General features: G+C 40.0%; 4 protein-coding genes across 4 annotated transcripts; 2 read left to right on the top strand and 2 right to left on the bottom strand.

The window, feature by feature from the left end:
• Positions 1–7989: 7989 nt before the first annotated feature.
• Positions 7990–12998, bottom strand: LOC124146522 (protein CEBPZOS-like). Its single transcript, XM_046516839.2, has 4 exons — positions 12859–12998; positions 10865–10998; positions 9999–10043; positions 7990–8447 (listed from the first exon to the last, which is right to left on the bottom strand). Exons 1-4 carry the CDS (start codon positions 12942–12944, stop codon positions 8362–8364), a joined length of 351 nt encoding a protein of 116 aa, XP_046372795.2. The 5' UTR covers positions 12945–12998; the 3' UTR covers positions 7990–8361.
• A 627-nt stretch (positions 12999–13625) lies between these two features.
• Positions 13626–27490, top strand: LOC124144781 (zinc transporter 6-like). Its single transcript, XM_046514338.2, has 13 exons — positions 13626–13775; positions 14880–14917; positions 15717–15800; positions 16863–16947; positions 18568–18610; positions 19146–19211; positions 21209–21289; positions 21855–21890; positions 22321–22464; positions 23026–23145; positions 24490–24592; positions 26201–26317; positions 27098–27490. The coding sequence occupies exons 1-13, from the start codon at positions 13709–13711 to the stop codon at positions 27479–27481; spliced, it is 1368 nt and encodes a 455-aa protein (XP_046370294.2). The 5' UTR covers positions 13626–13708; the 3' UTR covers positions 27482–27490.
• A 6871-nt stretch (positions 27491–34361) lies between these two features.
• Positions 34362–35843, top strand: LOC125384360. Its single transcript, XM_048403384.1, has one exon. It carries the CDS (start codon positions 34362–34364, stop codon positions 35841–35843), a length of 1482 nt encoding a protein of 493 aa, XP_048259341.1.
• LOC124144773 (transmembrane protein 62-like) lies at positions 34842–65604 on the bottom strand. The gene is made up of 14 exons (XM_046514326.2): positions 65350–65604; positions 61609–61720; positions 60154–60291; positions 58350–58395; positions 57431–57578; positions 55650–55774; positions 53970–54092; positions 52147–52302; positions 51000–51159; positions 50353–50463; positions 49274–49367; positions 47223–47336; positions 40151–40269; positions 34842–39637 (listed from the first exon to the last, which is right to left on the bottom strand). The coding sequence occupies exons 1-14, from the start codon at positions 65524–65526 to the stop codon at positions 39320–39322; spliced, it is 1941 nt and encodes a 646-aa protein (XP_046370282.2). The 5' UTR covers positions 65527–65604; the 3' UTR covers positions 34842–39319.
• Between the last annotated feature and the right edge of the window lie 6485 nt (positions 65605–72089).

The raw sequence follows: 72089 nt of genomic DNA, 5'->3' as shown, positions 1-72089 counted from the left end.
ATTTTACTCTTTTTATCAGTTCACCGATGCAGAGGGACGATCGCGGTCTGTCGTCATTTAGGATTGCTCCTGAAGTTGTAACAGTGGCTCGTGAGTGACTACGATATTGTCTCTGAGTAGTTTAGGTAATCTGTAACTTCTATTTAAGAAATAAACGACTCGTGGTCGTTGTTTATCGTACAATAAAACCGCAGGGAGAATAAACCACGAGGAGCGCAGATATCAACATTATGTACAGCCTATTTAAGGTGAGGAGAACTGGGGTTTAACGTCGCGTCCAAGATAAATGCACTTATATAGCGACGTGACCTATTTAGGGATGCTGATAAAATGCTTTAAACATATTTACCCAAATCTTATTGATGATAACTCCCTTAAAAGAATCCGACCTCGGAAATGTCGGACAAGTCCATTTTATGAACAGGCCGAGGTCGGATTCTATTCAGGGAATCATCACTATTTAAATACGGGTAAATACTTTTAGAGCTTGAACATATTAGTAACATCCTTAAAAGGGATGTATATAATACTGATATTTCATATAAGAAATAATCGACTCGTGGTCGTTGTTTAGCGTACAATAAAACACTGCGCCCCTCATGGTTTATTCTTCCTGCAGGATTTTATTGTACGATAAACAACTCCCACTCGCCGTTTATTCCTTAAATAAACCACGCTTCGTTCTTCAATTTCTTTTAAGCTATCTTATATATTGACATATATCATAAAACATGAACGAGTGTACCCTAAGACGCCGCAATTCGTTGTGCAGAGTTGCGTCCCTTCGTGGGTACGAATCACGTTTGTTCTGATTACGTTTCTAGGCCTGTCTTATAACGTCCAAGACCAACGTATGTACGTGTGTTTTTGTGAGAGAAAGTGTACGCATCTCTCTCTCTCTCTCTCTCTCTCTCTTACCTTCGCTGATCATGCTATGCTGAACGGCCAGCTATACTTGTACAAATACCAGACAACATAGATCCTGATCAAATGATCGAGCTTAATTGAGATAATGGCTGAATTACTATGTGGTGTTCGGTCATCCAGAAACGGCCACGACGCTTATCCTACTTACCATCTACCAGGTGACTTTTAACATTTGCAGTTTAAGATAAAGACATAGCTTCGTGAATGTGTACATTCCTTTATGAGGCAAAGGTTCACATACAATGCTGATTCACAATTATTTTATCAAAAGATCATCGCGTTTCTTCCAGCACGATTATCTTATTCTTATTGAATACGAATCGCTTAGAAAGCAGTGACGTGTGCCACTCTGGATCTCTGCATGAGCATAAGCAGATTTTCACAAAGCTCCGTACAGCGATTTATCATCTACAGTAAACTACGGTTATAACGAACTCAAAGGGACCACTAACTTTAGTTTGTTATAACCGTAGTTCGTTATAAGCATATATACAGCATAACTATATATATAAATATAGCAAATAGTCGGGACATAAAAATCAGTTCGTTATATCCGTCAGTTCGTTATAAGCGTGTTCGTTATAAACGTACTTTACTGTATATGATTCAACAAATGCGAGTAAATAAAACTCATTATTACTGGCTGGCGTTCGTTAGGCAGAGCTAGTGTGTCACACAGATATAGTTCACCGAAAATAAGTCTCTGATTAATGCATCACATGTTTCACGAGCAGGGTGTAGGGAATTACGATCTGAATGGGCTTATAGACAGCTCGTAATATCCCGTACGTCCCACTCGTGTGTGATTGAGTTGGGTGAAACGCTGCTTATAGTAGTGTCACAATTATCACGGCGTGTCAGATAAATATGAGGGGAAAGCTCGCAGTGATGCAGGTCTCAAACGTTTTATTAATTGCGTGTCACCCACGTGCAGGTATGATGATGACAAACCTAGAAATATAATCAGGGCGAACCGTGATTCGAACCCACAAACATAGGTTACTGATGTGTCCAATGGACGCAACTCGGCACAGCGAATCGTGGCACCTCAGACGACCATCTTCCCGATGCAAGGGCTTTAACTGAAATTCCAGTTTCCACCCTTGCCGAACTAGGCTGGAATTTCCAGGCTCGATCGTAGCGACACCAGTGGCTATTACGAGTTATGACCCTTTTATGTCCCTCCTACTGGCCAATCAGATTCCACCTCTTATATCACTTACATTTGCTTCAAACAAATTGACGGCGCCCAGTCAAGACGATCTGATCGATAATCAAAATGTATATTGCAATAAAACGTGTCTTACTTCGCGAAGTGAATCAAATCACATGAGCACCTTGATTAAAACATGAAAAAGGCTTGGCAAATATCTCTTGACGCCGAGTTGGTAGTACACATGCTCTGCAACTTCTGCAAGCGACCGAAGTCTGTATACCAGTTTACGAACCAGGGCCCCGTTCCACAAAGCGATCGTAGCTCTAAGACGATCGTAACTCCGATACTTTAATATGGACTTACGACTGTCGTAGCACTACGATCACTTTGTGGAAGGAGGCCCTGCAGATGTCGATTTCGTTACGCGATTTTGATTGGGCTGTGCATAGACTCGTTAGTCCAGACAAAATGTAACTCCATAATGCCAGCCTAGTTCGGCAAGGTAGGAAACTGGACTTTTAGTCAGTTAACTCCCTTGCCTCAGGAAGATGTAGACGACTGGACCACCCACGCCCCTACACCCGACTAGTGACACATTTAACTAATAACCAAGCGTTTAATTGTGATTACATTGTTCACGTTATGCAAATACCACTGGTGGCATCATACAAACAATATTGTTGTTGAATGTGTAATGACGTCATAATAGTAATGACGTTCCAGCGGATCTTTGTTGCGTCAGATTCGCCCTCTTATTTATGCTTGACCACAAACACAACATAATATTACCTATAATGGCATAAGGATAGAATGATCGTGTGTAATACCTTACCGATGTTTGCACATGTAAAATGAAGCCATATGTGTGTTTGTTTGTTGTTCAACGCCGCACACAGCAATATTCCAGCTATATGACGGCGGTCTGTATTTTATCCAGCCTGAACCAGTCAATCCAGTGATTGATGTCATGAGCATCGATTAACGTAATTGGAATACCATGACATGCATCAACCAAGTCAATGAGCTTAACGACCCGATCCCGTTAGTCGCCTCTTACGGCAAGCGTGGGTTGCTGAGACCTTTTCTAACCCCGATATCACGGCGCCATCCATTGATCATGACGTCACATTTACATACATGTTTTCTTCATATTCTCTTCAACGGATTATCTTTCCTTGTAGTTTGTTGTTTTGTCTCTAATTATTGTTTCGGAAGTTCGTTATCCAACCAGCTGAAAACACCATACGAACATAAGAAGTTCCGGGCAAAAGAAAGTATCCACTTCAAAACTGACCATTTCTAACCAAGAAATCACAAACGTTATCAAAACGATTCTAGGCTAAAAACACTCTCCGAAACACTGCAAACTTTAGGTCAAAAACACAACTATGATACCTATATGAAATACGTCACTATCAAAAAACAATTCCTTTTGTTTAAGATTTAGTCATCATCAAACACGGGTGTATTCTTGGGAGATTAACCTACAGTTTTGAAGTCATGTCACTGTAAAATCGATACCTTCTTATATTTAATTTGGAACTGAGTGCTTTCAGCATGAAAGTCGTTTGATGTTTCCGATCAACGTCACACCTCTGATATTTCGTTATATTTGATGGCCCTTACTGTGTGTTTCCAATGAGCGACACTAAGTCCTGTTAATCGCCAAACAGTTTTCAAAACATTTTTGAAAAATACTAAGTATGTAATATTTTTTTTAAATGATACTCATCCGAACCCCGTCCCTCCATGTCATCGTCACGCGACTGTCGTTTATCAGTAGAAATCAAATTGTCAGACGCGTATTGGAAGTCAGTGTCCACTAAACTTGTGTTGGAAGTCAGTGTCTACTGAACTTGTGTTGTGCTTCCAGGACGTCGTTCAGTCCACGCCAGCTAAACCATATGTGATATTTTCTCGTAAAAAAAATAGGTGTATGTTACTACAAGATGCCATTGAACTATTTTCAGGAGATTATTTTGCATTGGTTTCCTATGTAAGATCCTCACTGGTGCCATATGTCAGATCCTCACTGGTGTCCTATGTCAGATCCTATCCGTTTTCAGAAACAGAAAGGCCAATCTAAGACATGGACATCTACTTAACAAAAGGACTCTTTCCGCGTTGATACTGAAATATTTCCTGCACAATTGCCAAAATCGGATGCGAGGACATGCATGTGAAGTTTTAACTTCAATAGGTCCAGTGGTTTCTGAGGACAAAGTGTGAAGCTCATTACCGGTGTCCCCCCGCCGTGATATGGCTGAAATATTGCTAAAAGCTCCTTAAAACCTTACTCACTCACAGAGGAGAAAATGTAATGTCATAAAATGAGCACACTTGACTTTTAGTCAGGTAACCTAAGAATCTATTAGTATATTTCTCAGCTGTATATCCGCTATCCTCAGTCCTCAGCGACACAGACAATAATATTGCCGTCAAATACTTCAATCTCATTCTGTAGATCCCTGCTCCCAAACATCTATCAGTGACATGAAAATCGTGTGACTACCGTTTGGCCTGTTGATTTTATGTAATCGTACCCTGAAAGCTACATGTAGTTCGTCGATCATGCGATCATCAACTGGTTTTTCTGGTCTCGTCACAATTATTTACAGGTTTGTTTGTAGTTTAACGTCGCACTCGGTGATATTTCGGCTATATGACGACGGCCTGTAAATAATCGAGTCTTAACCAGACAATCCAGTCATTGATACTGCGAGAACGATCCACGCTGTAGTTTTGGGGTACAATGACCCGCCATCAGCTCACCGACCCTGACCACCCAATCCACTTCAAGCCCGGCATCCACACAGGCTTACAGACAAACGTGATGTAGCTGGAAGATTGAGGACTGCCATATTCACTCACCTATTCAGTTATTAATATTAACACACAAAAACAACAGAAACACAAAGCAGCATGGTCAACATTTTAAAATATTTCTTGTAATCACACTTTAATTAAGTAGATAACTTGAGGTGGATTTACACTCTCTTGATAAGATAAAATTTCATAAGGATAAAATCCTATTAAAATAATTCCAGTGATCGTCCGTCCTCTACAAACGTATACGTAGTGAAGTGCACATTCTAGTTGCTGACCTAGGGGGGTGGGTAGGTGGGTGGGGAGGTTGGTGCTTCAGTGCGTTCGATACATGATACTGTGATGATGCCTATATATGTAGTTTGGTTTCAGCATCACACATGGGATCGGGATCGGGATCGGGATCGGGATCGGACACGGAAAACAAACACAATTTTACTATTCACCATACATATCTTTAACACAGAAAATATTTGCCGATCTCACTCCATGTACACACTAGTCAGAGGAGAGGTCGGGTAGCCTAGTGGTAAAAGCGTTCGTTCATCACGCCAAAGACCCGGGTTCGATTCCTGACATTGGTACAATGTGTGAAGCCCATTTGTTGTGTCCCCCGCCGTGATATTGCTGGAATATTGCTAAACGCGGCGTAAAACCAAACTCGCTCACTATAACATATAAACACAAGTTTCCGATTCCAGCATAAAGTAAACAAAAGTTATCATTAATTGCATATTTATAACATTAAGGCTTAAACATTCATGTGTTATTCTGTAAAAATACTTATAACTTCGTCTACCTCATGTATACTATTTATATCACGGCTTACTGTGATCAAAACTGAGCTTTAGTACCGTCGCAGTTGTCTCCCTTGGCCCATAAAGCTACACTTTTGTTATGTTTTTCGTGGCGAGATACTGTGTTTGTCCCCAAATATAAAATTGATTTTGCACTGAGTGTAATAACCCATATGTAATGTTGATATTGTTTAACCCTCCTGTTCAGGGACAACATAACAGTATAATATTCTGAAGTACTGTATAAAATAATGAAATTAATGTCTTTTTTGCCATGAAACACTTGTAATGATATATAACCGCAGTGAGAACAATCACATAACATCCAATCAGCAATCATGGTCCTATTTGAAACCAGGTATTCATACAAAGTGTTGTTTGATAGTCAAGAATGTCAATTTGTTATTTTAATCAGAAAATTAGATTCTTGTGCGTACATATACAATAAAGATGTTTAACATGAATCACATGAAATTAGAGGATTCACGATTTATCATTGTATTCATACATACAAAGTGTGTCCAATGGATTAAGATACAGTCAAGTATTTCAGTGCACTGGGATTTAGAAACTACAATAAAATTTTATTCATCAAACAATTTCAATAATAACGAACAAAAGATAAGAAAATTATTTTATTTCTTCTCTCTGAACATATTATCATACACACTGATTTCAGAGAGCAGACATATTACAAACTGTGGGTTTTGCTATCTTGATTGTTGTTTAACGCAGCACTCAGCATTATTACAGCTATATGATGGCATTATTACAGCTATATGATGGCGGACTGTAAATAATCGAGTGTGGACCAGACAATTCAGTGATTGAGATCATGAGCATCAATTCACGCAATTGAGATCATGAGCATCAATTCACGCAATTGGGATACGATGACATGCATCAACCAAGTCAGCGAGCCTAACCACCAGATCCTGTTAATAGCCTCTTACGACAAGCATAGTCGCCTCTTACGACAAGCATAGTCGCCTCTTACGACAAGCATAGTCGCCTCTTACGGCAAGCATGGGCAAACTGTGGATAAACACCCTAAGTTTATAAGCCTTTTCTCAACAACATACTTTCAACCAGGTCTGAATCTGACCCTCATTAATACATCTCCACAAAGGCAGGGGGATATTTCTCACCTACACCTCCTCCCTATTAGGTTTATCAGCCATCTCCTAATCATTAAATGTGTGATATTTTCAGAAGTTGTTACCATGGTTACTTCACATCATCAGGGAAATTCAATTGCAAAATTATACCCAAAGATAATTAAAAAAAACCCCGTTAGAATAAGCATGATAAAAGTTTTTAAAGTGTATTATTTACAATTTCTTACAAACAGCAGTGATAAAATCTTGTGGTGTTTTTTTATTTCACCTAATAACAAAACAGAGTAGGCCAAAATATAATGCAAAAGCAATTTTTCCCCATCTTATTTCAGTTTTTTTTATGGTAAGTCGGTTTTGTAAATCAACTTAAAAAAAACAGAGGCCTTAAGATGAACAGCATCCAGATTCTGAAATACCTTGTACTAGGGTGCCACAGTTAAATCATACCACGGAACTACATAACCGTGGTATACAGGTCCGTGATCATACTGGCATAGTTATAACAAGTTCCTTGCATAAAATGATACAATAAACATGCAAAAGCACAAAATTGAAAATTACCAAATTAGCAGGAACTATTTATAATAAACTGAACAGAAAATGCAATGCCTCTTGTTGATAAACTTAATAATTAATTTAATGACTGATCCCAGCTAATGGGTTAAGGTCACAACCAGAGATTTCATCATAGCTTTCAAGGGAAGCTTGTATCATTGCTATGGTTGACTAACAAATAATTCCATAAACTAACATTTTATGTAACTGTTATACTGACTTTTTGCACATTTTTCACTTGCTTTAAGATGTAACCAGAGATTTAGTCATTTCACCTTGTGTCAGCTTGTGGAAGGACAGCCCAAGGTGAGGCAGGTTGGGTATGATGCTAACAAGAGTGAGTGAGTGTGTTTGTGTTTTTTTTTGTTTCTTTGTCGTTTAACGCTGAACTCAGCAATATTCCAGCTATATGACGGCGGTCTGTAAAATAATCGAGTCTGGACCAGACAATCTCACCACTTGGAACAGTATTCCAGTTATAGCACGGCGTGTCAGCTTAATGTGGGAGGAAAGTCCGAAGTGATGCAGGTCTCAGATGTGTACCACTTTGGTTAAACCCACGAGCACGAGCACGGGTATGGTGCTGACAAACCTAGAAACATAATCAGGGTGAAACAAGATGCGAACCCACGATCATAGGTTTCTGGTGTGCCCAAGGGACACAACTCTGCACAGCGAATTGCGGTGCCTTAGATGACTGGGCCACCCATTTCCTCAACAAACAAGAAACAGTCATGGTAAAACTGGGATTCCAAGCCACAATCATAGGTTTCTAGTCTATCTAAGGGACATAACTCTGCACAGACCTCCATCTCGTATGAAAAAGACCAACAGCATAATCATACTAGTATACAAATCGTCTGAAACACCAAGTGACTGCAAGTATCTTGACTGCACATTGTCGCTGATAAATGTCTTTTCCCCTTCTGTATATTCACAAGGTCAGTACCGGGATAATGAGTTGACACATGATGACAATTCACTACTCCTCTAGCGGTATTCCCCAGCTTCGGTAATCTTCTTTTCGTGTGTTCAGACCACCGAAACGTTCTCCCATGACATAGTACCCTGCAACGGATATATCAGTCTTACGCTTTAGTAACTGAAATGATATAATTTTTACAGAAATAATCAACTACATTTGACTTGAAAAGGAGCCCCAGAGAGATGGGTAATTCAGAACTCTTGGAAAATCTCATCTTCCACTGACTATAAAAGCCCAGTTTCCACCATTGCCGAACTACGCAGGAATTTCCAGGCTAGATCATTGCGCGACCAGTGGCCATTATGAGTTATGTCCCATCTATGTTCCTTCTATTGACCAATCCATCTCTTATATGACTTGCATGTGCTTGAAACAAAATGGCAGCACCCAGTCAAGACAATCTGACTGATCAAGCTATATATTGTAATAAAACGGTTTTACCCCGCAAAGCGTATAAACTCACTTGAGCACCTTGATTAAAAAAAACATGAGCAAATTTGCAAAATATCGGATGACACCCAGTTGACGGTACAAATGGTTTGCAAATCCTGCAGATGACTGAAATCTGCCGTTAAATCCATGTTGCTTACGAACTGGATGTCTAGTTCGTTAAGCGATTTTGATTGGACTATGCATAGACTTGTTAGTCCAGCCAAAATGTAACTCCAGAATACCAGCCTAGTTCGGCAAGGGTAGAAACTGGACTTTTATAGTCGGTAAACGCCCTTGCCTTAGGAAGATGAGAAAATCTCGACTTGCTTCATTTCGGTCTATAGCATTACAATAAGGGCTCGACAGATAACAGTAAAATAAATTGTTCAGGGACCATGGAACAGACTACACATATATCAATAGAACTCAATGATAAGATTTACATTAAAAACTTAGTAAATAAAAAATAGTGAGGTGAGGTGAAATGGGGTTTACCATCAAATTCAAGATTATTGCATTTTTTCTCATGACCTGCCCTCCCACAATGTTTTTAATATTTAAAACATTGTTAAGAAACATGTTTTTTAACTCAAATTCTGTTTACATTTCTTTGCACACCCCATGCCATTTACAGTTTATCAGATTCCCTGGGGAACCTAGCCAACATACTTATACTTTGAGATACAGGGGGCATGGTAAAAAAAGGTCACAAGGAAGACCGGCATACAAGTCAAGTTTACACATAAGGATATATAAGCTACACTCCTCCCTCTTTACCCAGTCTGTTTTGAAAAGAATTTATGAGAAACAAGAAAATTCTTTTATCTGGCCTCACCTGACATTGTTTTATTACTGAAGTCTTTAAACAGACTTGGCAGGAAGAAAAACAATATTGTTCTCAAACATGTCAATTTTCTAACATTTTATCTCCACATGAAAATCTAAGTATCTTGTCAGAAGGTCATGTATCAATAGAGAAAGATGTATGTCTATAACACAATTATACAAAACAATGAGCAGAACATGTTATTTTGTGTGAAAATCTGAATAAAATGTATCTGTTGGTCATTAGTCATTCTGACTGATGATGGAATAAAAGTGATCACATTTGTGCTCAGTTATTTAGAAGCTGCTGTGATATAACTGTCATGTTACCGACGGTGAGGTAAAAAACTCACTCACTCACTCGCTCTATGACTTACCATTCAGCATGGAGGGATATTTCTGGTGGACAGTGTACCTGAAATCTAAAACAAGACCAATATTTCTTATAATCTTGCAGTAAGAACATGATGAAAATACATGAGATATTGAATGATTCCATAATCCAAACAATGGTATAAACTGTAAAGGAGTAATTACAAGTGGTAGTATATGCTTAGCTGATATAATGATATACATCATGACCAAGCTGATACTTACGTCACAATGACATACTTCTGTTATGATACGTATCACAATACTTAATTTGCACTAAGGATGGATATTGGAGGTTTAAAGTGCGACAATATTTCGATGCACAAGGACATATTGCAATAGACGATATATTGTATAATTTTAAATTTGGAATTCAGACACAATTTGAAACACTAGTGTATGAATTGAACAAAACCTGACGCTGGTTCAATGTAATATGTACGGATTCACGCTCCATGACACGCTAACATGATGTTGTCATTAACCAGACTGTTTTTAACTTGCATGACTGGACAGTTTGGGTTTGTTCTGTTTTGGCAATCAGAACAGCATCTTATTACATCAGTGAATCATGGCAAACCTAATTGCAAGTATTACCATCCAAACATGTCTTACAAGTGAGAAGAGAGGCATTCATACAGGCCTAATACATATACATGTAGGACTTCATCTCCAGTCTTAACCTCAACATGCTCAACAGAGTTTGTACACAAAGGACTTTTCAAGGACTTTTCAAGGCACAATATTCTAGATCAAAGACTCAACTAATACAACAACCTTAAACCTTCCCATACAGGTTTGAACTACCACATTGTTGATACGACATCAAGAGAAATTTAAAGACCATTTTGGCAGTTTCATGAGGCTTTACCTTGAGACGAGTTCATCTTGCGCCAGTAGTACAAGGAAACTGCAAAAAAAGCCAACTCAACACCCAGGAAGATCTTGATCCCACCAACAAGTCCACCCCATGGTTTTCTCTTAGGAATTTTTTTCATGGTTTTGCTGAAAAGATAATAATTTCTACCATCAGTAATTCACGGGTTTCTACAATCCATTCCTCCATCAGTGGTGAATACATAGGACTATTTCAGCTCCTGGAGTAAGGCTGTTTACAGCTCAGAGAAGTGAACTGAGCTCTACCGTGCTCAGGAACTTTGTGAGGACCCTACATTTGTCTGATACTGAAGCAATGTGTAGAATTGATGGATGAAGGCTACGACTCCATCCTCTGTATCTTCCAGTGTTCCCGTTTACCGGTATTTACCTGTTTTTTACCGGTAAAATTAGACTTGGAACGGTAATTCGTGTGTCTGCAAGTCCCTTTTGATGTCGAACAAAACATCGTTGATATTCATATAAGTATATTTTGCAAATGAAGTCAGCTTGTCTGTTACCATCAGGGTTTCCCCTTGTCTATTTTTAGTGCAAGGGAATAATATTTCGCTTTGCTTCAAGGTTAAATATTTATTTGAAGAGACTTTGTGTCAAAATATTAATAAAAAAGAGGAAATTGTAACTGAACTTTGTGTGAACGATGTGTAGATCTAAGTTTCTTTAGAGGTGAACTGAACATGGTGTTGAAAGAATTAAAAGCAGGTCATTTTCATATGTTTTTTTATTTGTTAAAGCTGGGACTCACAAAATCGAGGGGGGACTGGTAATTTTACAAAGCCAGCGGGAACACTGTCACAAAGGTTAGCATTTTGGTAAACCTACACTAACCCCTGGGTCCTTTCCCGTGGTTCTTGCGATCGCAAATTACACGGGTAACATCATAGTGTTTGCTGTGACATAAGTCACACTTCCAGTTACCCCACCAATAGTCATATCTAATTATCACATATGAATATTTCCTCAAAATATTTTTTGAAACTTGTCAACTCAGATTGATAATTTTTTACATGTGTCTTTACAACCTTATTGTTCATGTAAACCCCTGACATAGTATACAGGCCCATTCAGCTGGTAAAATCATGTATGCCCTGTAACTGACACACATAAGTCACAGTATGGTGATGAATTAGGTTTTAGGACATGATGTATAAGAGTTGTAAGGTGTAATCCATTTTCACTGAAAATTATTGAGATGGGCAAAATGCTTGTCTCCATTGTCAGACTACTGAGAACAAAATTGCCTCAATTATTTCAATATTATTTCTTAAATATTTCTAGATCAATTAACATCACAAATGTCAGGAATGTACTATCCTGTGGCCTATATATACCTGCCAATCACATATCATCTGGTACATATATTTCCAGTGTAAATGTATCGGGGAAAATTTTCTCAGTGAAAACTTTTTCATGGCATTCCTAACTCACGTTAAAGAAAATTTGTTTGTTGTTTAATGCCACACTTAGCAATACTGGAGCTATATGATGATGTTCTGTAGAAATCGAGACTAAACGAGACAATACAGTGATTGACATCACGAACATTGATCCTGACCACCCGTGATGGATCCCGTTAGTCTCCTAGCTCTTACGACAAGCATAGTTGCTTATAGAAAATAGTAGGCCTTCAAAGGAACAATCTCACTTCAGGAACAGATACTCTTTGACAAACACACCAATGCATGCTACTTGTCATGTTAAAGAGCTACTCTTGTGGAATAAAAGTAAATCCTTTGTTGGTTGTACCGATGCGACCCATGGGGGTCTGATGACACACTGCATCAACCAGCCCACACTCACGTGACACTGTCCCGGTCGTGAAATGGTCTCAACTTACCGATATAATACGTTGGTATACCGCAATCAGATTACTAATTTAAAACAAAAAATATTATGTCATCATTCGTGTATGGACAACATTAGCTGTTCATTATCCTGAATGTCACACATTTACAAATCTTTAATTACCCAGCATCAAGCTCCTTCCCAGCGCGTGAGACCTTCGTTACACTCTCCGCGAACGGGCTATCGCTGTGAGGAGCCTGACCCTGCATCAAGCTTCTCACAGCGATAGTCCGTTCGCGGAGCTCTCTATAATGTTACCGAGAGTGTAAAGAAGGTGTCACGCGCTGAGAAGGAGCTTTACCCAGCATGGATAAAGGGACATAACTCAACGATATTTATTCTTGCTATAAGGGGCCACTTACAAAAGAACGATTGCCTTGATTACATAAAAACGAATACACGTTCTGGGAATCATTAAACCGCTTCATCGATAAATCAGTGTGTAATGTTTTTTTAAATTAAAGATATTGACATGAGTGTGTGTGTTGTACTGATTTTACGGAACGAGTGTCAGAATATTTGTTGTTGCTGCTTAAGTGTTTAAGAGGTCGCCTTCAGCCTTTTGTTTTGCGAGTGAAAGTGTACGCATCTCTCTCTCTCTCTCTCTCTCTCTCTCTCTCTCTCTCTCTCTCTCTCTCTCTCTCTCTCAAACCAACAGCAGTCGGATTTTGTATTTAAATAAAAAAATCCCAGGTATCTTTTCGTTTACCATTCATATCTTATAGAGACGTCCTGGTGGTAACAGTAAAACGTATTGATTATCATCCACTGGAAATTTATCACAACAAATACATATTTGAAGCGTTAAGTAAATTCCTAGGAATAGTCGCTGTGTAATGTTCCTATTTCGGTCACTGATCCTAATTTTGACAACACCAGAGCGGAAGGTCGCTTCTATCAAGCTCAAACCATACACTTCCGCATGTATGCCACGAATGAATGACAAGTGAACGGGTTACATGTCATTCTGAAGATGACTAGCTACGGTTCAATGCCGGATCTGATCAGTAGTAGCGTCTCCATGCAAGGAGTACAAGGAGGCATGTTTTTAGTTGCATTCATATTTTTGTGCTTGCTGTGAACAAATCAGACGCGGTCCTGACTGACGTGTGTCACTGTGTGCAAAGTTTGTTTGTTTGTTTGTTTGTTTTTTCTGTTTTGGGGCCTCATTAGCATGCAAGTCTGTGACTTTTAGCGCAAGACCATGTAATTAATTATAATAAAACAAACTTGCAGACCCGGCCGAAACGTACAGTTGACAAAATCAGCTTTGGAGATTTCAGATGTAGCGACCCTGTCTGCCAGTAACTTGCACGGATTGTAAAGAAAAGTCCTGATCATGTAATTGTAACCAATTCAAACAACAAAGTCAAACCATTGCACATTTTATCATGATCAATAAAATAATATTTAGATATGTTACCACAAGGAGAGATGTATATGATAAAAAGATTATCACCATGGCCAGTTAATTGATGCCTATTGAATTTATTGAAATGATCTAGATAATCAAAAGGTTCCTGTTGTGGCACTTGATGGATGATGTGAGTGGCAAGATAGATGCAAAATTGATGAATGTTGTATACGTGTGACTGAGAATTTTTTTTATGAATGTTGTATAAGTGTGACTGAGAAGAACCTTGGGTACTACATGTACAAAGTGATGGAAACATAGTACATAAAGATGTAAACATACTGCCTTGGGGATATTAGCTATTTTGATGGTATTTTGATAATAGCATTATTGAACTAGACTGCATATCTGCTTTCCAAAAGCTTATGTTTGAAATAGATAAAAATCACAGTTGGTCAACATTGTTACAAAATGAAACTTTTATTTCTTCTGTTATGACAAGAGATATCTAAGATTATTTTTGTAAATGCCAATATAATACAGGCTATTACAACATTTAATTGTCAACATTTAATCATGTTCAAATGTGCATGTGTGTGTTCTTTATGAGAGACCTATACAGGTAGCTTATATGAGCTACATTAATGATAATGAATCATATTGTTCACTTGTGACTTATTAATATTGACTGATAGGACTCTTCATGCTATTAACAGCGTGTCGCATGATGTAAGTTGTCTAGTCTTGGTAAAAATTTGTATATTTAATTTACTTCTTCTTTGAACCTCAGGTGCAGCAAGGGAAGATGGAACAAAATACTACACATCTGTAAGACTATCATCCTTTTCACATTATTTTATCATGCATTTTGACTTTTTAAAACAAATATTAACAGATCTTTTACCATGCTTGTCTACTAATGGCGACTAATGGGATCGGGTGGTCAGTCTCACTGACTTGGTTGCTGCATGGCTTCGTATCCCAATTGCATGGATAGATGCTCATGATATCAATCACTGGATTGTCTGGTCCAGACTTGGTTATTGACAGACCACCTTCATAAAGCTGGAATATTGCTGAGTGTGGCGTTAAACAACAGACAAACAAACAAAACAAAACATCAAATAATAACTTACAATTTGAGGAGGTTAGTAATTGTCATGTTATGATCAGTTACTGGTTTTGTATGTTATCATGGTTAGGTCGCTTCATCATGTTCATGATGTTCATGATGAATATTGTGGATTTGCAGTGTCACTGAACACTGGAATTATCTTTTGTTTTGTATATTAGTTGCATCTATCTTGTTGATATATCATGTAAATGCAAACATCTTAAGCATGTGTTCAGGTACCAAGTTATGAAATGCACTGTTTCACTGGAAATGTCCTTTAATATGTAAAATATCTTAGGTTTAACAAAACAAAGTTTAGTCTCGATGTTCTGTTGATTTTCATAAATGTTAGTGTATTATTGTTAATATTATACAATAATCATCACTGTGTTTACCTACCCAATTGATTTGTACAACAACACTATTAACTGTATCAGCACTGACTAGATATGTGAAAACTGAAATGAACACAACTAACTCATACTCTTTCATTGTTTATGCACATTTTTCCAGGGGACAATCTACCCATTTTCTTCTTCAAAGGCTTTACGAGGAACTTTCTTCAAAGAGCTGTCAACAGTTCTTTCACTTAAAGAGGTACTACAATATTATTAATCAATGCTCATTATTACAATGGTATATGTGCTTGCATATTACAACACACAGAACCAGAGACTGTGCGGCTTGTTGTGACCAGCAGTGTAATATTACAAAGGGGGATAGGCTCTGGGAAATGGGCAGTCCCAGCTAGTTTGATTCAAGTCGTTTAAACACCATGAATTGGCTGCTGTATCAAATGTCATGATGTTCATCAGCCTCACAGATAATGATTACCCTAAATACAAGACAATGTCTCAATCACACTGGGCACTACTTACCATGCTTACCAACATCTTGATTCTTGACCTGGACTGGAAATAAGCACCAGTCCATGGAGCAGAGTCTCCCTTTAAGGACAGAATCTCATTAGGCCTTTGATTTATAACCTGTAAAACCTGATGCCAAATGTGGATTTTTATCATGCTTATCAGTACTGTATTTGCTGGGACCTTGGGGACAGCTTATTAGAAACACACAAGTGAAATGTGTCGTTCGAGATTCAGCAGTAGAGAACAAGCTTGGTTCAAACATCGATGAAACTCTATTTTTGACAATAGTTACTGGGCAACCATATGCCTCTTCTACACTGCTGTGTTTTCTGTAATATACTCATGAAAATATGACTGTTGTGTAAATGGTCAAGCTCTTTGATGGGTGCTAAGCATGCTTATAAGGATTACATGTACTAATAGATTGGTGTAGAAGTTTGTCAAGGGGACGTTTATTGGAGCAGGGTGCTGAGTGCGACAAACATTATACATCAAATACATGAACATGAACAGTGTTCTAAATGAAGCCGGAAAGTAACAGGTTCCTTGTCATGACAGCACAAATGTTAACTTAAAAGTTGCACAATAAACTGTCCCTAGGTTAATATAATCACAATAGCACAGCAACAAACATCAACATGACTGTCTTATGTTTTTGCAGAATGAATGCAAGTTTTTCATTGGCAGACATTAGATTTTGGGAGGTTTTCTGTACTGAAAATCTTCTATTCAGTCGATGTACAACAATACTTGATTAGCAATGATCATCACTTCAATGATATATTTTCAGGGCAAGAAGATATCTCTGTTTCTGGCTCTTAATGTGGCATGCACTATGATTCTACTTCTTTGGTGCCATTCAACGAACAGCATGGGTATGATATTTGAACTCATCCGTAGAATAAGGAAAGGCAGAAAATAGAGATTATTATGTGAGCATGTGTGTTGTACTGATTTTACGAAACAAGTTTCAGAATTCGTGTATTTCCCGAGAGCAAGGGTGAGGGTTATACATGAATTCTTACACAAGTGTAATAATTTATTAATTAGCCATTACATCTTGATCCTTTTGAGCTCCCCCTTAGATAAATGCGCTGATCACGACTGCTGTCTTCCAAAACCACAACTGTCCAAATACTTCAGCTATGACGTTTCAAGTGTGACGTCATTCTGACCTTACATCAAGACAATGACGTTAACAATAAAGTCCGGGTGACGTAAACAATACACTGGTGTGCGTGACGTGATATTTGTACTTGTGCACATACGGTACATACATACATATTAAGTTTTTTGTGATGTTTGTATAAAAAATGATAATGCAAACATTAAAAAACAAAGCAAAGAATCAAAAAAGATGTTCAACAGTATGGCCAGTCGGCTATTTACCCCTTATCCTCAGCATTGCTCAGTTTGGTCATTTCTCTACCTGCTCCCCCCAGTCACTGTCAGGTTTTTTAGAATGCTACCCCATGAAGATACGGAACGAATTGGTCTTCAGCAAACCACGCTTGTTGTAAGAGGCGACTTACAGGATCGGGTGGACTGACTCGCTGATTCTGTTTATGCATGTCATGGTATCCAAAGTGCAAATTAATGCTCATGATGTCAATCACTGGATTGTCTGGTCCAGACTTAATTATGTACAGACAACCGTCATATAGCTGGAATATTGCTGAGTGCAGAGTAAACAACAAACAAATCTATGAGTACTAAGGAAACCTTAATGGACAGTCTGAACTCTGATTGTATTTCTTATGAGAATAGAAATGTCAGTAAAATATAATGCTATTATAATTCAGTCAAACATAATTTTGCATCCTGGGACTCTTGAGGACAAATTTTCAAATTTCTATGTGTATAGGTCGCAATATATGCAATCTCATTCAAATCAGATCTTAGTTCTCGCTACCACTCAACAAAGATCTGAGGACATACCATTAGGGGTCACGTCAGAATGACCTTTCATTCGACCAATCAGAGCGTGCTTACCAGATCATGAAAGTGACAGTCGGCATGTGATTTCTAATCATGCAGCCTCGAAAACGTTAAAACGGTGTATTCCGAACGATAGTTACGGGTTTAACAACTGAATCTATACAATCTAGACCAAATATTCTAGAACGTTCTTTTGTTCAGGTTTCAATTTTTTAAGCGAGAATTTGTCAAAATATGTTTCAAAGCGTAGTCGCCAATTTGAAATTAGTGCCGTAAAGCACGAGAAAGCTGCCTTCTGATTGGCTAATGTTGACTTCTTGTCAGTACCGGTAATTCCATTGGTCAGTTAGAGTTTGCCAAAGGTCGGTCTGACGTGACCCGTAATGGGATGTCCTCAGATCTTTGTTTAGCGGCAGCAAGAACTAAGATCTGATTTTAATGAGATTGCAAATTATGCATCCAAATAATCTCTGTACAGACTTTAGAACTGTGAAGATGTTCGTGAAGCTCTGTTTGTGTTTGGATAGTTATTAGTATGAAAAACCATCTCTTTCCAGCGCTAACTGCCTTCACGTACCTGACCATATTTGACATATTCAGGTAAGTATCTCCATGTATAGTATTTATTTGTTGTTTAAAACCACACGCTCAGCAATGATGATGTTCTGTAAATTCTCTAGCTTGGACCAAATAAACCACCCCAAAAATCACAAACACTCTATATCAACCAATATTACTTGAACAACCAAATCAACATGTTATCATATAGCAGGAATATTGCTGAGTACGGCATTAAACACCAAACAAACTAAGAAATCATATGTGACTATGGTTTAACATTGTTTAAGGGATCAGTAAGCTTCATAAGTCCACTAATTGAAAATACAAATCCTAAATACTTCTTTTCATATGAAACATATCAACGGTACTGATCATGCGTACACCATTTGTACACGTTACATTCTCTACTAGTGAAGACATCTCATGATTTACCTGTACATTCACCTATGATAGACGATCCTAATTTCATCCAAACATGTCGTTCAATTTCGTGTCATGTTTAATGTTCTCAATGACATGCTATGACATTTTATGAGGTTCCCTGACCTGATCTATTGATGATGTTTAATTTCAGCTTACTGACATGTCTTTTGAGCCTATGGGTTCAGTTACAGCAGCCTTCATCAGCGTACTCATTCGGGTCAGTATACACATTTCAACTCTATATAAGAGTCTAACTTCTCATTGGTCAGTTGTACTTTGGGAAAAAACAATACTGTTGGTGGGCTGAATTTCTATGTGATGCCTCCTGCTTAATACATTGTCTTAGTTCTAATTCTATGCACTTATCACACAGACAGGCAGGCACAAGATAGATCTGATTGTCATGCTTAATACACCCTCTTTGACTCAGAATTCTATTCACTTATCACTCAGACAGGCAGGCACAAGATAGATCTGATTGTCATGCTTAATACACCCTCTTTGACTCAGAATTCTGTTCACTTATCACTCAGACAGGCAGGCACAAGATAGATCTGATTGTCATGCTTAATACACCTTCTTTGACTCCAAATTATATCCACTTATCACACAGACAGACAGGCACAAGATAGATCTGATTGTCATGCTAATACACCCTCTTTAACTCAAATTCTATTCACTTATCACACAGACAGCCAGGCACAAGATAGATCTGATTGTCATGCTTAATACACCCTCTTTAACTCAAATTATATGCACTTATCACACAGACAGACAGGCACAAGATAGATCTGATTGTCATGCTTAATACACCTTCTTTGACTCAGAATTCTATTCACTTATCACACAGACAGGCATGCACAAGATAGATCTGATTGTCATGCTTAATACACCTTCTTTGACTCCAAATTCTATTCACTTATCACTCAGACAGGCAGGCACAAAATAGATCTGATTGTCATGCTTAATACACCTTCTTTGACTCCAAATTATATCCACTTATCACACAGACAGGCAGGCACAAGATAGATCTGATTGTCATGCTTAATACACCCTCTTTGACTCCAAACTCTATTCACTTATCACTCAGACAGGCAGGCACAAGATAGATCTGATTGTCATGCTTAATACACCCTCTTTGACTCCAAACTCTATTCACTTATCACTCAGACAGGCAGGCACAAGATAGATCTGATTGTCATGCTTAATACACCCTCTTTGACTCCAAACTCTATTCACTTATCACACAGACAGGCAGGCACAAGATAGATCTGATTGTCATGCTTAGTACACCATCTTTGACTCAGAATTCTATTCACTTATCACACTGACAGACAGGCACAAGATAGATCTGATTGTCATGCTTAATACACCCTCTTTGACTCCAAATTCTATTCACTTATCACACAGACAGGCAGGCACAAGATAGATCTGATTGTCATGCTTAATACACCCTCTTTGACTCCAAATTCTATTCACTTATCACACAGACAGGCAGGCACAAGATAGATCTGATTGTCATGCTTAATACACCCTCTTTGACGCCAAATTCTATTCACTTATCACACAGACAGGCAGACACAAGATAGATCTGATTGTCATGCTTAATACACCCTCTTTGACTCCAAACTCTATTCACTTATCACACAGACAGGCATGCACAAGATAGATCTGATTGTCATGAAACACTGGAATAGTTCATAAATAACATGGTTCATTACATGTGTCCACATGGTCATTGTTGGAGAGTACATGACCAGCATAGGTTGCTGGGGCCTTTAAGTCGGGAATGCAAACTACTCACTTCTGTATCAATGCACTATGTTTCTACACCTGAGTTTATGATACATGATATGCCTTCATCATGTACATATGTATCAATTCATGTTTTGGTTCTGTGTTGACAGTGGTTCGATCCCCTGGCAATGTGATACCAAAGGATGGCACTTGTTGTTACCCTGCCTGGTGTTCAGCATGAACACTGATAAAGGGGATAGAATAAGGCCTGGTCAGTTTTGAGTCAGTATACTGTGTCTGACTCATAATTCAGTGGGCTATCACTATAAAACCAGTGAAAGTCTGGTACATGCACACACGACATATCTCTATATAAGTGAAACAATCTTGAATCGACCTTCCTCCATTTCACCTCAGATCATTTTCCTTTTGATAGAAGCCCACTGGTTGATGTATTTGCTTGTACTTCATGTCTAGGTATGAACGGTTTGAGGTTGTGGCTGTGTTTGCAAGCACCATGTTGGCCCAGCTGGGATCATTCTTTATTGTCAAAGAAAGGTAAGTAACCATGGTAACAAGACATTACATTTATCATGTTTCCACCCCTGCTGAACTTGGCTGGAATTTCCAGGCTAGTTGTAGCGCCACCACTGGCTATTACGAGTTATATCCCATCTATGTCCCTCCTATTGACCAATCAGATTACATCTTTCGCATGACTTCCATTTCCTTCAAACAAACTGGCGGCGCCCAGTCAAGATGATCTTATCGATAATCAAGACCTGTTTTGTAAAAAAACACGAAAAGATTTGGAAAATCTCTGTTGACGCCCAGTTGACAGCACACATGCTCTCCTGCAATCAACCAAAATCTGCATGGCAGTCGCCATGTTTTTTAGCAGCTTTGCATAGATTCATTGCTCCAGCCAAAATATAACTCCATAATTGACGCCTAGTTTGGCAAGGGTTAAAACTGGACTTTTTTAGTCAGTTAACTCCCTTGTACCAGGAAGATGGAAAGACATGGACTTGTATGAACCTATGTATTTGTGTTGCTGAACTTGTCTCATGAGATTGCTTATCTTTCCTGTCTCAAACATTGATGTTTCAACACATTCTTTCAGTGTGGAGTGTCTTCTACAGCAGCATGAGGTGCATACGTAAGTACACCATTTACCAGGAATCCTGAACACATGTGAGATGCATATCCATGTGATTGATAGCTCTTAAGACGTTTTCTCTGAAAATTGATAAAAAAAATCATGTAAGGCCATGGACATGATGGAAGTATTTTAGAAAATTTCTCTTTATGTATGTAATTCAGACTTACAATCAGAAAGAGCGAATAAGAAGATCGAGGTTTGTTAAAATCATCATTATCAGCACTCAACATTGTTATCGTAAGCGATGTTGTTTTGTTTGGGGTTTTGTCCTAGAAACTTTTGCACCAATTTTTCTACAACTCACCAAAAATAAGTGTACCAAAATAGTACCAAAATAAGTGTCATAAATTATTTGAGGTGAGCTACTGGGCTTTGTGGCTCAGTTATTGATACCTTTAGACACACCAAACATGCTCTCTTTCACCAGAGGTCGAATGTTGGTTGGCACAGTGCTGGCATGCGTGATCCACTTCCTGGTGACGTTTGGAGTGAACAACCGAGCCATGAACCACGTGGTAGCGGCATCCAGTTCCAGCTGGCTTCAGGAGCACATGACCGACATGAGCGAGAGGTAGGAGGCAGGATCGGGGTTCATTTCATGTGGCACTGTTTGTTCATAGTTTCTCTTAAAGATATTTATGTTGTCTTACATCGTTTTCATTACTAATGCTTGAGGTAAGGGCTGTCTGAAACAAGATGTTCACAATGTGATACGTGGCTGGTTGTGTTTCATGGTACCCAAATTACATGGGTTGTTTCTTTGGCTGTCATGGGGCGGTCGGGTAGCCTTGTGGTTAAAGCGTTTGCTCGTCACACTGAAGACCCGGGTTCGATTCCCAACATGGGTATAATGTGTGTAGCCCATTTCTGGTGTCCCCCGCCGTGATATTGCTGGAATATTGCTAAAAGCGGCGTAAAACCATACTCACTCACTTTGGTTGTCATTGTATTAACCACTGGTTTGCCTGGCCCAGAATCTGTATACATGCCCCTTTAATGAAGCAGGAATATGCCTGACAGTGTTGTGTGGGAAAAAACTAAAAAAATGTTTGCTTTGTTATCCAATTAAATGCCCTAGAATCGCTGACTGTTTATTTATTGTTCTGTGAACATGGCTACATGTATATTGCAGCCTGTGTCACATCGTCCCTGGCCTGAGTAAATTGTTGCTGCCGCGTCTCAACCCCTTCGTCCTGATCGCCATGGCTGGAGCAACCTTCCTGGTCATCACCTACATACTCATCGACACCAAGTAAGACTCCCCGTCATCTTGTAGCTTTTTAGTCTTTCATGTGTCTGTAGATTTCCCTAATGGTTAGCCAGGATAAGTTCAGCTGTGACCTGACAATTAACCCTGTATGACTATGTATGAGGTCAGCCCACTGGCACACTAGTGTGAAGAAAGGGGTAGTAGGTGGTCCTGGACAAGTAGTATGATGGATATGTGCATGCCTTGTCTCGGCTAACAAGGAGTTCTAGTGGCCAGTTCAATATCTCAGAATAGTATGAACTGATGTGAGGTACCCGATGACTGTGAAAAGGGTGACAGCAAATTTACATAGATAACAACAATTGAGAAGTATCGTGACAATGAAGGGAATTCATTTGCTGTAAAAATGGAATACTTTTTTTTTTTTTACCCCAGAGAGCAATAATGAATAGTGTCAAGTCATTCATCAAAGGGGGCATGGGTGGCCCAGTCGTCTAAAGCCCCGCTATTTGCTGTGCAGAGTTGCGTCCCTCAGGCACGCCAGAAACCTATGATTGTTGGTTCGAATCCCGGTTCGCCCCGAGTTTAGTCTAGTTTTGTCAGCACCATACCCGTGCTCATGGGTTTCACCGAAGTGGTCAACGTCTAAGACCTGCATCACTTTGGGCTTTCCTCCCACATTAAGCTGACACGCCGCGATATAACTGGAATACTGTTAAAAGCGGCATTAAACCCAACTCACTCACTCACTCATTCATCAAATGATTGTGAAGGTTGAGACCTTAATGTAGTGATAGTTGGCTTAATGACTAAAATTAATAGTGGTAGAAATGGTAATAAGGATTTCACAGTATTAAGCTGCTCAATGTATCTGCAGTCGGCAGGGAGGCAGATGAAATATAGAAGAGAAGCATGTAAAACCCTGTCACCCTATACAGGGCAGTGGGGTAGTCAAGTGGTTAAACCATTCCCTCGTCATGATGAACTCTTGGATTCATGGGCACAATGCATGACACCCATCAATGGTCCCTGCCATGATTTTGCTAGAATATATCAATGAATATAAACACTACTCCTTCAAAAAAGCTGTAAATGCTTTTGAGAACTTGGGTATTTTCTAAATCATAATGCAATGTATTTCAATATTAACACTGTTTACATTCATTCACCTACATCCACCAGTCATAACAAGTCTGATGCACACACATGTGGCAGTTAGCATGTGGTTTGTTAGGCCATAAGAAATTAATTTTCAATTTTCATCAAGCCTCAACACCAAACAACCCACCTAACAATGTTCCTTACGTACTTTACGTGAAAATGTTCCTAACGCACTTTACGTGATAAAATATTTGAAACTGTATTTGAATATTACCACTGTTCCAGACTGTACTACTCTGCCGACACGATGTCTGCTGTGTGTATAGCCATCATGACATGCGGGACTCTGTTCCCCATGAGTGTCTACACTGGCAAGATACTGCTACAGGTAGGTCACGTCCGTCTCAGTGGTCATGATAACAGGAAGAATCTACTCCTGTCTGCTCCAATTTCTCCAATATCGAGTTTTCATAACTAGTGAGACACCAAGGGACATAACTCTTGCTAGAATGCCATGATTGCCCTGATTATGTTATTGAATGTTACATTTACAGCTCGAACAAGAAGAATTAGACAGTTTTCTTGTCTGGTAATGAGATGACATTTTAAGAATTTTCATACCTCGTCATCATGTGTTCATATGACCAAAGTCGCTTGAATATTTTTATCTCACCGATTTTGAAAAACTGGGGGATATATCATCTCCATCAGTCGATCTGTCCATGTTCTGATTCCGGAGCAGAACTCCAAAGCCGTTAAATATTTTGTGTTGAAACTTTCTACATAGATCAGTCTAGTTTGGAACTGGTGCCTTTTGATGATTCGGGATTATGTTTTGTTTTGAGTATTTATCATGATGACAACAACCTCTTTTCTGTTTCTGGAGCAGAACTCCAAAACTGTTAAATATTTCTTTTTGAAACTTGCTATGTAGATCAGTCTCGTGGCTATTGATTATTTGGACTTTCAGTTTATTTTGTTTTTTTCATGACAAGTCCGACTTGTAATGAAAGTGAGCGTAGTGCTCGTTTCTGGAGTAGAATTCCAAAACCGTTTACTATTTCTTGATGAAACTTGCTGTACAAATCAGTCTAGTGATGGACTGGTACCTTCTGATGATTTGAGATTTTGAAAAATACTGAACAGCATTATTTTTTTCTTTATTGACCTGAAGGTATCTAATGGCAGAGAACCAAAAGTGGGGTATAAGTAGCCAAACTCCATTGCACCAGACCGAGGGGATATGTCATCTCCTGATGGCTCTTGTTATAATATAGGTCTGCAATTTTGCATTGTTGACATGATTGAATAGCTTAATCTTTATCTTAATGTATAATGTATATGACATGATGGCTTCACATAATTGGTATGCCGTGGGGATTCCGGGGTTTAATTACATGCAATATTTTAGATGTTGACCATGCTGCTTTGAGTTTCTGTTTGTTTTTTGTGTGTTAATATAAATAACTGTGGGTGAATATGGTGGTCATCAATCCAGTCGTCTAAGGCGCCGCGATTCGCTGTGCAGAGTTGCGTCCCCTGGACACGCCAAAAACCTATGATTGTTGGTTCAAATCCCGGTTCACCCTGATTAGGTTTCTAGGTTTGTCAGCACCATACCCGTGCTCGTGGGTTTCACCGAAGTGGTCAACGTCTGAGACCTGCATCACTTCGGGCTTTCCTCCCACATTAAGCTGACACGCCGCGATATAACTGGAATAATGTTAAAAGCAGCGTTAAACCCAACTCACTCACTCACTCACTCATCAATCTTCCAGCTACATCACGTTTGTCTGTAAACCGGTGAGCATTCCTAGTTAGAAATGGTACCTAGCAACCTATGCTTGTCGTAAGAGGAGTCTACATGAGTCGGGTGATCAGGCTCGATGACTTGGTTGATAGTGTGTCATTGTAGCCTGACAGCAACTCACTCACCTGGAAGTGCGTGTTGATGAGCTGCTGAGCATTAAAATTTGTCTACTCTATACATGTCTAGACCACCCCGTCTCACATCCTGGGTCAACTGGACAAGGTCCTGAGGGAAGCGTCCACCTTGGATGGCGTTCTGGAGTTCCGACATGAACACTTCTGGACATTGTCATTTGGAATCCTGGTAATCCCATCCTATGTGATTTCATGTATATCTTTGTTTGTCATGTCCTTTAATTGATTCCATGGAAGATAGATCTCTTACGGGAGTTATGAAGTTTGTGCAAAAAGTGAACACTGTCATTCGGTCAATTGTTGATACTCCACACTAAATCATAGTATTCAACTTACTTGGATTTGGAAGATGACTGAGGTAGTGTTTTTAGATTGAGTGAACCCTGGTCTCAATGTGACGAGCGAACGCTTTAACCACTAAGTTACCCCACCGTCCAAGTGTTTTCAGATTTCAAAGATTGGGTTGGTGATGTTATTTCATGTTGTATTTTAGACTAATTCTTGGCACTCGCATCAATTTCTTAGTTCTTGACACTCGTATAAATTTCATGATTTACAGTACCGTATTATCATGATGTTGCTAATACACTCCATTCATTCACTGGACATTCCTGGAATGTTGCTGTCAAGGGCAGACAATCTGATTCACACACTATGCTTATCGACCCGTGAAGATCCGGGGTAAAATAGGTCTTCAGCAACCCATACTTGCTGTAAAAGGCGACTATGCTTGTTGTAAGAGGCGACTAACAGGATTTGGATGTCAGGCTCGCTGACTTGGTTGATGTATGTCATCGATCCCAGGTGCGTGGTTCATGATATCCAGGTTCACTGGATTGTCTGGTCCAGACTTGATTATTTACAGACTACTGTCATATAGCCCTAATATTGCTGAGTGCGGAGTTAAACAACAAACAAACAAACAAAGACTATGCTTATCTGCTTCCAGGCAGGGTCAGTTCAAGTCCGAGTCCGCCGAGATGCCGACGAGCAGATGGTTCTGGCTCATGTCTACAACCGCCTGTCTAACCTCGTGGCGGTCCTCAACATACAGATCTTCAAGGACGACTGGACTCGGTCATCAGCCTATGCCATGATGGGAACACCATCATTCAACTATACCCCCACACCTCCCGCCTCTGCTCCTCCCCGGCCACAGTCCCCGCCCAGTGTGCCCCCGCCCTACCCCCCCCAGGCACACAGGACTAACCTACCAGGGGGGTTCACCCCCTCAGTGCTACACGCTGGGGACAATGTTTCCAAGATGCCTACCCCCCTGATGCCACCCATGGGGCAGGGAGCGGCACACTTGTCATCTTTACATATGTCATGATGCAGGCTCCAAGATGTCCGATGTCAGGGATTGGTTTGTCTACCGTTTCAAGGGTGGAACGTGGCAGATCAATAGACGTCTTCATGCTTAACATTTTGAAGAGAATCTCTTTCAAATAAGAAGAGTATGATATTTCAGATTCTGTTGATGTCCTACATGCCTGGCATTTTGAAGAGGATGTCTTTTAAGTTTAAGATGTCAGATTCTTTTGATTTTGAAGAGAGTGTAAGGTTTCGCTGCCTGACATCTATAATCGAACTAGTTCACAACCCATTTTGGACTAGTGTTTTGTGTAAAAGAACTCAATTTTGGGTCAAGACAGTACTTCACTCGTCTTGTCTAGACCTGCCTGTGCATGGGGCAGATTGTCTTCAGTTTTGTCTCGGGAGCTTTTGTCTAAGCATCTGGGTTGTGTGACCAACACATTCTTCATCTCCAGTATATGTGGGGGTATGCTAGTTCCACTGCACATCTACTAGCGGGGTTGATTGTTGAGTTGGAAGTTCAAGATAGAATTGAGAGCTAATTAAAGGAAGAAGACAAACACTGAAATGTTTCAGATGCTGTATCTATGTAACGCTATATGTCTTCCTTTCAGCTCTTGCAGGCATTGGACCTCTTACTATTACTCTGGGACTGTCATCAACATCTTCATTTAAGGAGGCAACAATATGACTTTCGGGAATTGAGAACATGACAATTCTATTTAAAACATCTTTGTACATAAGCACCTTTTGAGATTATTTTCCCTAAAACTGTTTGATAGGGGGTCGAAATAATAATGATTTTTTTTCAACATTTTCATTTTCAAGTGAAAATTGTTTGTCAGGTGGAAAGTAAGAAAAATAGTTTAAAAAGTGGGAAGATTATAAATGCTATCTTATGTTCTTCATTCCACATTTGTGAAGTTATGGTCAACTTCCTGGAAACCATGTTGTTATGAAAACCGCTGTCGGACCTGTGTGTGAGAGATGGATGAGTGTGATTATGTAGTGGAGATAGATCTGTAATCAGGCAAATATATTTTCTATTTGTTGGATCACACAATAATTCTGCTATAGTCCCAAGTTGTCTGAGTGATAAAAACTGACACCAGCCTCAAACATGTCAAAATAGGCACCTTTCATTTTCGAACCTATAAGTGTGCAAAATGTCAGCTTTTAGCACAAGTTAAGGCAGCCAGTTTCGGCAAGTCTGTATTAAGGACAAGGGACATAACTCAAGATCTATTCTGCACAAAATCAACTGCAACTGATCCACAAAATATATAGGTCAAATTGAGCATTGCATTTGTGTTTATATCATGTATATATTGATGTTTTTTTCGCTGTTATCACAGAATATGTTTGCTTGGTAGACGTGTTGATATACAAATCTTTTTTTCCAATTTTGCTGATGAAAATTGGATTGGCAGATGACATATTTGGGATCCAACAAAGAAAACAAAAATAACCTGACCTGATAATCTGATGCAATGTCTTTGATGTGTGTAAGTCCTCCCCACATCCAATGAGTCAGTGGGATAGCCTATAGGTTAAGATGTTTGCTCGTCATGCCAAAGGCTTGAGTTCAGCACATGTAGTGTGTGAAGTGTTCGCTGCTGGGGTCAGTAAGGGGCTGGTCATTTATGACAGAGGGGAAGCGGGGTGGGGTGCTGGTTGCATTTTATGAGGAAGGACCGACTTCAGGTTATCTGGATTACTGAGGAAGCTCTACATCACGAGGTTGCATTTTGAATGTAGGTCATGTGGTACTAACTAGCTTATTGATTGTAATGTGTGCTCTTCAGATCATGTCATCAAAATACTGGTGTAAATTATGTATAAATACAATGAATAATATGAAATTCATATTTGATTTTGTTGTGATTTATATTTGATTACTTGTTTTTGAACAGAACTGATTCCAAATTAGAAATCATGATACGATTATTACATCCGAACATATGAGACTGAAAGTGAAACTTCTCCATGACGGATCAGTCACGTTTAAGTACTTTCACGACGAGGCTGCTTCTCAGCACCAAGTCTGTCTTTCTCTCTCATGCACGTGGCGTGCGAGTAACCTAGTGGTTAAAGCAATCGCTCATCACGCCAAAGACCCGGGTTCTATTCCAGACATGGGTACAATGTGTGCAGCCCATTTCTGGTGTCCCCCCACCTTGATATTGCTAAAAGCGGCATAAAACCATACTCACTCACTCTACATGCGCCCACACACACATGCTGCATCTATACTTCACAAACATATTGGTCATTAAGCATAAAAACTGCTATCGGGTCTCAATTCCATGCTATGCTGTGTCAGACCTTACTGTTCGGTATGGAAATTAATACAACGGATATAGTGAGTGAGTATGGTTTTACGCCACTTTTAGCAATATTCTAGCAATATCACGGGGGGGGGGGGACCAGAAATGGGCTTCACACATTGTACCCATGTCGGGAATCGAACCCGGGTGATCGGCATGACGAGCTAACGCTTTAACCACTAGGCTACCTGACCGCCCCTCACAACCGATATAAACTAAACAACTACACAGAGTTATGTAAGTATGTTTATTGTGAAATGTTAATGATAAGAAAAACATGAGAAAAATATTAATAGTCTCAATACATCTCAAATCACTAGAAAAATAACCCATCAATAAATAAATAAATAAATGTATGAATTATAGTAAAAATAAATGAGGTAACACATCGGGGAAAACTCTATTCACTGGCATACTCAGTATGCTTGGGTTCTTTCACACTCTTTTCATTTACCATGATAATGTGTAGTAGACAGTCACAAACTCTGAAATTCTTTTAAAACCAAAATCGAAAAAGAAGTCAGAAAAAGGTACTCTGTATACACTGAAATGTAATACATTGGTGGATCCAGGATTTTGAAAAGGTATGGACACTATTGGCCTGAAAACAAAAACCAAGCTCTATATATATAGTGAGTGAGTGAGTGAGTTGGTTTAACGCTGCTTTTAACACTATTCCAGTTATATCACGGCGTGTCAGCTTAATGTGGGAGGAAAGCTCGAAGTGACGCAGGTCTCAGACGTTTACCACTTCGGTGAAACCCACGAGCACAGGTATGGTGCTGGCAACCCTAGAAACATAATCGGGGCGAACCGGGATTCGAACCCACAATCATAGGTTTCTGGCGTACCCAAGGGACGCAACTCTGCACAGCGAATCACGGCACCTTAGACGACTGGGACACCCGTGCCCCCCTTGAGCAAAGAACCAACACTGGTTGATGTGTAAGGTGTTAGAGAGAAACATGGTACTAGATCCACCAGTGTAATGTTGTGTTACTATCAAAAAAGTATCAAAATTACACATTTTGAAGACAAATGGCAGACTTGTAAAGTTTAAAAGGACTATGATTATGCTGGTTAGGAAAGGGAAGAGAAACAAAGACATCAAGGTGTCTGTGATTGTCAGTAGTCAATTGAGAAATAATTTTTAAAAGATCCATGATAATTATTTTTATTTGTGTGCATCCTTGTCTTTTCTGTTAAGTTTCCTTACGTTAGATCAGGTTAAGAACTTCATTACAAATATCTGACAAGCTCCAATTGGTCAATCTCATTTAAATCAGATCTTAGTTCTCGCTACCACTAAACAAAGATCTGATTTTAATTAGATTGGGTAGTGGTCATTTGCTCATCCTGACTAGGATCCAGATTTGATACAATTTGGGGCAAATGTTTGAAGAAATCTTTTGGTGTTGCCTGTTCTCCAGTAGGTTCTAAACTGCCAGAGCAGCATACAACCTCACTCACTGACTCACAAGCTCTGCACACTGATTGTAGCTGAAGTCATCTTCCCTAGGTAAGGGAGTTAAATGACTATAAAAGTCCAGTTTCCACCCTTGCCGAACTAGCCTGGAATTTCTAGGCTCCAACATAGTGCCACCAGTGGTTATTATGAGTTGTGTCCATTCTATGCCTCTCCTATTGGCCAATCAGATTTCATCTCTTGTATCATTTGCTTTTGCTTCAAACAAAATGGCGACACCTAGTCAAGATGATCTGATGAAAAATTAAGATCTATATTGTGACAAAACAGGTCTTACATCGCAAAGTGCATCAAATCACGTGAGCACCTTGATTAAAAACATGAAAACATTTAGACAATATCTGCTGACGCCGAGTTGGCGGTGCACAGCCTTTGCAAATCTTGCAATTGACCGAAATCTGCACGACATTTTACAAACCAGACAAGCTTAAGTTAGCAGCACAGGGTGTTGTACAGTTGGTCAACAGTTGGTCAACAGTTTAACATTGATGAAACATCCCAGCAAATATGGTCCAATATAATTTTTGCAGAGCATTTTCATGTTGGTACATTGTACCAGTGTTTTCCAGTGTTTAAATAGGGGTGGGATTTAGGGTGCACATAGTATGTGCTGAGTGTATTATTTAGACACCATGGTTGATGCTATTCATTGTTGGTGTTGACTATATTGCATTTTAGGGTGATATAATATCTCTACAAAGGCATAATTAAATCCATGAGATATGTTTTCAATCAACATTTGTCCATCTAGGCTCAAAAACAATTATGCAAAGAATAACGAAACTACACAAAAAGATTCAACAAAGTGAGAGCATCATATTTTAAACAAAATATGTACTTCACTGGACTTATATTCACACCATGTCATCCAGTAATGTAAAAAACAAGCATTCCTGAATGCAAATAAATTAAGTATACCCGGTAGTTATTATTCTTCATCTATATTTTGACTCACACTCCCCCCCCCCCCACACCAACACGTTTTGCAGGGCGTATATTCACATGAAGACCTGTCAGTCCGTCTGTCGTGTAAGATGTCGTTTTCGGAACAGATCTTAAAAAACATCCTATATTTTTTCACCAAACTTGGTGCATAGATATGTCTAGTGGTGAACTGTTGCCTTTTGATAGTTTGGGATTTTATAACATATATTGTTTAAGTTTCCATGGCAACAAGTTTGACTTAGACTGAAAATGGGAGTAATGCCTGTTTCGGGAGCAGATCTTGACAACTGTTCAATATTTCTTTACCAAATTTGGCATGTAGAGGTCAGGTGGTTGACTGGTGCCTTTTGATTTGGGATTTGTTTTAAATTAATTTTTCGAGTTTTGATAGCGACGACTTTTGACTTAGACTGAAAATGGGGGTAATGCTTGTTTCCGGAATAGATCTCATAAAATATTTCTTCACCAAACTTGGCACATAGATATGTCTAGCAGTGAACTAGTGCCTTTTAATAGTTTTTGGATGTCTTGAACAATATTTTTTGAGTTTTCAAGGTAACAACTTTGACTAGACTGAAAATGGAGGTAGTGCTAGCAGATCTAGAAAACTGTACAATATTTCATAGCAATGACTTTGACATAGACTGAAATGTTTGTTTCTGGAAAAGATCTAAAAAATATTTCTTCATTAAACTTAGATAGGACAAGTGGTGAACTGGTGCCTATTGATAGTTTGGGATTAATTTTTCGAGTTTCATTAGCAACAACTTTGACTGAGACAGAAAATGGGGGTAATGCTTGTTACCAGGGAAGATCTCGGAAATCGAAAAATTATTCTTCACAAAACTGGGCACACAGATGGGTCTATTGGTCAATGGGTGCCTTTTGATTTTTTAAACAAATATATTTTGTTTCCATGGCATCAAGTCATTTGGTTGCAGAAAGGACAAGTAAAGAGTGTTGATGTAATTAATTAACTAAGTTTTGCCCTTTTTTAATATTTAAAAGTTTTCTTAAGTAAAATATAAATTTTAAGAAAATAGAAGTTTATATATACAATGTTGGCCCAGTACCAGCGTGTTTGCTGGGAAACTTACAGCTTAGAGTTCTCTCCCCTTACAAGAGGTTAAACTTTAAAAAAGTGCACACTTGCGGTGTACTCAACCATTTCAGAGGCACAACATTTGAAAAACTTCTTTCCAGTAATTTAATACATCTAGAATAAGAAAACCAAAAGATTGAATCCTATATTTCACATTCTATAATGACTGCTGCTGCCACCTGGGTTTAAGATAACTTTGAACAGGTTTTTAATTACACTGTGAGTCAGCTAACTATAGGAAAGTGAGGATATGGTCATAATAAAAAGAATTCAAAATACAACAAAAAACACAGCATGCAACTTATAGATTATAGCACAGTATTGATTTTCCCTTAACCTATTATTCATAAATTGAAGACTAATCATTTTCATAGACCAGAATATCAAAGTAGAAATTGCAACAAGTATGTCAAAACAATTTTGAATAAAAAGGATAAAAAGAACATAATTCCAAAATGAGCACACTATTCACCATGTAGGAAGAAATATCAACAAGTAATGAAAATAATAAAACTTCACATCCAGAACTAAATGATATCCATGTCGTAATGCCAGAATCTATTTCACTGCATTTATTCTTGTGAGTGAGTGAGTTGGGTTTAACGCCACTTTTAAAAGTATTCCAGTTATAACGCGGCGTGTCAGCTTAATGTGGGAGGAAAGCCCGAAGTGATGCAGGTTTCGGATGTTTACCACTTCGCTGAAACCCAAGAGAACGGGTATGGTGCTGACAAACCTAGAAACATAATCGGGGCGAACCGGGATTCGAACCCACAATCATAGGTTTCTGGCCTGCCCAAGGGACACAACTCTGCACAGCGAATCGCGGCGCCTTAGATGTCTGGGCCCTATCATTTATTCTAAGTCTGGCCTTAGGTCTATAGGAGGTCCCAAAAATGCATTTTTCCTTTACTGTAGTGATCTGGGTACAGGCCCATCTTAAAGCACTAGCTCATTTCCTATGTTATCCGGATGAGTCAAGTTGGTTTAATGCCCGGCCCCCTATTTGTAAAAACATCATGAGTCAGCAATGGGCATGGCTTACTCGGATCAGCCAGACAGCAGCACAGGTGACCAGCACGGCTCACTCAGACCAGCCAAGACAGCAGCCCAGCTGATCAGCATGGCTCACTCAGACCAGCCAAGAGAGCAGCATGGCTCACTCAGACCAGCCAAGAGAGCAGCATGGCTCACTCAGACCAGCCAAGAGAGCAGCATGGCTCACTCAGACCAGCCAAGAGAGCAGCATGGCTCACTCAGACCAGCCAAGAGAGCAGCATGGCTCACTCAGACCAGCCAAGAGAGCAGCATGGCTCACTCAGACCAGCCAAGAGAGCAGCATGGCTCACTCAGACCAGCCAAGACTGCAGCATGGCTCACTCAGACCAGCCAAGAGAGCAGCATGGCTCACTCAGACCAGCCAAGAGAGCAGCATGGCTCACTCAGACCAGCCAAGAGAGCAGCATGGCTCACTCAGACCAGCCAAGAGAGCAGCATGGCTCACTCAGACCAGCCAAGAGAGCAGCATGGCTCACTCAGACTAGCCAAGAGAGCAGCATGGCTCACTCAGACCAGCCAAGAGAGCAGCATGGCTCACTCAGACCAGCCAAGACTGCAGCATGGCTCACTCAGACCAGCCAAGACTGCAGCATGGCTCACTCAGACCAGCCAAGAGAGCAGCATGGCTCACTCAGACCAGCCAAGAGAGCAGCATGGCTCACTCAGACCAGCCAAGACTGCAGCATGGCTCACTCAGACCAGCCAAGACTGCAGCATGGCTCACTCAGACCAGCCAAGACAGCAGCATGGCTCACTCAGACCAGCCAAGACAGCAGCATGGCTCACTCAGACCAGCCAAGAGAGCAGCATGGCTCACTCAGACCAGCCAAGACTGCAGCATGGCTCACTCAGACCAGCCAAGAGAGCAGCATGGCTCACTCAGACCAGCCAAGACTGCAGCATGGCTCACTCAGACCAGCCAAGACTGCAGCATGGCTCACTCAGACCAGCCAAGACTGCAGCATGGCTCACTCAGACCAGCCAAGACAGCAGCATGGCTCACTCAGACCAGCCAAGAGAGCAGCATGGCTCACTCAGACCAGCCAAGAGAGCAGCATGGCTCACTCAGACCAGCCAAGACTGCAGCATGGCTCACTCAGACCAGCCAAGACTGCAGCATGGCTCACTCAGACCAGCCAAGAGAGCAGCATGGCTCACTCAGACCAGCCAAGACAGCAGCATGGCTCACTCAGACCAGCCAAGACTGCAGCATGGCTCACTCAGACCAGCCAAGAGAGCAGCATGGCTCACTCAGACCAGCCAAGACTGCAGCATGGCTCACTCAGACCAGCCAAGACAGCAGCATGGCTCACTCAGACCAGCCAAGACTGCAGCATGGCTCACTCAGACCAGCCAAGACTGCAGCATGGCTCACTCAGACCAGCCAAGACAGCAGCATGGCTCACTCAGACCAGCCAAGAGAGCAGCCCAGCTGACCAGCATGGCTTTCATCAACTGAACAATTATCACCTCAATAGTTTGTTATTCCTGTTTATTATTTGCTCTGTATCAAAAGACGATCGGTGGTATTGCATTGTGTCCAGTTATGGTACACTTCCAAACACTCAGTATTTAGCAGTCTCAATTACCAAGACAAGTCAGGTTGGACTTACTTTCTATTAACCAATCAAACCTGTTTGCTAATAATCTTGTTTCTTTCACTTAGTGTGAGTTCATTGGAGTATGAACTTGCATAGAGTGAGGGCCAAACTGTATGAATGTCGGAGCATGCCCTCATTTGGCCCAATGTTTGACCCTCATTACATGAAAAAGGTCTCTTAAGAACTACCTCAGTAAGTCAGTCACAATGACAGCACAATGGCCGACACAATAAACACATCGTCCTTAGTTTGGATGTGCATTTCCTTGTTTTGTTCACATGGATGGGTTGTAATGGTGATATTCTTGAATGGGCATGCAGTCATACTCTCAGACTTATCCTAATGTATGCAAAAACACCTAATTCAAGATATAAGGTTCAAAAACAAAGCTTCCGTATATATTCACGCTTGAGAATGTGGAAATAGTCTGTCAGTGTTTATGTCATTTCAAGAATACAATCTTGTGAAAAACGTATGAACGTCAAAATATGTCGTTCAAACACTTATGAACGTCAGTTTCGCGGTCGTGATCGACCTCTCGTCGAATTTCAAAACTAAATGTATCTATATGTTCTATTCTTCCCACCGTAACATGGTAGGAATTGTCCAAACCAGGACCTTCCCCCTGGCAAGATTATATAGTTTGATACCGATCCCGTTCAACATTTAGGATGTTATACATGTATTTGCTAGGGCTGCTCATGCAACCTACAGTTCGTCTAATCATGGCAACGTTCAATCATGGCACATTCACTGCAACCAATACACAGTTCTATTTGAAACTGAGCTTTGCATTCAAAATTTTCACCGGTCAGACTGTTTTATGTTTACCAATTTGTCATCATAACAATTTATTCCAGGGTGAGTGTAAAAACAGAAGTGTTCACTCGTGTTGTAAACAGTAGGTACATGGAGACAGCTTTCGTCAGTTTGAATAAAGACAAAGAGATGAAGATGACACTTCTCCATGTGTATGTTCATGGATTTGTCCCACTGGAGACAAAGTCACGTTCAGAATACAATAATACCAAGGTCTTTGATCGCAAAAGAGAAAAAAAACATAACTGCAAAAAGGACCTATGAACTCTTAAAATATAATATGACTGGATCTATTGTATACTTCTCAAAAGAAGTTAAGGTTCAATCAATGCATTCACATTCATATTATTATAGGTAATCTGTCATGCCATGACTTCTTTTGATTAGTAGTCTGCGGCCACTGTAAAAGTGTAATTGTCTCAATGAGAACATTGCATTCTCAGAAGTAACCATATAAACACGGTACTGTGGTAATACTTAAAACAGTAGAAGCATTCATTTTGTGCCACTGAACCAACCGCCTCACACAAATTGTGTCACACAAAACCAAAGAATAACATAGTGAATATATATTGAAACTACCGTATTCGATGTAATAAGCACCCTGCTCTAATAAGTGCCCACGGCGATATTTGCTAATATATTGGCTAGTGAACAATCCCAATTAGCCCCCCTTCCGATCGATCGATGTACACAATACTTATTTATTTGGGTATAATACACACTCATGTGTTATATGCACCCTTAATTATGGGCAACTAAATTCTGGGAAAATATATCAGTCGTATATAAAAATTTCAGGATGTCAGCATAAACCACGAAATTTATCTTTCAACTCTGTCTTTTTCACCAAAATAATATTCTAATAAGAGCCCCCTAATTCTAATTTTGAGAGCGCCCTGGGCACATAATATGTCAAATACAGTAACTTGTATTTAGAATTGTGTTTGCCCAGGATGTCAACATATTAAGTTAAATGGGTTCCTCTCTCCTACTTGCCAGTTATTCGTGTTTCCTGTGCATTATTAATGTGTAGATCACATTTTTCCCCTAAACCAACAATGTTCTGGGGCTTACTCTAAGCACATTTACATCATCTTCAGCTTTCAAAGGTATTTTATAGTGATGTCATCTCACTCAACTCACATAGGGGCGGTCGGGTAGCCTGGTGGTTAAAGCGTTCGCTTGTCACGCCGAAGACCCGGGTTCGATTCCCAACTTGGGTACAATATGTGAAGCCCATTTCTGGTGTCCCCCGCCGTGATATTGCTGGAATATTGCTAAAAGCGGCGTAAAACAATACTCACTCACTCACATATTTGTCTGTGTCAAGATCTGAGGTCACATACACAGTTAAACCCAGAGCAAACTTTGTCAGCCCAATCCAAATGAAGGATACATGGGTGCTTAAGTAAATCAAATATCAGCTTTTTAAAACAATTTGGCTTCATTTCTCTCCCGCCTCGATATGGACCTAGATAAGGAGAACTGCCACACAACACAACTATACCCTCTATAGTAGGCCCTTTTGGGAGTACATGCCACTGCCTTACAAACAACAGGATACATTAAATATCCACAACAATATAATAGCGCAGCATTATTTTATCGTAACAGATTTCCTAGATTACATTTGTTTTCAAGATACAGAAGAATCTGGAGGCCTTGACACTGATTGGCTGACTCAAACGTTCACCTGCCGCAACCTTATATGGAAGTGTCCTCAGATCTTGACACAGAGAGGCATGGCATCAGAGTAAAAGATAGGATTTTAATGAGACTGTTTGTCATCATATTTCAAACATAGGCCTCTGACAAGGACACATGTATATGTAAGAAATATTCTGCGTGAAACAGAATATGAAAGAAAATCCCAAACAAATGGGATATTTTCAAGATCAATGCAATCTTTTATTTTTTTTTATGTTAACATATTCCAATACACGTTTTAAATTGATTTAAATGAGGTCTATTATATATGAAGACATGTAATAAATTAAGTTGGGGGAAATAGATAAATCGTCCTTTATCACTCACTTCAGTCATACATACATATATATATCATATATGTACTTGAACATTTCTGAAATCGAAAACCTGCTTGTGCAAAAAAGAAAAAAGGCTAGTTATTAGCCATTGAACAAGTCTGATATTATTTCCATACCAATTAAAAATGCTTTCCACAAGTTCCAAATTGGACATTTTTGGTGGGCTTAACGTCAGTCGTCTTGTTGATTGACAAAGAAAGACAATTGACTAATATCCATCGACACGACACTGAGTCAAGTCAACTATTCTGTTGATTTAATGCATCGGATATCGTATCATCCAAAGTATGCCGTCGATGCACCAGTGTACCAGTGAATTGCAACAACACTACCATGAACAATTAAAAACATCTTCCATAATTTCATGTATAAAACAAAGGGATAACCAGTGCACAAATGTAAAACTACAAGTCCTGTCACTCAATGTCTTTACTATGGACATAAATAAAACCCTAAAACAGTCATAATCAGCTGTAGTTAATGCCCTGTACTCGCTGAAGGGGTACGTGAAACAAGGAATACTGTAGGTAGGACATTAGGAACAAAGACCCTGTCCGTACAGGCCCTAGGGTTATAGCCTTGGTCCCGTATGCCCGCGGGAACTCTGTGGCGGTTATGAATAGTTGCAAGAGGAACATAATAGCGAATGGAAGATATGTCTGGGTGATTCGTTGGAATGGTGTTATTCGGCGGACTTTGACCTCCTGTAGGTTTCCACTTGCCAAGTAGAGAAGATCCAGCGAGTGGCTGAGATGCAGGAGGAGGGGGACATGGAAAGTTATCACCTGCAAAAGGAAGGATTCATTATCGTTATTGTAATGGTCATTAATGTCTTTACTTCATCATGGGTCATAAGAAGCGACTATGCTTGTCGTTAGAAGCGACTATGGGTGTCGTTAGAAGCGACTATGCTTGTCGTAAGAAGCGACTATGCATGTCGCAAGAAGCGACTATGCTTGTCGTAAGAGGTGGCTAAAGGGATCGGGTTGTCAGACTCGCTGACCTTGTCTGATGCATGTCATCGTATCCCAATTACACAGATTTATGCTCATGATGTAGATCACTGGATTGTCTGGTCCAGACTTGGTTATTTACAGACTGCCATCATATAGCTGGAATATTGCTGAGTGAGGCATTAAATAATAAACAAAAAAAACAAAAAAAACCTTCACAATGATAATGAATATCTTTCCAATATCATTGTATATCCAGTATGCAACTTTAGCCACTAGTGTGTAGCCCAGGTCTAGTAAAATCATTTCTGCCATCATATTTTCATATGGATTGTATGAACTCACATGGAAAATACCATAGAAGTATGTGTGGCTCCCCGGGATGAACGTGCCATGTACATACATCCCCCACACAAACAGCAAGCCGGTGTGGTTCTCCAGGAAGTCTCCCACAAACCAGGGACCTGTAACATCACATCTTACAACGGTCAAATACCATCCCCACAAACCAGGGACCTGTAACATCACATCTTACAACGGTCAAATACCATCCCCACAAACCAGGGACCTGTAACATCACATCTTACAACGGTCAAATACCATCCCCACAAACCAGGGACCTGTAACATCACATCTTACATAGGTCAAATACCATCCCCACAAACCAGGGACCTGCAACATCACATCTTACAACGGTCAAATACCATCCCCACAAACCAGGGACCTGCAACATCACATCTTACAACGGTCAAATACCATCCCCACAAACCAGGGACCTGCAACATCACATCTTACACAGGTCAAATACCATCCCCACAAACCAGGGACCTGTAACATCACATCTTACATAGGTCAAATACCATCCCCACAAACCAGGGACCTGTAACATCACATCTTACATAGGTCAAATATCATCCCCACAAACCAGGGACCTGCAACATCACATCTTACATCGGTCAAATACCATCCCCACAAACCAGGGACCTGCAACATCACATCTTACAACGGTCAAATACCATCCCCACAAACCAGGGACCTGTAACATCACATCTTACAACGGTCAAATAACATCCCCACAAACCAGGGACCTGTAACATCACATCTTACATAGGTCAAATACCATCCCCACAAACCAGGGACCTGCAACATCACATCTTACACAGGTCAAATACCATCCCCACAAACCAGGGACCTGTAACATCACATCTTACATAGGTCAAATACCATCCCCACAAACCAGGGACCTGTAACATCACATCTTACACAGGTCAAATACCATCCCCACAAACCAGGGACCTGCAACATCACATCTTACATAGGTCAAATATCATCCCCACAAACCAGGGACCTGTAACATCACATCTTACAAAGGTCAAATACCATCCCCCAAACCAGGGACCTGCAACATCACATCTTACATAGGTCAAATACCATCCCCACAAACCAGGGACCTGCAACATCACATCTTACATAGGTCAAATACCATCCCCACAAACCAGGAACCTGTAACATCACATCTTACATAGGTCAAATACCATCCCCACAAACCAGGGACCTGTAACATCACATCTTACATAGGTTAAATACCATCCCCACAAACCAGAGACCTTTAACATCACATCTTACATAGGTCAAATACCATCCCCACAAACCAGGGACCTGTAACATCACATCTAACATAGGTTAAATACCATCCCCACAAACCAGGGACCTGTAACATCACATCTTACATAGGTCAAATACCATTCCCACAAACCAGGGACCTGTAACATCACATCTTACATAGGTTAAATACCATCCCCACAAACCAGGGACCTGCAACATCACATCTTACATAGGTCAAATACCATCCCCACAAACCAGGGACCTGCAACATCACATCTTACATAGGTCAAATATCATCCCCACAAACCAGGGACCTGTAACATCACATCTTACAAAGGTCAAATACCATCCCCCAAACCAGGGACCTGCAACATCACATCTTACATAGGTCAAATACCATCCCCACAAACCAGGGACCTGCAACATCACATCTTACATAGGTCAAATACCATCCCCACAAACCAGGAACCTGTAACATCACATCTTACATAGGTCAAATACCATCCCCACAAACCAGGGACCTGTAACATCACATCTTACATAGGTTAAATACCATCCCCACAAACCAGAGACCTTTAACATCACATCTTACATAGGTCAAATACCATCCCCACAAACCAGGGACCTGTAACATCACATCTAACATAGGTTAAATACCATCCCCACAAACCAGGGACCTGTAACATCACATCTTACATAGGTCAAATACCATTCCCACAAACCAGGGACCTGTAACATCACATCTTACATAGGTTAAATACCATCCCCACAAACCAGGGACCTGCAACATCACATCTTACATAGGTCAAATACCATCCCCACAAACCAGGGACCTGCAACATCACATCTTACACAGGTCAAATACCATCCCCCCAAACCAGGGACCTGTTACATCACATCTTACATAGGTCAAATACCATCCCCATAAACCAGGGACCTGTAACATCACATCTTACATAGGTTAAATACCATCCCCACAAACCAGGGACCTGCAACATCACATCTTACATAGGTCAAATACCATCCCCACAAACCAGGGACCTGTAACATCACATCTTACACAGGTCAAATACCATCCCCACAAACCAGGGACCTGTAACATCACATCTTACACAGGTCAAATACCATCCCCATAAACCAGGGACCTGTAACATCACATCTTACATAGGTTAAATACCATCCCCACAAACCAGGGACCTGCAACATCACATCTTACATAGGTCAAATACCATCCCCACAAACCAGGGACCTGCAACATCACATCTTACATAGGTCAAATACCATCCCCCCAAACCAGGGACCTGTAACATCACATCTTACATAGGTCAAATACCATCCCCACAAACCCGTGAACTGTAACATTACATCTTACATAGGTCAAATACCATCCCCACAAACCAGGGACCTGTAACATCACATCTTACATAGGTCAAATACCATCCCCACAAACCCGTGAACTGTAACATTACATCTTACATAGGTCAAATACCATCCCCACAAACCAGGGACCTGTAACATCACATCTTACATAGGTCAAATACCATCCCCACAAACCCGTGAACTGTAACATTACATCTTACATAGGTCAAATACCATCCCCACAAACCAGGGACCTGTAACATCACATCTTACATAGGTCAAATACCATCCCCACAAACCCGTGAACTGTAACATTACATCTTACATAGGTCAAATACCATCCCCACAAACCAGGGACCTGCAACATCACATCTTACATAGGTCAAATATCATCCCCACAAACCAGGGAACTGTAACATCACATCTTACAACGGTCAAATACCATTCCCACAAACCAGGGACCTGTAACATCACATCTTACAAAGGTCAAATACCATCCCCCAAACCAGGGACCTGCAACATCACATCTTACATAGGTCAAATACCATCCCCACAAACCAGGGACCTGCAACATCACATCTTACATAGGTCAAATACCATCCCCACAAACCAGGAACCTGTAACATCACATCTTACATAGGTCAAATACCATCCCCACAAACCAGGGACCTGTAACATCACATCTTACATAGGTTAAATACCATCCCCACAAACCAGAGACCTTTAACATCACATCTTACATAGGTCAAATACCATCCCCACAAACCAGGGACCTGTAACATCACATCTAACATAGGTTAAATACCATCCCCACAAACCAGGGACCTGTAACATCACATCTTACATAGGTCAAATACCATTCCCACAAACCAGGGACCTGTAACATCACATCTTACATAGGTTAAATACCATCCCCACAAACCAGGGACCTGCAACATCACATCTTACATAGGTCAAATACCATCCCCACAAACCAGGGACCTGCAACATCACATCTTACATAGGTCAAATATCATCCCCACAAACCAGGGACCTGTAACATCACATCTTACAAAGGTCAAATACCATCCCCCAAACCAGGGACCTGCAACATCACATCTTACATAGGTCAAATACCATCCCCACAAACCAGGGACCTGCAACATCACATCTTACATAGGTCAAATACCATCCCCACAAACCAGGAACCTGTAACATCACATCTTACATAGGTCAAATACCATCCCCACAAACCAGGGACCTGTAACATCACATCTTACATAGGTTAAATACCATTCCCACAAACCAGAGACCTTTAACATCACATCTTACATAGGTCAAATACCATCCCCACAAACCAGGGACCTGTAACATCACATCTAACATAGGTTAAATACCATCCCCACAAACCAGGGACCTGTAACATCACATCTTACATAGGTCAAATACCATTCCCACAAACCAGGGACCTGTAACATCACATCTTACATAGGTTAAATACCATCCCCACAAACCAGGGACCTGCAACATCACATCTTACATAGGTCAAATACCATCCCCACAAACCAGGGACCTGCAACATCACATCTTACACAGGTCAAATACCATCCCCACAAACCAGGGACCTGTTACATCACATCTTACATAGGTCAAATACCATCCCCATAAACCAGGGACCTGTAACATCACATCTTACATAGGTTAAATACCATCCCCACAAACCAGGGACCTGCAACATCACATCTTACATAGGTCAAATACCATCCCCACAAACCAGGGACCTGTAACATCACATCTTACACAGGTCAAATACCATCCCCACAAACCAGGGACCTGTAACATCACATCTTACACAGGTCAAATACCATCCCCATAAACCAGGGACCTGTAACATCACATCTTACATAGGTTAAATACCATCCCCACAAACCAGGGACCTGCAACATCACATCTTACATAGGTCAAATACCATCCCCACAAACCAGGGACCTGCAACATCACATCTTACATAGGTCAAATACCATCCCCCCAAACCAGGGACCTGTAACATCACATCTTACATAGGTCAAATACCATCCCCACAAACCCGTGAACTGTAACATTACATCTTACATAGGTCAAATACCATCCCCACAAACCAGGGACCTGTAACATCACATCTTACATAGGTCAAATACCATCCCCACAAACCCGTGAACTGTAACATTACATCTTACATAGGTCAAATACCATCCCCACAAACCAGGGACCTGCAACATCACATCTTACATAGGTCAAATATCATCCCCACAAACCAGGGAACTGTAACATCACATCTTACAACGGTCAAATACCATTCCCACAAACCAGGGACCTGTAACATCACATCTTACATAGGTCAAATACCATCCCCACAAACCAGGGACCTGTAACATCACATCTTACATAGGTTAAATACCATCCCCACAAACCAGGGACCTGTAACATCACATCTTACATAGGTCAAATACCATCCCCACAAACCAGAGACCTGTAACATCACATCTAACAAAGGTCAAATACCATCCCCACAAACCAGGGACCTGCAACATCACATCTTACAACGGTCAAATACCATTCCCACAAACCAGGGACCTGTAACATCACATCTTACATAGGTCAAATACCATCCCCACAAACCAGGGACCTGCAACATCACATCTTACATAGGTCAAATACCATTCCCACAAACCAGGGACCTGTAACATCACATCTTACAACGGTCAAATACCATTCCCACAAACCAGAGACCTGTAACATCACATCTAACAAAGGTCAAATACCATCCCCACAAACCAGGGACCTGCAACATCACATCTTACAAAGGTCAAATACCATTCCCACAAACCAGGGACCTGTAACATCACATCTTACATAGGTCAAATACCATCCCCACAAACCAGGGACCTGCAACATCACATCTTACAACGGTCAAATACCATTCCCACAAACCAGGGACCTGTAACATCACATCTTACATAGGTCAAATACCATCCCCACAAACCAGGGACCTGTAACATCACATCTTACATAGGTCAAATACCATTCCCCAAAACCAGGGACCTGTAACATCACATCTTACTTAGGTCAAACACCATCCCTACAAACCAGGAACCTTTAACCATGGCAACATCACATCTTACAACGGTCAAATACCATTCCCCACAAACCAGGGACCTGTAACATCACATCTTACATAGGTCAAATACCATCCCCACAAACCAGGGACCTGTAACATCACATCTTACATAGGTCAAATACCATCCCCACAAACCAGAGACCTGTAACATCACATCTAACAAAGGTCAAATACCATCCCCACAAACCAGGGACCTGCAACATCACATCTTACATAGGTCAAATACCATCCCCACAAACCAGGGACCTGTAACATCACATCTTACATAGGTCAAATACCATTCCTCGAAACCAGGGACCTTTAACATCACATCTAACAAAGGTCAAATACCATCCCCACAAACCAGGGACCTGCAACATCACATCTTACATAGGTCAAATACCATTCCCACAAACCAGGGACCTGTAACATCACATCTTACATAGGTCAAATATCATCCCCACAAACCAGGGACCTGTAACATCACATCTTACATAGGTCAAATACCATTCCTCGAAACCAGGGACCTGTAACATCACATCTTACATAGGTCAAATACCATTCCCACAAACCAGGGACCTGTAACATCACATCTTACATAGGTCAAATACCATTCCCACAAACCAGGGACCTGTAACATCACATCTTACATAGGTCAAATACCATTCCTCGAAACCAGGGACCTGTAACATCACATCTTACATAGGTCAAATACCATTCCCACAAACCAGGGACCTGTAACATCACATCTTACATAGGTCAAATACCATCCCCACAAACCAGGGACCTGTAATATCACATCTTACATAGGTCAAATACCATCCCCACAAACCAGGGACCTGTAACATCACATCTTACATAGGTCAAATACCATTCCCACAAACCAGGGACCTGTAACATCACATCTTACATAGGTCAAATACCATTCCCCAAAACCAGGGACCTGTAACATCACATCTTACTTAGGTCAAATACCATCCCCACAAACCAGAGACCTGTAACATCACATCTTACAACGGTCAAATACCATTCCCCAAAACCAGGGACCTGTAACATCACATCTTACTTAGGTCAAACACCATCCCTACAAACCAGGAACCTTTAACCATGGCAACATCACATCTTACATCTTACAAATATTAAGTGTTACATCCAGAAGGAATTGTAAACAAAGGCCACTAAAGAACTGATGGTATCACACGGGAAAAGTGGGAAAAAAACAAGGATGTTTGATCACCAAGCACCATCGTAACATCCCCAACTCCAATACCTGCTATAGAGACAACTCTACTTTCAGAGACAATATAAGACACATACCTGTGTCAAGTTTCAACTTACCAAATGTTACATACAGAATAGCACCAAGTACAGGATAGTAAATGCTGTTAGTTCTTGCTGTCAGCCATAACTTCCACAGCCACCGGTTCACATAATACTCCAGCAGAGACTCCCCTGTAAGTACAACACACTATGATGAGCACATGGTTGTTTACCTGCAGCAACATGATGACAGTGGAAATCTCCACAGTGAAGGTGGGTACCGCTTAACACTGTTTTCAACAGCATCTCACCAACATCAGTGTGTGCAGCTCACTGAACAAGGGTAGCACAAAGTGGGGCGGGTCAAGGTGAGTGAGGATGTTTTTATCATCCAAAACTGGCTCCCATACATCGCTTGATCTCACCCAAGCGATATCTACGCTGTAGATATCGCTGCAATGAAATTGCATCACAATGCTTTAGAGGCCATTATGACGTCATTGGTTACAGTGACGTCACAATCAAATGACATCACTAATGGCTCTGCTACTGAAGCTGTTAGCAGTACTTTTTACATTTAAGACACTGCTTATTACTGTCTACAAACTGTAAAAGTTGGAAGAATGATGTTGGATGATAAATAAAATCTCACCCTCGTGTCTTTTGATATCAAATATATCAACACTCAACAAATATATCAATATATCAAGTTTTCCAACTTTTATCAACTCGTGTTGATATATTTGATATCAAAAGACACTCAGGTGAGATTCTCTATGTACGCCGCTTTTAGCAATATTCCAGCAATATCTTGGCACAGGGACACTGGAATATGGGCTTCACACATTGTACCCATGTGGGGAATCGAACCCGGGTCTTTGGCGTGACAAGCCAACGCTATAACCACAGGCTTGCTCCACAGCCCCAGAGCAGGTCAAAGACACTGACCAATTTTGGTGAATTCTAAAAGCATGGGAACGATGTTATTGAACTAAGCGTCATAATATAAGCTGCTGAAGCACCACAGAGCACTGGTCACCTGTAATGCTCCCTCCACACTAAACAGAGTGAGTGAGTTGTGTTTAACGCCGCTTTTAACAGTATTTCAGTTATATCACGGCGTGTCAGCTTAATGTGGGAGGAAAGCCCCGAAGTGATGCAGGTCTCAGACATTTACCACTTCGGTGAAACCCACGAACACGGGTATGGTGCTGACAAACCTAGAAACATAATCGGGGTGAACCAGGATTTGAACCCACAATCATAGGTTTCTGGTGTGACCAAGGGACACAACTCTGCACAGCGAATCGCGGCGCCTTAGACGACTGGGACACCCGTGCCCCCCTTGAGCAAAGAACCAACACTGGTTGATGTGTAAGGTGTTAGAGAAAAACTGTGCACAGCGAATTTCTATCTCTCTATCATAAACTGTTTGTGTTAAATTATCATGTAGATGACTGTGTGTGGATTCAACTTGTCACACTCTTTAGTGAGTGAGTGAGTGAGTGAGTGAGTGAGTGAGTGAGTGAGTGAGTGAGTGAGTGAGTGAGTGAGTGAGTGAGTGAGTGAGTGAGTGAGTGAGTGAGTGAGTGATTTGAACCCACAATCATAGGTTTCTGGCATGCCCAAGGGACGCAACTCTGCTGTGCGAATCGCGGCCCCTTAGACGACTGGGCCACCCGTGCCCCCTCACATTCTTTTGTGACTGTACAAGAAGTGTGCTCCTTGTATCAGTATTTTCAGGGTCTTTTATGTCTGAAAACATAAACTAAATACTATAACACTGGGGTGGTCTTTATAATAAAACATATTTAATAAGCTGGGGTTAATGCAGCTTGGACGGTATGTCACTTTATCCAAAGATATTAATGTCAGCTATTGGGGGAGGAAAGCCAAAAGTGATTTTTGTGAAACCCACATGCACAGGTATGGTGCTGACAGACCAAGCATCATTATCTTGGATTCTGGCAGATCCTAGCACAGTCAAGGGACACAACTCAGTTGGTGGGGCATAAGACGACTGGACACCCATACCTCATTCTGATGGATCCTTAAGATGGGATAATCATGAAATATAAGATAATAACATTCCACAACTTTTAACATATTTAACATAACTGTTTTCTCACCTTCAAAAAAGAAGTTCCTTATGTTTGAGCACTGCCGCAGGAAGCCTAAGAATAGTATGTATACAAACACCATAGCAGCGTATATCACCTTGCCCTGGAACATCAACATGTGTTAGGCTTTCATCACATTTAAATAAAACTGTTGGACTGATGTTTCCTTACATTGGGGAATATACTCCACATTATCATGGTTAGTTAATGAATGAAGATAATTTTCTGCCACCTGTCACAATAATTGATGACATAATCCTCCATCTACATTACCGTCTCATCCAACAGAGGCTTATTAGAAACAAAGTCATGTGCCATAGAAAACAACCCTCATTTTCATAATCTATGACTCACTCATCTTCCTGAGGCAAGGGGTTAACTGACTATAAAAATCCAGTTTCCACCCTTGCTGAATTAGGATGCATTTATGGAGTTATATTTTGGCTGGACTAACGAGTCTATGCATAGTCCAACAAAATCGCGAAACAAAATCAACATCTGGTTCGTAAACTGCCATGCAGATTTTGTCCGATTGCAGACTTTACAAAGCATGTGTACCGACAACTTAGCGTCAACAGAATTTTTCCAAATCTTTTCATGTTTTTAATCAAGGTGCTCATGTGATTTGATATACTTCACAAAGTAAGACCTGTTTTATTACAAAATAGATCTTGATTATTGATCAGATCTTCTACAGTGGGTGATGCCATTTTATTTGAAGCAAATGCAAGTGATATGAGAGGTGGTATCTGATTGGTTAATAGGAGGGACATAGAAGGAATATAACTCGTAATAGCCACTGGTGGCGCTATGATTGAGCCCAGCAATACCAGCTTAGTTCGGCAAGGTAGGAAACTGGACTTTTACAGACAGTTAACTCACTTGCCTCAGGAAGATGTGACTCACTCATGCGATCCATCCACCTTCTCTGCACGGCGTAAGTTACGTTCCCTGATTTGTGACCTGTGCATTTCATGCAACGTATGAAGCCGATGTGTGTGTCTCCTCTTGGGAATTTTCCAATAGCATCACAAAACCTTTCTCCCTTACTGTAACGACAAAAGCCGTAAGATATCCTCAAGACTTACCACAGAGGAGATGTTCATCATGAGGAGAATACGAGGTGCAAAGAGGAAGTCTGGCCGGCTGCCGTCCAGTGAGAATGGCTGTTGAACATTCTTCTTTTTGCCCTCGATATCCTAGGAATGAAGTATTAGGCTTGTTAAAATAAACATGTTTCCATGACCTGCCCAAACTTAAAATTGCCCAGTTTTGAGAAAGTCAAAAAGGACAAGAATATTGCTCACCTGGTCCTATTTAGTACACTTACAACATTTGTGGATCTGACTTTTAGTCACGTGAGCTAATAAAGCCTAAGGCTAAAAAAATAATAGTCATGCTTCTCAGGCACCTTCCGCATCATCATAAAGTCCGCTGCACGTTTTGTTTTTATTTCCATTTTAAAAAAATAAAAAATCTGTAAATATTCCGCACCTCGATTACACGACCCTGGCAGTGAAATGCTACAATACTAAGGAACAATAATGATTTCAAAGAAATTATTATAAACCAACTTTGGTTACATACTAGCTTGAACTACCAAAAAAAACAAAAAAAAACGCCTGCCCGCACTATATTTTCAAAAGCCATTGCCTGAGAACCAATCCTTTTTTTTAAGCCTTACGTTAATAGCTTATAGTGCATCACTTAAGCCTAGTCGTAAGATGGCCCTCACCTCTACTGTGACTCTAATACTGTGGATGGCTGTGCTGTAGGACAGGGGGTTCCATTGAAAGACATACAGGGGACCTTCAACATGATGAGCATTGCCAAGGAAACGGTTGTCTATATACACTGACACTGAGTCTATCGTCACTGTGTGGAATATGAGGATCCTGAAATAAACACAAACCATGTCACCAATGACTTGTCTTTATTAGAAGTCTGGATTTCTGAAAGGACAGAACAAAGACAATATACAGTCGAGTCTCGTTAATTCGACACTCGTTAATCCGACAATCAGCTTTATCCGACACTAATGATGGGAACCGATTAAATCAGTGCTATTAAGACCCGTTAATCCGACAGTCTCGCACTCCGTCTCCGACACAGCTAATTTGCAACGAATCAGTCTTGTTAATCCGACACAGTGATCACCATACTCTGTGGTCATCTGCCCGCAAGTACACAGCCTGTGTTATGATGCAAGACGAGTCGGCTGGTTGCTGCATATAACAATGCAGAGATAAACTTGCTTAACAATAAACAATTAATGCTTTAAATAAAGAAAACAGGATTAATCACATACTTAGATTACCTCAATATCATTAAAATCAGATACATGTTCTTGCTATCGCCGAGGACATCCCATTACAGGTGGTCACGTCAGAACAACCTTTCACCAACGATGACCGACCAATGAAATAACTAACAGGAAGTAAACGTTAGCCACTAGAAAGCAGCTCTCTTAGCTTTGCAGTACCAGTTTCAAACTTGCGACTTCCATTCCAGACTATGCTTTTAAAAGTATTTTGAATAAGTCATACAGTCCGTAACAGTTGTTTTGTGTTGAGCTTAAGAAGTTGCATGATTAGAAAACATATTCCATTAACAATGTAACATAACAATATGAATATTTCATTTATATTTTTATTACGTGTTTGTATCGTTATCCATCATGTAGTTGTCCGATTTTCGATCACGAACGTTGATACTACTTCATTTTGTTTATCCGACATACTCGTTAATCTGACATAATCATATGCAACCAACAATGTCAGATTAACGGGACTTGACGCCCTTTTGTAAAATACATGGCAACATATTCAGGGAAGCTTTTGAAGAACATAAAAAGTGCCTTTTTCTCATCTGTTCTCAGATACCTGATATGTGTTGACCCCCTCTGTCTGTACAGAGGTTCGTGAGACTCGGCCTGGAACAGGGCATCCTTGGGGTTGGTGATGATGACAAGCGGCCACTCTCCCAGGCTGGCATCAAGGAAGGACATGATGTCGTGATCAAACACCAGGATACGGAATCTGCACGACAAGCACACACAAATACAAAACCCCTGTGCATAAACAGGGCTCAATTTAGCTGTATAATACATGCACAAGTACAACCTAGCTGAGAAAAATGCAACCTAATATTTATGTCTACATGCACTAAATGCATGTCAAAAATATTAAATTTGTGTCTGACTGACCCTTATTTGTCCACACAATTGACCTTTGAACACACCCAATACCCGTAAAGTTTTTTTCACCATACCACATCAAGAATCCCTGTGTTATGTGTAATTTGTCATGCTTTCTTAGGCGTAATGTCATCAAACTCTGGGTCCTTTAAGGTTTGGTGCCTATTACATTCTTTAACAATGACCGGCCTATGTTTCAACTTTATAAGGTCATGGGACCAGACCGCAACCTGGTTTTGTTTGATGCAACTTGGTCCTTTACGGTTATGTGCCTATTACATTTTACAACAATGTGTCATTAATTTATGTGACACTGGCAGCAGACCGGCCTATATTTCAACTTGATAAGGTCATGGGACCAGACTGCAACCTGGTTTTGTTTCATGCAACTTTGTTTTCATGTCAACATGCACTTGGTGCAAGTGAAATAAGCCCTGATAAAGTAACACCAGCATTCAGGCATTTCCACAGTGAACAACTGACAGCCATTTTCTGTTGACCTCTGCCATTAATATATTAGGATGTTCTTCCTTAGTATCTAGGGCTGGGGCGAGTCCAAATTTACTACCCAGGTACCCACCCCCATATTACCCGACCCTACCCGGTACCAACTGTAGGTCTCAGGATATGTCTCAAAATGTCAGACTGGGAACATTTTTAGCATAGTCCTGGCAAAACGTATTTAGATACATGTATTAAACAATCTGGTCATTCATACACTGAAGTTGAATTAAGTTATAACTTTATTAAACCATACGAAAAATCAGAAGGAATGGATGCATAGTTAGTGACTTGTAGTGTAACCATAGAGTTCCAGACATTTTTGTCATTAAACAATATATCACGGGACTAACCACGGGTCCGGGTAGTCCTGTGGATACCCGGGTCCTATTCAGTACACACCCGACCCGGATACCCGAGTTACCCGTCCCAGCCCTATTAGTATCAGTGTCAAAGTTTTAAGGTTTCGGTCTGGATCACTGAATTGTAGGCTGATAAATGTTTAAGAGTGTAAAACACATTTCTTTTAATTACAGGTGATGAAAACATACTGCATGATGATTGAAATGTGCTCCATATTGTGTAATGAGGAAGTTGTTTGCAAGCTCTTATTGAACTTCTATGTTTGAGTGTTCAGATGTGGCTTTCATATTAAGTGTCAAGGTTTAAATCATATTAAACCAAACAAATGCATGCAGAAAACATTTGTTCTACCAACAGAAATGTATCCTGTATTTTTCATCTTCCCTATATTGACAGCTTCAAACAAATATGGGACCAAAACCAAGTCATATTTCATTACTGAAACAAGTTGTTTTCCTTTAAGTTCTAATTTATTTATGTTATTCCACATTCATCAATTTTTGGTTAGGTGGAATCTGTAAACACAGTAAATAAAAATAATGCTGTATGCGTTTTTGGTTTAAGATTCATACCTGTGATTTTTAGAGTTAATTTTTAGAATTTCTATTGTCAAAATCCTGATTTCATCCTGCGTTCAATACTTACATCCTGTTGTCCTTCCAATCTCCCAGTTCCAACTCCAGCATGCCGGTCTTGTGTCGAGTGTACATGTTCGGCATCAGGCCGTTCAGGGTGTGCAGGTGGCCACAAAGGTAGACAATCCCTCGCCTGTGCACAACAAAGTCGATATACATGGATGGGGGAATCAGACTGATGTCCATGAATCGTCATGGTTATTCCCATGTTGGAGAAACATCATGGTTGAAACCACTGAGAGAGTTTGGTTTAATGCTGCTTTGAACTCTATCCCATTCATATCACGGCATGTCATCTTGATGTGGGATGAAAGCCGAAAGTAATGCTGGTCTTAAATGGTTACCACTATGGTGAAACTCATTACCACTGATATGGTGCTGGCAAACTTACAGAAATATATTCAGGGCGATTCTGGGATTCAACCTCAAATTTAAAGGTGAGGAGAAATGGGGCTTAACGTCGCGTTCAAGATTCATAATCAGAGAGATTCTCAGATTTGCACCCCTGATCATTTACTATCTACAGATAAGTGACAAACTGTTTACTATCTACAGATAAGTGACAAACTGTTTACTATCTACAGATAAGTGACAAACTGTTTACTATTGAGATTCAACAGTAAACAGCTAATTATGACAACAACACCACTGGGCTACCTATGTCTGTCTGAGTATACAATGACACCCAAAACATAATAGAAACAGTGGAATATAACTCTCACTGTGGTCATTCATCTGATGCTGCAGTTAGTCCATTAACACTGTGAGCAGCTCCATCTTACACTGCACTAACACTGTGGTGATTCCATCTTACACTGCACTAACACTGTGGTGATTCCATCTTACACTGCACTAACACTGTGAGCAGCTCCATCTTACACTGCACTAACAATGTGCTGATTCCACCTTACACTGCACTAAGACTGTGGTGATTCCATCTTACACTGCACTAACAATGTGCTGATTCCACCTTACACTGCACTAACAATGTGCTGATTCCACCTTACACTGCACTAAGACTGTGGTGATTCCATCTTACACTGCACTAACACTGTGCTGATTCCACCTTACACTGCACTAACAATGTGCTTATTCCACCTTACACTGCACTAAGACTGTGCTGATTCCACCTTACACTGCACTAACAATGTGCTGATTCCACCTTACACTGCACTAAGACTGTGGTGATTCCACCTTACACTGCACTAACAATGTGCTGATTCCACCTTGCACTGCACTAACAATGTGCTGATTCCACCTTACACTGCACTAAGACTGTGGTGATTCCACCTTACACTGCCCTAAGACTGTGGTGATTCCACCTTACACTGCACTAACAATGTGCTGATTGCACCTTACACTGCACTAACAATGTGCTGATTCCATCCTACACTGCACTAATACTGTGGTGATTCCACCTGACACTGCACTAACACTGAGTTGATTCCACCTGACACTACACTAATACTGTGCTGATTCATCTTACACTGCACTAATACTGTGGTGATTCCATCCTACACTGCACTAATACTGTGCTGATTCATCTTACACTACACTAATACTGTGCTGATTCCATCCTACACTGCACTAATACTGTGGTGATTCATCTTACACTGCACTAACACTGTGGTGATTCCACCTTACACTGCACTAACACTGTGGTGTACCACTGACTGACTGTTGTTCTTACCTCATGATGTGCTTGACACCTGGTGGATCCTGCACTATGAGGGAGGTGGGGTAGTGACCAAACCACACAGTCTGATTACTGTCTTTCGTTTCATCTGTATGTCTCTGAAGCTCTGTCACACGATCCTGAAATTATTGCACAGCTGAATGCTCTGGCACAATGGGGGGTCGTCATGTGGTTCACATGCAGTCTAAATCCCCATAATATACTCCAAACAATTCACATTATACAATAGTGTCAGCAAGGTGAAAGTACTGAGTTACACAGGCAGCTGGGCTGTGCGTTGGTGTGCAAAGTAACAAACTGTTTACTATCTACAGATAAGTGACAAACTGTTTACTATCTACAGATAAGTGACAAACTGTTTACTATTTACAGATAAGTGACAAACTGTTTACTATCTACAGATAAATGACAAACTGTTTACTATCTACAGATAAGTGACAAACTGTTTACTATCTACAGATATGCTCTTCATGGATTTTGTTTTTATTTGTTTGTTGTTTAACGCCGCTCTCAGCAATATTCCAGCTATATGACGGCAGCCTGTAAATAATCGAGCCTGGACCAGACAATCCAGTGATTGACATCATGAGCATTGATCCACGTGATTGGGATCGATGACATGCATCAACCAAGTCAGCGAGTCTGACCACCCGATCCCGTTAGACGCCTTGTACGACAAGCATAGTCGCCTTTTATGGTAAGCATGGGTTGCTGAAGACCTATTCTACCCCGGATCTTTACCGGTCCGCTGCTCTTCATGGAACTCAAGTATATGGTCACTTAGACATAGAAAGGACTCATGACAGTTCTTTATCAGGATTTAAAAGACAGCTACGAGATAAATTGCAAAGAACAAAGAGGGATGAAGCATGGTTTACTTCACGATAAACATTGTTCTCATGACATCATTTCTGGAGATTTGAACATGCGTTCGCATTTGATGAAATCGTAAATTAGACGATGTTATTTTTGAGAGGGAAGTGTCAAGTGGGTTGTTCCCCATATATGCAGCTCGGAGACGTAATTAAACGCAATGGCTGAACAATAGCACCCAACAGTGGGAGAGATATGACAATCAGTATTGGATAAAAGGTTCAGATACTAAAAATTATGAGAATATCTGGGAAATACCAAACATAAGCCCCCTTTCATAAAATGGACTTGCCTGACATTGCCGAGGGGAGATTGTATTCAGGGAGTCATCATTATTTAAAAACAGGTAAATATTTTTAAAAATTGTACAAATTATTAATATCAATAAAGAGGCTGTGCATAATGTTGATGTATCATATAAGAAATAATCGACTCATGCAGTGCCCCTTATGGTTTATTCTCCCTGCAGTGTTTTATCGTACAATAAACTCCCACTTGTCATTTACTTCTAAAATAAAGGAGCAACTGTGAGAGCAATTAGACTCCGTTCTTGTAACTGCAACTTGAGGTTGTTTTGTACAAGGGGGCCAAAGCCATAAGACTCTGCACTGACTTGAGGTGAGGTGAAATGGGGTTTAATGTCGTGTTCGAGATTATTGCACTCATATATAATGATGTGCCTGCACATGTGTGTGCATGTGGCTGCATGTACTTAGGTCTAATCATATAAAAAAAAGCAAAAATTTTGCTGATGCAAGCAGTTCCTTGAAGTCAAAGAATTCTTTTTAATTGAGTTAGTTAGTATGGTTTTACACTGCTTTTATCAATATTCCTGCAATATCTATAGGCAATGCTAAAAGCAGCGTAAAACCATACTTATACTCACTCTTCTTTAGACTTACGTCATTCAGCTGACCAAAGAAGTTGAATGGCCTGCGAGGGCCTGGATCTGGACATGCGTCCACGGAGATGAAGGAGTATTTGCCGTACTTGGTGGTGTGAACATACTTGTAGGATGTCGTGTGCTCCAGGCCCTGCGCCGAGTACTGTCTGAAACCAACAAGATCCACAACAGAGATGCAATGAGTGAATCAATACAGGACAGACATTAATTTTTAACCCACAAAAAAATTACTATTATACTTTTTTTGGTTCACCATTGGGCAATAAAAAATAATGATTAATTTTCTTCCTGCATCACTTCCAAATACACACATACTCACCATTGTATCATCCTACAGATGAAGTAAATTGCTGAGTGTATCCCTTCTTTCCTTACTTGACAAAATACACCATAAGATTTGCCCATGTCCACTAGCAGACTACTATTTCCTGATTGATTAATAATAGAGAGGACAGGGCTTGTATTGCATTATTAAGCCAAGCGATGTCACTCATTTCATATTGTTGTCTACAGTTATTTGTGTTAATGATTAAATTATCATTGTTCCCATGTCCATATACAGCATGCACATCACTTTTCACATTTATACCTCCATTAGCGCTACAAATATTGCAGTCAGTTCTTAAATAATTGATTTATTGTGAACTATGATTCGAAGGACATTTACACTATATCTGGTTGAAGGTAATTACATGCAAAGTAAGAAACAGTGGAGCCTGTATCAAGGGACATGATGAAAAAGTTACGGATCACATCAAACCTGCTCCCTCTCTGACTACAACTAACCTACTTCTTCTTCAGATTAAAATTAATGTTGTACAACACATATCTGCAAGGAATCCAGAAACCTCATCAAAAAGATTACAACTATTTTCTCTTGTTCAATGTATACTTTAGCATTCAACATGTTTACCGACCTGTACAAGTTCTGTTGACTTTGTAGATCTGGCACATCAAATGCATCTGAAAAAAAATTTGAAACTAAACAAACTTTAGCATTTATGCAAATTCAGAAAACAGTAATGTTGCTCCCATTCATTTCCGTGTCGTATTATTCTGGTATTATTCTGTTTGTCATATTCATGATAGATGTAGCAGGTATCTATAGTATGTCTCTGACTTGCAATTGTTTAGGTGAGGTGATGTGAAATGGGTTTTAACATCACATCCAAGATTATTGCACTTAAGTGCATGCACATGTGTCTGTGTGTGGCTGCTTGAACCAGTACTAGTGCTGGCCCACTGAGATACCATGCCGCAGTTTAACATGAATACCCCACTCAGACACAGTATACTGACTCTGAGCTTACCAGTCCTTGTTTTAGCCCCTAAATGTCGAGTGCCAGGCAGGGTAACAACAAGTACCATCTTTTAATGTCTTTTAGTATGATGCGGACGGGGATCGAACCCCCGACCTTCCACTCTCTAGACGGATGCTCTACCATTCGACTACTGAGATGGCTGGCCTAGCAAGAGATGGAAATGAGTGATCTATAATCTGTTATCTCAAAGATGACAAGTACCATCTTTGAACCTCTTTTGGTATGACATGGCCAGGGATCAAACCCATGAACTTACGCTCTCCTCTCTACCCAGGTCCACCTCTGAGGTGGACCTTTGCATTTAAGATTAATGTATGCACATGCACATTAGAATAAGATTTTGTTTGTAGAACCCATATATATATCAACCAATGCTTTTTTTAAAGAAACCTGTAAACTATGCGATAAAACAACCTCTGTAAGTTTATCTTGTAAAACAATGTGACATAACGTTTTGAGAGGTAAAAAACAAAAAAACAACAACATTGTTTCGGTTCACGTAACACGAATAATTCATAAAAATCGTCAGTGTAGGCTTTCTGTTTGATGGAGCAAGACACCCTTTTACTGTTTTTTGTCGTCAACCAATATTCGCTGTCTTTACAGACGTAACCTGGACCAATATTCATGGTCCTTATAAATGTAAAGTGTGTACTTGCTCCTATAGTAAGTGGTTCATTCCTACATTTGTGGTCATGTACCTAACACAGTTTCTTTATTTATATTTATTCATGTTTAGTTACCCATATGTCATCAAAAGAGAATCACGTTTAATTACCCATATGTCATCAAAAGATAATCATGTTTAGTTACCCATGTCATCAAAAGAGAATCACATTTAGTTACCCATATATCATGAAAAGAGAATCACGTTTAGGTTCTCATGTCATAAAAAGAGAATCACTTTTAGGTATCCATATGTCATCAAAATAGAATCATGTTTTGTTACCCATGTCATCAAAAGAGAATCACGTTTAGTTACCCATGTCATCAAAAGAGAATCAAGTTTAGTTACCCATATGTCATCAAAAGAGTATCACGTTTAGTTACCCATGTCATGAAAAGAGAATCACGTTTAGTTACCCATATGTCATCAAAAGAGAAAATCACTTTTAGTTACCCATATGTCATCAAAAGAGAATCACGTTTAGTTACCCATATGTCATCAAAAGAGAATCACGTTTAGTTACCCAGTAATTGTATAATTTCAAGTGGAGTTAGAAGGACGGAAGGTAGACATGTGATCGTCGCCTTCCACTGCGTAACATAAAGTTATAACAAGAGTTTTCTCAATTTCAAAATGAAGAATGAAAGCTATGGGGTTCCTTATGTCCAAATGTAAAGGTGCGTCTAGACTCAAATGCCCCTAGTTTCAAAGACTGCTTTGTCCAGTGATCACCATGGTTTCCCCTGATGTCCAGCCATCTGGCGTTGTGGAACTTGCTACATTCCCTCATGGTCTTGTGGTACTCCTCCCACTCTGCCCGATACTGGCGTGATCCTCGGCCATCTTTTTCCTTCGCATCAACAAGATCCCCTAGAAAATGGAGAATGGTGTTTTACTTCATGGTTGTACTACAGCTATATATATATATATATGTCTGCTTCTGGAATAAGGCCAGGTCAGGCAAATCAGTGGATGATCTAAAACACAACACCCAAGAACAAACACATTGCTTATCCAGTGTGCTATATCTCCATTCCATCAGATACGGTACCATAGCTTCATTTTCAACTGTATTCAACAAACATGCCACTACAAATACATGTGTAATCAGAATAGCGAGAATACATAGAGGTGATCACGCTTGTGTGTTTGGGGATGGTAAATATCCTGCATTAGGAAAAAACATTGTATTTAGCAAGCCTTGGCGAGCTAAATACATAGTGTTTATTCCTAATACAGGATATTTACCATCCCCAAACACACAAGCATGATAAACTCTTTATCATATAATGTCATTCTTTAATTCTGTGCTTCAAAATTGCTTTCCCCTCTCTCACAAACATTACCGAAACATTGCGAGTTTTCCTGGAATGCGCGCATTAATATTTATTACGTCATAGGGTAAATGATGTGTCAGTCGGACAGTGACAGTAGCCAATATAGTTCCAACTGGAATCTGTTTCTTATCCAGTGGCAAGCAACATATACGCAAAACAACAATTGTTTTTAATGGCCTTTTGTGGCAATCCATCGGTCTGTCCGCTAGAGTAACTGCCCTTTGTCAAAGGGAAGCTACTCTGACCCTAGTCTATGAGACGTCACGGCCATGGTCAGACGTTGACAGTCGGTCTGTCCTGTCATAACGTTAAGAAGTGTAGTCAGATGTACACACAGCGACAAAACGAAACAAGGTAACAATAATTATAAAATGCCTTAGCTACGTAACAGTTAGACACAGATTTTCAGTATATTAGACTGTTCTTTTGATAATGATAGCAATTTTCCCTGTAGTTTATCCAGATTCCCGATGGTTAATTCTGACTCAATCGCCGAATGACGAGGGCAACGCCATGTTTGTTTATAAACAGTGAAAGTAGTCCCTACTTGACCTTTGATATTTGCATCTCTATCCGCATATGACCCCAACGGATATAGTTTTTATCCGTTGGCTTTATCCTGCCGAAAAACCTACCCATTTTATGATAAACAATTATGAGTGAGAGAAATCCTGGCTAACTTAGTGAGAAGAGAGAGGGAGATGGTGATGCCACTTCCAAAAGGAAGCTTTGGTCCAGAATGGGTTCATTATGACAGAATGGAGATATTATTCCGTGGTTAATCAAGGATGAAAAAAGATAAACGTAGAATATGTCTCGAGGCAATGTAACCCAATGCATAGATCCTCACCTGTGGCCAGCACAATGTCAGGTTTGATCACACTCAGGTAGTCTCTGCAAAATCTCACTACATCTGGCGCTCGTTGTTTGTCATAAAACTTGCTGATGTGGAAATCTGAAATCTAAAACAGTCATCAGTGTTTATTATCAATGATTGTTTACCAAACAACATACCAGTGCTGTTTTATCACACACAAAATACCTTGCAGATATCTTACAAGTTTAAATTGATAACCAATAGAAATATGTACATGAGCATTTAACATTTGTTGAAGTTCTCAAAGTTAATATTTTAATCTTTCTAAAAATGATAAAGGGTAATTTTGTGAGTTATTGTATAGTCATTAGTGTTATTTTATAAATAACACATTTTTTAATGGTCTCATACTGGTCTGCACTGATAGATACAGAATGTTGTTTTATTCAAACATATATGCTGTCCTTTTCAGACACTTAACATCTACACAATCTTAGTGTTTTAGTTTCATGTCTACTATGAAACCTAATCACCCTGTACCTTCCCTTGCATACTTCAAGTCAAACGACACATGAGATTATTGATGAGATATCGTGCTATCTATATAAGTTTATCACCATTCATCGGTTAATTCTTGCCTGATGCAATCCATTGTAAATATTGCCACGTCTTTTCTGATGCAATAAGACCAGATTTTTTTCATATGTTGGTTTTACTTTTGGGGGAAAATCCTGGTCAGCATGGTCAGTAGTTCAAAAACAATTCAGATAGTTCTATTTTTTTTCATGTTGCCATGTGGGCAGAGGTTGTTCCACTTGCAGTTTAATCTATTGCTATTGCATGGACATACTTTTGTAGGGAACATGTAAATTACAGTCAGCAGGGAAAAATAGTCCTTTTCTGGGGGTTTTATTTGTCAATTGTCTTCCCTATGATTTGAAACACCTTTAGCATGTTTAGTTCTAAACATTTAAAGGTGTAAGATAATATTGCATATTACATACCAAAATTCTCAGATTGTTTAATGATTGCAACCAATTTAAGGCTAAACATTCTACTTTGAATGACAGACAAAACTATTTATTAGTATAACTGAGAAAGGAAATGCAAATTAGCATATATAGAAAAATTGGATAATGTGATAAACATGGATCATGGTAGCAAATCAGGGTGGCATATTATGAAGTATTATTGTAAACAAACAAAAAGACTGAAAGGATATTTTCCTCACATAGAAGAAAATGATGTTGTGTATGAAGATGATATTAATAAAACAAATATATAGAATAAGTCCTTCGTAGGCATTGCAACTGTTGATAATCCCAATGATGAAATTCCAAATGATATTTTGGAAAACGTTGACTTTTGTGTTCAGAGAAAAGGTCTCCAAAAATCTGAAGTTAGAGACATTTTGTTATCTCGATGTTTCCAAAGCAACAGGGCCTGATAACATTAGTACTTGTATCGTAAAATATTTAGCAGAACAATTATCAGTTCCTTTAAGTAATTTCATTAATTCCTCTATATTAACTTCACATTTTCCAGATAATCTGATATATGGAAATAGTGCATGGTTCCCTCTTGAAATCGTTTGAAAGTTATTTAAATAATAGAAAACAACTGACTGTAATAAATGGGTTTGAATCTAATATAAAAACAGTAAACACAGGAATCCCACAGAGGTACGGTCTTAGGACCAATAATATTTTTGGGATTCATTAATGATAAAGTGAATAATATTCAGTGCCATAAGAAGTTATTTACTGCCGATACATCTCTATAAGTAATTATTGATGACCCTGATTCATCAACAATATCTTAAAATACAGATTTAGAATCGACAGCAAAATGAGCAAAATAAAATAAAATGAAATTCCAACAACAGCAAGTACAATGCCAGATCTATTAATGAACAATATCAAGATTGAATCTGTTAATGCACACAAACATCTTGGACTAACTCTGCAGACTGATGGTCAGTGATAGATGCATATCAATAATATTATTGCCAATGATCAACTGTTTAAGAAGCTTGAAATACCATCTTCAAAGGAATAGCTTCTAAACTGTATATAGCTCATTCATTTTACCAATATCAGATTATGGTGATTACATCTGGAATAACTGTACAAAGAAACAAGACATGTCGCTTGAAAAACTTTATTATTCATTAAGAACCATATGTGGATCTGCAAGAGGAGTGTACCAAATCTATAATGAAATGGGCTATTCATTTCTAAGTGGCTGTCACTTAACTCATAAAATACTGTACTCAGTGTAATAAGCGCCCAGGGCAAAATTAGGAATAGGGGGCTCTTAAAAGAATATTATTTTGGTGAAAAAAACGGAGTTGAAAGATAAATTTCGTGGTTTATGTTGACAGCCTGAAATGTTTATGTACGACAGATATATTTTTCCAGAATTCAATTGCCCATAATTGAGGGTGCATTTAACACACATGCGTATTATACGCAAATAAATAAGTCATGTGTACATTGATCAATTGGAAGGGGTGCTAATTGGGATCGTTCATTAGCCAATATATTAGCAAATATCGCCGTGGGCGCTTATTACGTCGAATACGGTATGTGACTTTCATAAAATGTTTTATAAAAGAATGCCAGATTATCATATGCTACAAGGTACTCCACCCTACTCCAAATTCCACTTTGTCGCACAGAAACATACAAAAAATCGTTTTGATCATCTACTGTATGCAACTGGAATATATTGGATGACACTCTACGATGAATAGACTCTTTGCCTTTATTTAAAAACACTTATGATAAAAACATACAAAGCAATGTATATCACATCTTCAAAACATATGGAACTAGAGTTAATCAGATTATTCATTGTAAACTTTGACTTGTACACAAATGTAATTCTTTCATTAGTGATATTTCAACTTGTAGCTGTGGATTTTACTGTTTCATTATCTTTTGCAGTGTTCAAATTTCAGCCATGTGAGATCTACCTGTTTTTGCTGCGATAAGGTATATGGTATAACAGCTGTATTGTTTGGTAATGCAGACTTGCCAGATGCATTAAATTTTAAGATAACTGAATCTGATTATTCACCCAAACAGATCGCTTTCGTAACAAATTTTACATGTTTATACAAAACAAGCAATGTGTGTAAAAATTATGTTTTACTCTCTATAATCTAAGTCAAGCTAACTAATACTATGTACCATATACACTGTTGTCTATAGCATGATTTGAAAATTGTATTGATCATATGTGGGTACTGGAGAGGTCTTCAAATAGGTATTATGCCTGTTGACCAATCCAGGTTTTCATTCATGGAAACAAAAATATTGTTTAAACTACACTATTTACATTAGGTGTCTTACATTATTAATCTTTATAGTACATTTTTGTATTTGCCCTGATTTGTCAATGCAGTGCATAGTTCATGTACTTAAGACTTAATATGATGTTAAGACGCTGAAAGAACACGTTGAATTCATACAATGAAGTCTTTCTCATTTGTGTTATGGTTCCAGTATAATGGTTTAAGAAGTAAGATAAATAACTAACAAAAAATAACTAATTTCAGTTGTTTGGGGAATGTGTCTCAACGACTTTTTCTGGGGATCTCCTTATCACCAGCTGATGCAATGTTTGAACTGACACTCTTTCAGCATTTGTTCAGTTGTAGCATGTTTATCTCAATAGTCTATTTGCATGAGTGATTGTCATCACAACGTTATGCACATTTCTAATCAACATACATTCAACTACTGTGAATCATTATGTCAGATTACGCACCTGTACAACCCAAAACACTCTATCATACTTATCACCCATTTTTTCTTCATTCTTCTCAGCATCATTTTGTTTGGCAACGTGATCGTTCCCAGTTCTTGAATCAATTAAATCCACGATAAATGCACACATAACAGCTATGCCAAGGAGGTACACAATGAGTAAATGTAACAGTCGCATTTCAAACCCGTAAGTCCCCTCATGTAGAGAACACTAATGGGTTAATATTTCGTCAACTGATTTTAGCAGACACCATTGCTAACAAATCAAAGGGAGGTAATTCTTGAAAATACACATACACTTGCCATCCACGAAAGAATGACGTGGCTTGTCATACGACATGTTATCCTGAACTATAAATAGACGTATATTACTCAGTTCTGTTTAAAGTAACAGTATTACATCGACAGCAGCCCTTCTGTCCTGAAAAATATTACTTTTTATGAATATATAAGTCGACAATAAATTATTATACTTCTTCAATGTTCAACCTTCGACGATTCATACAAGAAATATTGATTTTGAACACACGAGGTTTGGGTTCAAAATAGTTTTTGTATAGTCATTTGAGTCCGTCTACATATTTACAGGTTGGTTAGTTTTGGCAGAAACAAAAAAGAAAGACTTCTAAATAATTATTTCCGTAAGAGGCTCTTGAATGCCAAATCCTTTAGTTTAAAGACTCTGTATTCACGACTCTCTTAAGCTCACACTCAACTAATCCCTTGTAAAGTAATGTGTTTGTCATAGTTTTTCATGTATAAAATTGTTATTTTCACAAAAAGAACTAATGCTATAACTGTGTCTTTCGGAATGATAATCATTTTTATTTCAGTGTTCGTTTAATAGTTTAAATAGCTACCGATGAGGAAAAACATGGAGTAAATTATTAATTTTCTGTAATGGATAATGCTAATGTTGTTCATTAAAGTACATTTTAAAAAACATTTTAATAATAACCAAAATGTACGAACACACAATGCCATTTAGAAAGTGGTCAAATGTAACAGATACTTGGTTGGTTGCGTTTCACCGTATCCTGACGCCACGGGACGTGCTCATAACACCAATTACTGGTTTGTCCGATCCCGACTCAATTAATTACAGTACATAGTTCACTAGTGGATTGATCCAATCATCCCACTGGTGTTGAAGACTTCCCCCTGGTAATGTAAACGTCCTCCGCAGTTGACATTACGTCATTATCGTCTGCGTGATGCCTGCCAGACAGTTCTTTCTTCATGCTTGGGAGGAGAGGGATATCTGACTGTGCCAAATCTGGTGACTGCAGAAAATGTTCAAAGTGTCCAAAGCCACAGTCATGCATTGAAGCCATGGCGACAAGCCGACAACAGACTCGTGCAAAGGTGCATTGTCCTGATGAAATAACGCACCTCTATTGGGTGTTCCACAACGTTTAGCTGTCAATTGATCTTCCCACGCAGCTGCCTAAACTGATTAGAATAATATTGACCATATATGGTCTGACCTCTCGGAAGGCCCACCAGGAAAACGAAGCCATCACCTTGCCAGATGATGGAACAGACTTTGTCTTCTTCGTCGGAGATGTCAGATGTCTCCACCGCTTTGATTGTGGTTTAGTCTCTCGGCAAATGGTGACCCTGAAGCGTGCTAAAACCTTTTGTCACGCTTAATTCATTCCTCAGGACGTTATCAACACTCCCATGAGAGATTCGTACTGTATATGATATGTGACGCGTGTTGATTCGCTGATCATCCACATTTTCCTTTGTGAGGGCTGTTGAAGGTCTTCCTGGTCACGTCATGCCGAATACCCGGGTTAAATTCCCCACATGGGTACAATGTGTGAAGCCATTCTGGTGTCCACCGCCGTGATATTGCTGGGATATTGCGAAAAGCTGCGTAAAAACGAACTCACCCGCTCACTCTTCCTGACCATGGATCATCGTCGAGGCTCTCTCTTCCCCTCTTGAAGTCTGCTGCCCAAATTTAACAGTGGCAAGGGAATGCGCTTCATCCCAAGTGAAGTTTACATCATGTCCGCGTGGATGGATATGTTATAGTTTCTGTTGAAGATACTTGATGACAGCGTGGTAGCCAACTGTGTCCATTTCCATCAATTTGACACAGAATACCTAGTCACATTGATGCACGTAGGACCTTGCTGCCAGGATTTGGGTTTCCATGCAGCGTGTAAGCATGAGAAGGGTTGTACTCCATACCTGTACATACAAACTGCAAGGGCGTACTATACGTCCTTCGTAGTTAGGCTCAGAATGTTTCAGCAACTCGTCTTATACAGCGTGTCTTTCGGAAAAGGAATTTGTGACAAATAAATATGTTAAACTGCCCTGATCTCACGTTATATCAACATAATAACTGTAAAGAATGAGCCTTGGCTTATCGTTTCACCCAACCTACATCCACATGACGCAGACGAAAGAACTCGAGTCAGGTTACATACATGTATACAAGACGACTGGTCCCCCTGCACGGATGGCCCAGTCGTCTAAGGCGCCGCGATTCACCCTGCAGAGTTGCGTCCCTTGGGCACGCCAGAAACCTATGATCGTGGGTTCCAATCCCGGTTCGCTCCGATTATGTTTCTAGGTTTGTCAGCACCATAACTGTGCTCGTGGGTTTCACCGAAGTGGTAAAAGTCTGAAACCTGCCCTTCGGGCTTTCCTCCCACATTAAGCTGACACGTCGTGATATAAGTGGAATAGTGTTAAAAGCGGTGTTAAACCCAACTCACTCATTCACTGTTCGTTGGTGCTCGTCAGATATATAATCACTCCCCCCTATCCCCCACCCCCTACCTTACTCACTCACTCACAAGAAGGGGTGAAAGGTGACTTTATAAAAACGCATTTTATGAACCGAACACCTATTTCTTTCAATGATGTAACTGTCACAGAGCTGGGGTTTCCTCTCGTTTGGAAGCTCAGTCCGGCGATGGTAGACAAAACTCGGGTGAAGTTTAAGACGCCAGGTGTATTGCATCTTCCCATGGCAAGAGAGTTAACTGACTATAAAAGTCCAGTTTCCACCCTTGCCGAACATGGCTGGAATTACTGGGCTCGATCGTAGCGCCACCACTGGCTTTTTCCAGGTATGTCCCTTCTAAACCTCTCCTATGGACCAATCAGATTCCACCTCTCGTATCACATGCATTTGCTTCACACAAAATGGTGGCGCCCAGTCAAAACGATCTGATCGATAACCAAGACCTATATTGTGATAAAACGGGTCTTACATCGCGAAATGCATCAAATCACGTGAGCTTCTTGATTAAAAACATGAAAAGATTGGGAAAATATCTGCTGACAAGGAGTTGGCGGTGCACATGCTTTGCAAATCCTGCAATCGACCGAAATCTGCACGACAGTTTACGAACCGGATTTCGATTTCGGTGCGCGAATTTGATTGGACTATGCGTAGACTCGTTAGTCCAGCCAAAATGTAAATCCATAATACCAGCCTAGTTCGGCAAGGGTGGGAACTGGACTTTTATAGTCAGTTAACTCTCTTGCCTCGGGAAGATGGGTGTATTGTTGCGGGCTGCGAAGGGTCGAAATGGTATACAAGTACAGTGGTGGTAATCACGTGACAGGACGGTCACCGGGATGGTGTGGGGATTCGGACTTCTCTTATACGCATGCATGAAGTTGGACGGCGATTCCTCGCCAGTGACCCGCCTACATGTACACCTGTGTCAATATAGCTTCATTGAGAGGCATTTAGAAGTTGGAGTACTAAGTACTCGCTCCTACTTGTAACAAAGAAGTTGTTCATCCATTAATCTTATCCTCACGTGTTAATGTAGACTTTTATAGATAGCACTCGGGATTAAGGATCCTGCTCAGAAGGGGATTTATGTTTAGAAGGGATAAGTGGAATGTTTGCTGAACATATTAAAAAGACAAAGGAGATAGAATTTCGTTCCACTTTGGAAGTATCTTGAAAGAATTTAGGTATTTTGATAAATGGAAGTTTTTAAAAACACCTATAGAAGTAGTTTTCACTATGACAATAAACATGAACGTCGCTGAATACTGTATGGGATATTCTCGCGATCTCGACCTTTGGAAACGAGCTAAGTATGACCCAAACACGAGAATGCGAGATTTGGCCAAAATCTCGCGATCTCGCATTCTCGTGTTTGGGGCATATTTAGCTCGTTTCCAAATGTCGGGATCGCGAGAATGTCCCTTACAGTTTTCAATACATGACAGACAGACACATACTCTATACACGTCTCACCTCATGTACAGCAATATTATACATAACAGGCATTTACAGATAAAGCACATGCATAATTCCTTGTGGAATTGTGGCTACATATAAATATGTACACTTCTAAATACTTTACAATAATTATATATTTTTAATAATTATTATGTACAAATAAAAAGTACCCGAACATACTACAAGCTTCGGCGACGAGATAAGATAAGAAAAGAAAGAGGGTTTTGTCATTAGAAATAAAAGCGACAAAAGACTAAAGTTTCCATAATCATACGGAATCTCTGCTGAAAGCAGTTTCGATTGTATGATTCCGACTATATCATGAGCACGTGTTTATGAATCTGACTGATGATACCCCGTGTTCGCGAAAAGGTGAATGGTATCCTGCGCCACAGGTGTCACCGGTCATAAATCCATACAAACGAGTTCATCGGAAGAAAACATAGGAACATATGCTAAAAGTCAAAATAGCGATACTAACAAATTCACATACCTAATTTATAACATACCTTATATGTACGTTCATGTTCATCAGAATTCGTATATATACAGTATCATGCTGAGAGTTCCAACAAAACGTTCACATATAGACCTGGCCGTGGCAGCCCCCAATCCCAACCCCCACCCCAAAAACAACAACAGCTAGACAAGATAGTCCTATTACATTTATTGCACTGCGTAATTAGATTCAAATCTGCCCGTCATCAAAAGAGAATTCAGTTCAAAAACAGGAAGGCGAATTTCTAACATCTACTGTTAAAGCCGGGGCTCTGTGCAGCCTGCCTGAAAGCGTCCGGTGGAAGATGTGACCATCACAGCTTACCATAGGCGGCAAAGATTGGGGTAGGCTAGGCACCACTAGGGACTGTTTGCGCGCCAATGGTGTTACGCCATGTTTACAGACGAAATAGAGTTTTGCCTTAGGATCACAGATGGCAGAAATCGTTGTTGGCGACGTAGCGGCGAGCGGTATAGTATGCCAGGGCAACACTTGTTTGTCATGATCGGCACGGGGACGCTAGTGTCATGGAGTTTGGGCTACATCACACATGGCAGGCGAACTGATTTGATTATTGTGAATAGACATTTGACTAGCCAGCAATATGAAGGTGAAATTTTGCATCCTTTCGTTGATCAATTCGCTAGCATCATCGACAGATTTTTTTAACTGCAAGATGACAATGCCACCACATACCCAGGTCGTCACCGATCATATCCGACGAGAACAATTAGGGGTATTGGAATGACCTGCTAAGTCCCCTGGCATGCCCCCAATAGAGCATGAATGTACGCCAGGGAACCAGTACCCGCCAACGTGGCCCACTTAGGGGAAGGTCTTCAGGCGGAATTGCAGGTAACTTACCAAGGGCAACCATACTCAAGGTAATCAACAGTACATTGTGGACTCACCAGATATTGATCTACTTTTATCGTCGGTGGTATATATATGACATACTTTCAAAGATTGTCTCCCCTCCCTGATATTGGCAAAGGGTGTTAGGTTAGGTTTAGGTACAGTAAACTACGGTTATAGCGAACACGCTTATAACGAACTGACGGATATAACGAACTTACTTATTTGGTCCCGACTATTTGCTTTAGTTATTCTGTATATATGCTTATAACGAACTACGGTTATAACGAACTAAAATTAGTAGCCCCTATGAGTTCGTTATAACCGTAGTTTACCGTACTAGCTGCATCGTGCATTCAATTACGAAGCCAATGATTTGTTTATCTACATGTTGTTTTTGTTTGTTGTTTAACGCTGCACTCGGCAATATTCTTCCTACATGACGGCGGCCTATAACAATTCAAGCTTGGACCGGACAATCCAGTGATCGATATTGTGAGCAGCAATCTACGGCGTCTTCGTGCGATGACTCACAATCAACTAAGGCACTGAGCCTGGCCAACCAATCCACTTGGTCGCCTCTTGCGACCAGCATAGGTTGCTGGTACCTATTCTAACCCGGAATCCCCACGAAGTTGTTAACCTACAATTGCAGGTGGCTGCCACAAACACATTATCAGATTAACGCCCAATAACAAATTAATTCATAGCACCATCCGAACTATATGTTATTCCACTTTCAATTTAATAATCAATACTATTACATTGTCTTGAACATTCCAACAGATAATTTATATGGATGTGAACCATTCATATTGTAAAGATGAAACTTATATACTGGCCAAATATGCGTATTTTGGCATCCCCAAAACACGATATATCGGATGCAAAGAGCGGTCGGTAAAACACTACCAGCACACTGAATTCGTCAGTGTAAAGAATACTCATGTGAAAGCCTGATACGATATGACTGCTTTAGATTGAGAGCTTGGTTTAGTGTCGTTCAGTTATATCACGATGTGTCAACTTGATGTTGGCGAAAAGCCCCGAGGTGATATAGGCCTGAGACGTTTATCATTTTGGTGAAACCTACGAGCACAGACATGGTTCTGATAAATAAAAGAAATCTAATCTGGGTGATTCACGATCATAGTTTTCT

Source organism: Haliotis rufescens, unplaced genomic scaffold, assembly GCF_023055435.1.
Source record: "Haliotis rufescens isolate VD_foot unplaced genomic scaffold, xgHalRufe1.0.p SCAF_3, whole genome shotgun sequence".
NCBI lineage: Eukaryota > Metazoa > Mollusca > Gastropoda > Lepetellida > Haliotidae > Haliotis > Haliotis rufescens.
Note: the sequence above shows the minus strand (reverse complement) of the source record. Positions and strands in the feature narration are given on the sequence as shown.

Bases quoted from the DNA above. Each gene is read 5' to 3' on its own strand.
- LOC124144773 (XM_046514326.2), bottom strand. From the start codon at position 65,526: ATGCGACTGTTACATTTACTCATTGTGTACCTCCTTGGCATAGCTGTT. The intron at 55,775-57,430 runs GTAAGTCTAAAG...CAATAATTTCAG, and splicing joins TCTTTGGTCAGCTGAATGAC to GATCGTGTGACAGAGCTTCA. The intron at 50,464-50,999 runs GTGAGGGCCATC...CTTCATTCCTAG, and splicing joins GTATTAGAGTCACAGTAGAG to GATATCGAGGGCAAAAAGAA.
- LOC125384360 (XM_048403384.1), top strand. From the start codon at position 34,362: ATGGCTTACTCGGATCAGCCAGACAGCAGCACAGGTGACCAGCACGGC.
- LOC124146522 (XM_046516839.2), bottom strand. From the start codon at position 12,944: ATGCAGGGTCAGGCTCCTCACAGCGATAGCCCGTTCGCGGAGAGTGTA. The intron at 10,999-12,858 runs GTAATTAAAGAT...TTATCTTTTCAG, and splicing joins GGGAAGGAGCTTGATGCTGG to CAAAACCATGAAAAAAATTC. The intron at 8,448-9,998 runs GTAAGTCATAGA...TATCCGTTGCAG, and splicing joins ATATCCCTCCATGCTGAATG to GGTACTATGTCATGGGAGAA.
- LOC124144781 (XM_046514338.2), top strand. From the start codon at position 13,709: ATGACTAGCTACGGTTCAATGCCGGATCTGATCAGTAGTAGCGTCTCC. The intron at 21,891-22,320 runs GTAAGTACACCA...CTCTTTCACCAG, and splicing joins CAGCAGCATGAGGTGCATAC to AGGTCGAATGTTGGTTGGCA. The intron at 26,318-27,097 runs GTAATCCCATCC...ATCTGCTTCCAG, and splicing joins CATTGTCATTTGGAATCCTG to GCAGGGTCAGTTCAAGTCCG.